Raw genomic sequence first — 68396 nt, forward strand, 5'->3', positions numbered from 1 at the left:
GAACACGCCTCATGTGTTGCACAAAGCTGCTGTTCTGGAGGGTGAGGCTCTGCACCCACGCCAGCAGTTCCCAGGGTATTCGTCTGTCCTTAGGAATCTTGGCCCCTGCAGTAAAAGCACCAGCTGGCATTGCATTCTGGGCTTCTTTTCCAGGTCTTACTTTACGTGACAATAATCTGTTGTTCAGCTGCCACTTTCCTTTCAAGTGCTGACCCTGGCAGCAATCTTGAACACGTCACCGTCCTTTGCGTTGAAATCACACCAGTGAATGGCATCTTTCTGAGCAGGGGCTGTGCGACTGCCAAACACGTTTTCAATAGCTTATAAGTGAAATACATACCTGACTTCAAAGCCAGCTGCTAAAGGCCTTCTAGAAGGACACGTTGATTGGGAAGGGAGAAGAAAACCCCACGTTCCTGCTTATCTCTGGAGGTCAGCAAGCAACAGCACAGAAGGCCCCATGTGTACGTGCCCACCATGGCCCATAAGGCCAGGTACAAGCAAGCTTCAGATACTGGTAGACTGGAGCGGTTGGACCATGGGCACAACTACATCCAGAATTTGAATGTTTTGCCTTAAGAAATGCCTGGGTTTGCCCTGGGCTTGAATCTTTAAAATCCTGAGGATCCTGGCACCTGGTTATTTGGAGCTCATCGGCCTTGGGCCCTTTCAGAAGCAAAAGGAGACTTTCTTTCCAGGGTGAAGCAGCATTTCTAAAGAATTCAAGTCAACATTGGGATGGAATCACTTGTGCTCCTTAGGAGGCACCTTCTTTATAGGTGAAACACCCGATGCAGGTGGAACTGGAGTGGAATTTGTACTTTCCTTGAGAAACATAAGAGTTTCCACAATAATAGATGAAGTTATTGAAATGATATCTATCATATGTATAGCTTTAGGATTAGTTATGGACATTTCTCACTTTTCATGGGCGAAGGCAGGGTGAAGATTGGTGTGCTTGGATACTTCACAGCTTACAAGCTTGGAGCCTGAGGCTGCTCGTGCTGTTCTGGCTTGAAGAGTGGATCAGTTCCACGGGCATCATTTCTGTAGGTATGGAAGAGCAATAGGCAGTCCTGTTAAAAGCAACATTCAAAGCAAGGATGATGCTCTCGGAAGTTCTTGTTTAGTTCTTGTCTGCTTCTCTTGGTATTCGTTGCTTTTAGGGAGAATGTTCTGAACATTTCTCATTTTGACTAGGAAAGACTGAAATAAAGGTGAAATGATGGGATAAGTTCTAGACTCACCAGGCTCCCTCTGCCTTGCCCTGCTGTTAGTCCCAGCTTTACTGGAGTCTCTCCATCCATGGGAGTATTGGCTAGCAGTGCTTGTTGCCTGAAGCAGGCAGAGCCTCCTGGGTTCTCCTCTTTCCTACAGTAGTGGCAGGTCTTGCTCTACCAATAGCTCAGAACAGAGGATGTGTACAGGACTACTGCAGCTCGGCCAAAGCCTGCCTGGAGCTCGGCTCATGGGGAGAACGTGGTGGTCGTCTCTGTCTCCATGGCGTAGGAGAACCTCTTGCTCTCGCGGCAGGTTGAGAGCTGCAAGAGGCGCTGCTGGCTCAGGCAGCCCAATTCCTTCAGGAGCTTGAAGAGGTCGTTGCGGAATTTGACGCCAATGAAGGCATAGAGGAAAGGGTTGAGGCAGCAGCGGAAGCAGGCCAGGGTGTAGGTCACGTCATCTGCCACGTCGAGCTGCTTGCTCTCCTCACACGAGCTGGTGTGGTTGAAGGCTGAGATGGTCTTGGCCAGCATGACACCGTTGTAGGGCAGCTGGAAGATAACAAAGACAATTACCACGGCGATGATGACTTTGATGGCTTTGTTCTTCTCAAAGTTGCGGGCCTGCAGTAATGTTTTGATGATGATGAGGTAGCAGGCAGACATGACCAGCAAGGGAAATAAGAAGCCAAAAACCATCTGGGACACTTTGATGCCGGCGTTGAAGGTCTGCAAGTCATGAGCGATGATGGAACAATGGGGATTGTTGTCCACGTTTTTTACACCGCTGTGAACCAGCTCAGGGATTGAGAGGATGAAAGCCAGGAGCCAAATGAGGGTGCATGTAACCTTGCTAATGAATATCATCTGGGGACGAAAGCGGTGGGCTGAGGCAGCCTGGACAATGGCAAAGTACCTGTCGATGCTGATGGACAGGAGGAGCAGCATCCCACTGAAGAAACTCATTCTGCAGATGCAATACACAGCTTTGCAGGCAAACTTCCCAAAAAGCCAGTGCTTGGCTACAGTTGTGGCCCAAAAGGGGAGGGTCAGCAGGAAGAGGATGTCTGCCAGGGCCAGGTTCAGCAAATAGATGTCTGTCATGGTTTTGAGCCTCTTGAAGTAGATGTAGGTGAGCACCACCAGCCCGTTCCCCAGCAGCCCTGTGAAGCAGATGAGGGCGTACATGGCTGGGAGGAAGGCAGCGCGGAAGTTACGGACATCATCCTTCTCACACAGGACCTCGAACTCGTTGTAGTCGATGGTGGTGTTGGAGTCATAGTAATCGGTGACGTTGTTTCCAGCACAGACCTACAACGGGGGAGAAAAGGAGAGTATTGGGACAGGTACCATGCCCCTCGTGGTGTCGGGAGGGGGGCCTGGTGCTGCCCTGTGAGCAGGCAGGATTACCCAGCCACAGCCCTCAGAGAAGTCCCAGGGAGTTCCCAAGCGTTGGCTCATGCCAACACCATGAAGAGCTGGCAAGGTCTCATGGCCAAAACCACTTCCCATAAGTACATGGGGTTTAGGGGCTTTTTTTTAGGCTCAAAGTGGGAATTCCACCCGCACTCTTTAGTGCTCAGCCACAGTGCCACCTGCAAATCTCAAACGTGTGGCTGCTTTCCAGAGTGGTTCAGGACCCACGTGCAGCTCTTCGTACGCAGTCAGCTCTCCAAGTGTGAAAGGTAACACATCCTTCAGCGTTCTCCTTCTCTCAGCAGGGACATTTCCTCTTGACTGACTACTCGTGGCATTTGCTAACCTGAGCATTCCCTCCCTTCTCCCACCTGCAATATTCCTGTTGCTCACTCCTCACTTGTGGCAGTGCTAGAAGAGGGCTGCAGTGGTGGTGGTGGCTCCCAACAGCAGCAACCTCGCATGGGGAGGTCCCATCCCCACAGTGAGGGGTGAGCCCGGGGGTGCCTGGAGCTCCATGGGAGAATGAAGTTGGAGCCTCCCCGGGCTCTTTTCTCTGTTAAATTAATAGAGGTGTTGATGAGACTGGGAGGAACTCGGAGTGAAGCAGGAAACTGTTACGGTGCTGGCACAGACACGTTGCCGCTGTCTCATTCAGGCTCCTGCCCCTGATTTAAGTTCTGATTAGTCTTGTTTTATCTTCCTACACTGTCTTAACACACAGGGCAGAGCGAGCCTGTGGTCTCTGTGCCCTGGTTTTTTGAGCCTTATTAGTCTCCAGTACCTTCTCTCCATCGCACAGAGATGAAAGGTTTCCCCTGGATACCTCTGCCTGTTATCACCAAGTATCTCTGCGTGCTCTCCATCTCAGGCAGGTTTGGCTTTCACCACATCCTGCCTGCTAGCTGGAGGCATGCCACCAGAAGTGAAAGGGAAAAGAAAGAGGCTGCAAAGCCCTCCCTGCTCTGCTGAGCCTCTTGGAGAGCCTGAGCTGGGGGCCGTGGTGTGGCTGAGGCTGCTCCTGTGGTTGTGAGAGCGCGAGCGCTGGGGCCAGGCTGTGGTTCAGGAGCAGGTCATGGCGCAGCTCCGTGCTCTGGGTTCTCCTTCCCCCTTCACATTCACTCTGAGCGGGATCAGGCAGAGGAAGATGCTGAACTCCTCCTCCTTGAGCACATCAGCTCTTCAACAGTGAATGCAGTCGCTGAAGACTGAGGTCCTCAATGCTTTGACCAGGTGCTGCAAAGAGCATCGAGCTGGCTCTTCACAAGCACTCCGCATAGGATGCTCTTGTCTTCCCTGAAAATGCTCTTTTTGGTGCTAAAGGGGACTTAGTTCTAACAGTCCCGGCCACCTCAAATGGCAGTGTATGTCACTGCTGCTGCTCTCTCCTTGTCTTCATTCCTCTTGTTTTCTGTCCAGCTTTGCTCTGCTGCCTCACCGCCCACCTCCTGCTGGGCTGGACCCGTGCTGTGAGCAGCCGTGTCCCCACACATCTTTCAGGGCTGTGGGCGGTTGCTTTGTGCCTGTCAGAGCTTTCAAGATCTCTCCCTCCCCACAACGAAAACACAACTGGATTTCAACAGTTTTTAAGCTGGTTTTAACATCTTACCTGAAAAAACAGGGGCAGGCTGAGAACAAGAGCGACCTTTAACGGCTTGCCTGTAGGAGAAGGAGACACTGTGTCAGAGTGAGCAGCTCACTGGGGCTTCCCACATGATGCTCACTTTGAAAACGCAGCCGTGGCGTACCTGACCCTGCAAAACTCCCCACGGCTGGTTAACTAACGGTGAAGATGCTCACACGAGAACCCAGGGCCACATAACAGGTACTGTCAGAGCACGCATGGAGCCTCAGGAGTGTGGTCCTTCCAGTTTCGCCTGTAAAGGCTGATAGCTCGGGAGAGCAAACCCCTGCATCTTTACTGCATGGGTGTTCTTTCCCTGCAGACAGCCAGCAGCCCGTCTCCTGTGCCTGTTCTGAGCTCAGGGTGTAGCCTGCTCGACCCATGTGAAAGCACAAAGCTGGGAGTGCACTACATTTGTCCCAGCTGCTCCCTGGCAGCGCTGCACAACAGGAAAGCTCTGCTCCCATCACTGAACCTGCCTTGAAATTTATTGCTTGTGTCTAAATGTCAGAGTTGGCTTCTGCTGCCTTTGGCTGGGGAGATGGAGGATGCTGACAGCTGGGAGGAAGAGCTGAGGTCAGAGCCAGATGTGATAATGGTGAGAGCAATCTCAGACCAACAGTTCTTCCTGCTGTGGTTAGCAGAGGCATAGGGGCCAGTGAAAACTTTCTCTTCACTCTATTTAAAGCATGTGCCAGCATCTGCCTCAGGCAGTTGTGACTGAAATGATCTGACAGCCATGAGAAAGCCTCAGCCACTGCTCTTGCACGAGCAGGAGATGTGCTCTTCCTTGAGGGAGAGTTGCCATTGGCTGCTCTGAGCACTGAGCTGCTCATCGTAGGCTGTGTCTGTAGGCACCGGTGAGTTCCCTGCATCACAGTCACTCACTTGCCTGCTCGTTCATGATTCCGTGACTGCCTGGTGCAGGATCCCAGAGCAAGGCTGGGGCAGAGGCAGGAGCTGCCTTTGGTTTCCAGCTGCCCTTTTCTCCTAGGGAGTGTGGCTTTTCCATACAGTTCTGTTTCTGCAGAGCTCCCTTACACCCTCCCCTGCTCTGCCAGGCTCATGTTCAGGTATGGTACTGGACCAGAAGGATGAACTCCCACTACTTCAGGTGACTGCAGCTGCATCCCCACTTTAAGTCGCACGCAGCAGCATCATTACTAACAGTTACTTTGGTAGCTGTGAATGGAGACACTCGTTTTGAGTGGTGATGTGTGGGTGAGAGATCCTCAGCCACGTGTGAAACACTCTTACTTCCCATGCCCAGAGCCTGGTTGTGAGCTTCCCCTTGTGTCTCTCAGAATTCTGTGCCACTTTCCCCCCTTGTTTTGATCTTTTACACTCGTGCAGCTGGCTGCTCAGTTGTGTTCCTCCATCCCTCACCTTCTCTGAGCCCTCCTGAGGGAACCCGAGTGTATCAGTGCATTGGTAGTGCATTTTACAGTCAGGAATGGAGTATGGCGAGGAGGTGGGGGGAAGCTTGGATAATAAATGTTCTTGTCTCTATTCTCTGTATGCGTCCAGTGAGCAGTTGCAGGCTGCAGGAAGAGGTTTGGTGAGCATCTCTCCCTTCAAGCTGATCTAACTTCTGCATATTACACACAGGAAATACACTGAAAGCCCAAATGACTTGAACCTGCTGGGTGAATTTAAGCAAGCCTAGGCTGTAACTGCCCTTCCTGCCTGGGACACAGGCATGGGGTCCCTGACCTCTGCCTCAAGAGCCAGGCGTTTGAGTCCACCCTCTCAAACACCTGATTTCCAGGGGCCTCCTGGAGCTGGTGCTCGTGTCTGCCTGGGGATGGACAATAACTGCGCCTGCTGGCCCAGGGGCTGAGGCCCCAAAGGTAAGTCACCTCCTGGCTGCTGTATAAAAAGGAGGCAGAGGAGAAGAGCCACTGACAGCCCAGGGAGGAGAGGCACCAACCTTGGCCCTGCTCCATCAGTGCCTTGCTCTTGGCATTCCTTGAGTCGCGTTCTTCTGTTATCTCCTGGAAGGGACCCGGTGCTGCCGGGTACCAGGCTGCTGCCCCCAGCACAGCCCCAGCCCTTCCTTAATCTGACAAGCCATGAGTGCACAGCCCTGGGGATCTGCTTGGCTTTTCTGGTCTTCTCTTTCCTAGCACGCTGTGAAGTGTCAAACTGAATAGGATGCTGCAGTGACTCAAGTACTGGTCCCGGAGCAGTTCAGCTGACTCATTCCTTTGAAGAGCATCACACTCTTTTCTCTCTCAGTTGCTGTTTCAAGTGCCTTAAATGTCAAAGGACTTTTCAACAGCAAGAAGCTCATCCTGTTTCGTCCCCTCTTTCTGCACCCCCACCTCAGCTTACACATTTGCCAAGGCAGAACCAGGATGGCAACGCAGCCTCCTGGTTTTCCCACAGGAATTCTTTGAGCAAGTGCCTGTGTCACCAGATTTGGGCAGACAGGACACAACTCTTAGGGGGCTGGGACAGGGAACAGAGGCAAAGGAGCGGCAGGAAAGAGATGAGGCATGCTCTGGTGTTTAATTCTGGGTATCTTTCTTTACTTTTTGTTTCTCCTCCCCGCTCCCCTCTGGCAGTTTTCTGCTGTGGGTATTTTCCTAAAGTTTTGTTCCTCAAAATACCAAGAAGGAAAACCCCCTCAAAAGTCCCCACAAACAGTTGCACTGAAACCTCATTTATAGAAAGACCAAAAACCCATTGCAGCAAATGAGTCAGATGCATTATAAAGCCCTACATCAGGTGCTGAGGTTCTCAAAAGGATGCTCCTGTTCTGCAGGACCTGGGAAAAGGGGGACAGGAGGATTGCTCCATGCAAATGAAAGAGGGAAGGGGTCTGCTCTGTGCTGTTGATGCAGGGCAGGGGGAGAGGAGGCAGCAACCCATCAGTTTTGAGACTCTTCCTCCATGGAGTAAGCACAAGGCGTGGGATTCATCCCTCTGAACTCAAGCCCTTGACATCTGGTTGAGGCTCCCTCGACAGCAAAGGGAAAGAACCGGGTGCTTTTGGGGTTTTAAAGTCATGGTTCAGCTGCCAAGGGGTGGGCATCAGGGTGCAGGTTCATTCCCCGCTGCGGCAGAAGGGTCAGCGAGTTTAGACAGGAGCATCCCATCCAGTTCACCTGAATCTCCCCCAGCATCAGCAGCAAATCTGAAGATAAAAGCAGCTGTGGGAGGCCATGAATCCTCTCCAGGTGTGCCCAGAGAAGTCAGAAGTATTTGGTAGCAGAAAGTCTACGCAGAGGAGAGAAGAGGAGCAGAAACAGCAGTGTAGGGTGGTTAAACGGGAGTGGAATCCTGCAGGACAGAGCCCTGGCTCAGCTCCGACCCAAGCGCGTCAGGCAGTGCGGGAGCAGAGCTGCCCCTCTCTGCTGGTGCTAGGGAATGCACGGGATGAGCGGCAGGAGTCGGGAATGCTTTAGGGAGCGTTGGCCCGGCCGAGCAAGCCTGCTCTGGTTAAACCCATCTGCTGTCGGCCAGAACCGCGGAGCAAAGGTTTCAGTCTCAAGCACCTTGGCACATGTGTAGGTGGCGGGTAAGGCGCTGTTTATCTCTTGAAGCATGGTTTCAGGTGCCTGTTCACCAGCAGAGCAGTGGGGTTTTGGGTGAAGAACCGTGTATTTCTGAGAACAATTAATCATACCCGGGTGCTGTAATGACTCTGCAGTTAACAGCTCAGTGCCCCTTCTCCCCCCCTTTGCCCCTCTGCTCCTGTCCTGCTGGCACAGGAAAGAGACCATCATTTCAGGAGTGCACAGAAGCAATGGAACAAGGTCCTGCTTTTATCATGTGCTCATACATGTGTTACAGCAGAAAACGGGTTACCTGCCACCTCCCTTTTTAGGACATTGTGACTCCAAAGATAAGATAAGCAGAGATAAGCAAGTGAAAAAGCCAATTGTGTTTCCTACATAACTGTTAACAAGAAGCAATCCTGCTATGCAGCTTCAAGAGCAGCTGTTCTGGAATATTCCCCTGAAGTATAGTAGTAGGGCAGAAATAGCAGGAAAGTTGTGCTGCTTTTCTTGTCAGGTTCTCACTGATCCTTTCCTTTTCCTGCCACAATTAACCCCTGGGGTTGGGATGCTCAGGGAACCCTCCTGCATCCCAGCTGATTTCAAGCTCTGATTTAAAAATGTCCCAGAGGAAAGGCAGTGGCACCTCCCATTGCACCTCTGGAACAGAGCTTTACTGGGCTGAACTCCCATGCCTCTCACCATCCTTATTGCAGCTCTGACTGGGCTGGCTGGCATGGAGAGGTAGTGACTGTATTCTAAACCCTCTTTGGTTAGTCTGGTTATAAACCAACTTACCCACTTGAGCTATTGCATTTGTGCCTCCTCCCTGCACTCCCTGGCAACTGGGAGTAGTGTTTGCAAATATCTGAGCAATAAACACCCACAAGCCCATAGGGAAAGGAATAAATCAGAGTCTGAGAGGCAAGAAGAGCCTGCATCTTATCTGCCCCATCTTGGCCCCACAGTGCCACCCCTTCCTATGGCCACCTACCTACCTGAGCTCCTGGAGGCTGATGCCTGCAGAGCTCTGTCTGAGAACCAGCAACAGATGGCAAAAGGAAAGGTGAAGCTTTGAGCAGGAGCCACTGCACACACCCCTGCCCTGAGGGAGGTTATGTTCCAAAGAGGAGAGGAGCGCACTTGCTCTCCCCTGGTGCTTTGTGGCAGGGTGATGCAGAGGGAGAGACCCCTGCGGGTGCGTTGACTCCGGAGCAAGCACAAACCCCAGCTCCCTATAGCAAAGCTCTGCTGCTGTGCTGGAGGTGTTCATTAATGGAAACCCTTTACAAGAGACTGGACAGACTCAGCCAGCAATAACTCACACAGGCTTGCTCCTAATTCCGTGATTCATTCATTGACTGCTGCCAAGGAGAGAGCATTCCTGGTCTTCAGTTGTTGTTAAGAACGTAGAAGGAAAGATACAAATTGTGTGAGACGAGCTCATTTGCTTCAGGACAAAACAGCCCCTGAAAACTGCCTCCGAGCCTATTTCGTGTGTGAGCTTCTGAAGTAATTGATTTGAGGTTTTTTGAGCTTCTCAAAGGGAACTGTGCCTTTTTTATAGCGCTGCATATGAGGAAGATGAAAGTCATTTGTATCGTTAAATGCTCTGTTAAAAGCGCTCCATCTTTGTGACACAGGACACGAATTCGGGCATGGTTAATAAAGCCAAAGACAAGCCAGAGGCTGCAGAGCAGGTACTCACCCCCCTCCATGGTCTGGTTTCAGAGATGCAGGCACAAGGTTAGTAAGAGCATCACATGCTCCAGCGCAGCCTCCCCACGCCGCAGCTCCTGCCAGAGACCCTCTTTGGGATACTCTCTTTTATACTTCCTGCACCCCTGCAAGCTCCCGGCACGCCCCGGTGTCACTGACACTCACTGGACCCTCCTCCTCCTCATGCTTTCAGCAGCACGGGAGAGCCGTGCTCGGTGCCACGCTGCCGTCACACGCTTGGGGGTTCAGGTACTTCCTCAGTGCCTGCACCGCGGCACACGCGGTGTGCTGACACCCATCAGATGGAGTCATTGCAGGGACAAGAAGGAAGTCTGCTCCCTTGTCATCTCTCCTCTCCGTCCACATGGCAGACCCTGAGAAGGGCATGAGAGAAGGTGTTCAACCACCACACAAAACACCTCTGGGTGCAGGAGTGCCAGTGGCCACAGCCTTCACTGCTCTCCCACCTGCTTGCAGCATCCTCTGCAAGGCAAGTGGCTTCAGCCAGACATCACCTTGTGAGTGGTCTCTTTCCCACACACTAAATGCTATGGCCAGTAAATTCGGTAGTCCGTGGCTCTTGAGGAAAGGAAACACTTCCCTGTTGGGAAAAGCCAATTTGTTCTCCTCTAGCATAGTTTAGTGCTGGAAGATCTGAAGATTTGTTGTTGTTAGAAATAACAAGATTACAGTGGAATGTTTCTATTTGAATTACTTTAAGATACCATAATGGCTCACCACAGCCAAAACAGGAGATTCAAGTACGGAAGAGTCTGATCCTAAACCTGCTGATCGCCTTGCCCTGAACACCGACTGCTTCAGCGTGAAGCCAAGTCTTTCCCTCCCTAGCTCTCTCAAGCCCAAATTAAATACACCTGAAGTGGAGGAGCCTGTGTAAACCCATCCACAGCCCAGCTGGCACATAAAAACCTCCTCAGTGCTCCCCTCTCAGTGGGGCCATCACTGCTGTGGTTCTGATCCCATTCTGGGGTGCTTCAGGGGCAGGATGCTGGCACTTGGAGGTTTATCAGGGTTTTTATCTGGTGCCACAGGAGGTGCCCTGCACTGCCCTTCGTGCTCCCAGCGCACATCACTGCCTTCTCTTGCGGTGCGAGAAGCACGCTCGCTTCTTGCTTATCTCCACAGGCACATGCAGTTCGCATCTCTGAGAGTCTATTTATTGCTCTGTTTGCTCTTTGTTTGTCGATTATCCAGGCAGGTACTGCCTGAGAGAGCTTTATCTTGTAACCGCTTCCGCCAAGCGGGACTGGAGATGAAAGACTTCTCTCAGGTACAGGCAGAATACTTGGAAATGGTGGGTGTAAAGCTTTGAACCGAAGCCTTGGTGCTGGCTGTGGAGCGGTGGGTGTGTAGGCACCGGCACCCAGCACTCACTGCTACAGGGGGAGAGGCGGCGTCTGGGTGAATCCATCCACAGCGAGACAGAATCCATCCGAGCCAGACAGGGAGAGAAAGCAGCCAAGCAGCCGGTTGTACTTTGTTTTCTGCTCAGACTCCCAAGCTTTAACTTCAGCGTTTCAGGATGTGCCAGGTTCTGTGCTGTCGGAGCCAACCCAAGCAAATTGTTTTCCCTAAAAAAAGAATGGGAATATTTTAAAATAAACAATTTACTCTGTCTTTATGACACTGAATCTTCTTGTGCAGTCATGTCTCACACCTAGGGAGTTCTCAAAGCAGTTATTAAAGCTTTGCTTGATGTGACCGTGTGTATTTGCAGTCTACTTCATGCCTTGGTGATCCTGTCTCTTTGGCATATTCCCTTTACCATGTGCATCCCGTGAGTAACTGGCAGTGCCAGGCCTGAGCTGTGCCTAGGAAAGCCACACTGGGCTGGTTGCTCACCAGAACACACTTGTTACCCTAAAGTTCAATTAACTATGTATATATAGTTAGAAGCACATATATATATGTATGTAAATATGGAAGCCAAGTGACCAGATATTTTCAGTCTTATATTAGAAACTCTGCTTACCTCCACTGCAGGAAGGGTGGGAACCAGCAGTGAGAACCTGCTGCCCAGGTCACAGCACTTGGACCTAGATGGCAGCTGTTCGTCAATGTGATTTCTCAACAGCAAATGCAGTTCCTAATGAATTCCCCAGGAAGTTAGCTCAGAAAGAAGGAATTCAGTTCAGGTTGGTTCCACTTCATCCGAAACACTGAATTTGCTGAACTGAATCGAAACAAGTAACGTGGAATTGAGCTGACGTGAAATTGTAGCTCGTTCAGCAATGAAATATCTCATGGGAACCTGTGTGTAAGACTGGACTGCCTGCAGTCTGTCCCCCAGCTAAGTCACTCGGACAAGCCAGGATGGAAAGGATCCCAGTGCTGAGGAGACGGTGCCTGGCCAGCCTGGGCTGTGTGATCTTAGAAAGCAGAACTGCTGAGGCTCTGATGTACGGTTCATTCTGAGGAGAGCACGGCACGGGGTGGTTTTGCATCCTGAACTCAAACCCTGCCTGTATTTTCCACTGGTTTTCTATAAGTGAATCGAGATGAAACCAGCCCCAAAAGGCGCTTGCCCAGCGGTGGCGGGTCCAGGTGGGCGCAGCTGCTCTCACCCGGGTCAGCACACTGGTTTTGCATACAAGTAAATGCATCCCACTTCAAACCCATGTATCGCAGGTCCCTTGCAATCTGCTGACCTGTCCTTCTCTTGCCTTGCACCCTGCCACAGGACAAGATGCCATGGAGCTCCCAAGGAAGCACCAGCTCCATCCCCCTGCTCCCTGCTCTGCTGTTCTGCTCCATCACTGACCTAAAGCACCAGGAAGGGTTTCTCCCCTTCGCTAGAGGAAGCCAGAGTCACCCAGACAGAAGCATTGGTAAGTCAAGGGTGAACCTTATTCAACTGCCCACTTCCCAGTAACATCCCTCCTCTTACGTCAAGGAGGGGCACTGATGTCTTCTCTGCTCTTAGTTTTGCCCAGCAGTGACAAAACAAGACCTTGGGATCTCCCATGTCCAGCTTTGCCTCCTGCCCAAACATCCCCCTCAGCTCCCCAGCTACTGAGCTGGCATTTGGGAGGCACACAGGGAGAGTTTGCGTGCTGATGTCAGGAGGTTTGCCTGGGGAAGGAGCTCCAACCCAGTTGTCCTTCAGGCAAAGAAAATAGCAGAAGTTAAAACTATGAGTAAATTCCTGACATTAAGAGCAGCCCGAGCTGGGAATCCTCACCAAGAGGAGCTCTTAGAGTGGTTGCAGGGGGATGCCCTGAAAAACATCTCATGATTGTGATCTCCCCGCGAGGTTAATAAAAGATCCTTATCCTCCCAGCAGAGGAAGCAATCAGTGCAGCAGGCAGGCTCCTCTCAGCGATGTGCAGTTGCCCATGGTGCCGGTTATGCAGCCGCAGGAGGGCAGGGCGCACGCTGGGTGCTACTGGGAAGTCAGCTTCCCCCTGCCTGCGTCACGCCACGGGTGATGGCCTTTCTCCCCAGTTTATTTTTGGAGCAGAAAAGCAGAAAAGGGGCAGTTTTAGGCGACCGGCATCTGCCCCGCACTGAGGCAGCTTCCCAGCAGTGCAGGAGCTGAGCCGTGAGGAGGGAAACGTACTCAGAGATGGAGGCTGGCAGAGGCACAGCCCCTCTGCTTGCTACCCCTGGCCCCTACCCCCCTGTGCTGGTGGCTCCTCTGTGCCCTCAGCCCAGGCTTGGTGGCTTCCTGGGAGATCTGCTTCAGTTTGTGCCCACACCACCAGGGCCGTTTGTACACGGAGGGGCCTGTGATGAACAAACAGATCCTTTCTGGCCTGGGCTAATGTGAGAGACAGTGCAGGCCCCAGGATAACAGGTGGGGAAAGGAGAGGAGATAAGAAGTAGGAAGGAAGTGGTCCACGGCCATTGGTTATGTCTAGAGAGTGTTTTGAAGCCTTCCCTGTTCTTCATTCCCTAGTGAGCAATGACTTGTTTAGGGAGATAAAGAGAGAGCATTGGGTCTCCTAAAGAAAACTGAGGGTTAAAGCATCTGCTGGCTGTACAGGGAGCATCCTTCCTGCAAGCTGATGTTACCCTGTTCAGAAGGTGCAAGACTGAGCACCAGTCTGCTGCTGTCTTTGAAAGCAAGCTGGATTTAGAAACAGGGAATAACCACGTCAGTGGTTTCTCCAAGAGCAGCTCATCCGGTCACCTCTGTCACACACCTGGGATTCTTCATCCCTGGCCTTAGGAAATGATCATAAACAAATCCCATTTGATTTTTCACTCTGTTGTTACTGTCACTCTTTCTGGAATTGGTGCCAGGATTAAAGGAGCTTTTCCTTGCCTTCTTAATAGAATTGAGTGAAAAAAAGGGCAAATTGAAAGTAGCTGTTTACAGAAACTACAGACTTCTCAAAGTCACAAGTGAGGCTGTACGTGATGATTTACACCAAAATAAGACACCAACCCGATAACTGCAAAACCACTTCAAAAAACCCCTCGAAGGCTGTGGAAAAAAAAGCATCAAAGTGAAAGAAGGGAACTGAGAACAACAAGAGACAGACTTAAACCAGAGCAGAATCCCTGCTCTCAAGTCACCAGCGTAGTAGCTGTTCTCCACTCGGTTATCCAAGGTGCCAAGAGAGCTTCAAGCTGATTCCTAGCCTCTGCTAAAGTTGTACCAGCATCTATTACAGCACCCGCAGCATCTATCACAGCACCCAGACCTGCTTTTCTCTGCCCAGGCATGCAGTAGCAGTCATTGGGAGCTGACAACAAAGGCAAGGCTCAAATCCGGAATTCCCTGCTCCATCTGAACTGTGATAAGAACTGTTCTGACAGCAGCCGGTTCCTGAACACCGCACACTTGTCGGTCCCTTTTCCCAACAGTGCCAGGACTTCTTCCTAAGATCCCATCTCAATCTCCCTCTCCCAGTTCAAATCCATTATTTCTTTTCCCTGAAGTGTCCAAGGATATACTGATAAATTCACTCGCACAGACTAAAGTGGATTAGTTAAACCGTATTAAGCCCACACAAAGATCACTCTTACTGGGAATTAACATGATCTTGATTCAGTTTATCTTAATTCACATTGAAAATTAAATGAGTGCAGCTATAAACTCTCCTTATGGACTAACTGAATCATGTGTAGCAGGATTGCTGAGCAGGGGCATGTCAAGTTACCCAAGAGCAAAGTGAAAATGGCATCCGTTTGCCTGGGAAAACAAGCTGGACTGACCCTTCTTGGCAGGAGACACAGACCCAGACCAACCTTTGCTGGTGCAGAAGTGGTTTTCCTCAATGCCCCTGCACACAGGATTCTTCCCTGGGATCCCTTTGTCACACCTGGAGCATTTTCCACAATAGCTTTTTGTTAGAAAGCTGGAAAAAGAAAAGGAAGAAGATAGATTCTGTGCTCTTTTTAATGCTTTTCTCTTTGCCATCATCTAGGTGAAGCTAGAAACCCATAACTGCCACTCAGTTGCAAACAGGAGCGTGCAGGTAAGCTCACGTGCGGTACCTGATGCATCGGTACAACACAATGCGCAGGCTTGCAGCATGGGGGGAGTCAAATGCACAGCCCTGCTGCAGTCATGCTGCTGGCTGCCACTTCCTAGGTGTTACACAAGAGCAGGGTAAGAGCCAGGAGCAGTTCGCACCCAAGGGTACAGCGGTGTTCTCCTGCGCTCCAGCTCCACACAGGCAGTGGCAGGACGTTGAGAGACGCCTGGTGGCAGCGCTTGATCCAGCTCATGCACTCTGCAAGCTCCCAGCCTGCGCCGCAGCTCATCCGGAGCCGCTGAGGAGCAGGATTCCCAATATTCCAGCAGCTGGGACTGCTGGGAACACTTGTCAGTTGAAGGGCTGGAAGGAGAGGTAAGCAAAGGAGCGAAGATGGTGCAGCTTTAGTGGCGCTGTCAGCACAGGGGTGTTGGGTTGGTGGCCGGGGGCATTTTCTTCAAGCAGCTTTTGATAAATTGAGAAAATAATCCAAAATAGCTTTTTTTTTGTTGTTTTTTTTATCAAATAAAAAGCCAGGGCTGCCCAGCTGGGGTTCAGCACAACAGCTGGGAGGAACAAAGGGAGAAATACACTATCAGGGACCCTCGAGACAGAACCTGCTCTGTAACTGGAGACCCAGCTGCTGCACACCAGCACAACACGATGCTGTGAGCGGCAGCTCCCATTTCCCCAGACACCATGGGCTGCCCTTGCCTCCATTTGTGCCAGGATTCGGCTTTACTTTGACATTTCATCCCTCTAAAGCTCAATTAATCTGCTTTCTTTCTGTCACAGGGATAATCCTTTCTGCAAGCACAGATTCGACACCCGAAGCCCTCATTTTGCTGGAAGCCCATCAGCTTTGCAAACCTCCCACGTGATGCACACGCAGGTGATGATTTTGCTTAAACCCCCAAGAAGTTTGGGGATTTTGTTCCTCCTGAAGTTTAGCTGCTGGACAAACATCAGACTTTTGTCTTTCATGGGATGCTGACCGCAGTCACGTACACAGGTGAGTGCTCTGGGAGGAGAGTGAGGAGCATAAACCACCTGTATTTTACCAGGAGCAAAGCACTGCACCTCTGGAATTGCTTTTGAACAATCTCAAAAGGGGCCTGGTTCATATTTGAACATCTAAACCCTTTCAGTGTTTCCCCTTTGGGGCCTGCTCCATGCTGTGGGCCTGTTCTTCTAGCTCAGTTTTGTAGGTCAAAAGTGTTTTGGGTGATAAAATCTAATAATTACAGTAATGCAGTAATAAAAAAAAGCAACCCAAAAAAACCCTTTAAGAGCTTTTTTTTTTTTTTTAACCCAGGCTTCTTCATAACCTTTACAAAATGTATTTTTGTGGTGAGATAAAAGCATAGTTTTGAGAAGTACCCAGTGGAGAAGGGAACCTTTGCCTCCTTGACTTTACCTGCAGGAGGCACAGAACAGCAGAGCTGTGCGGATGTCAGAGGTCACAGAACACCAGGCAAGCTCAGAAAACTGTTTTTTTCACGAACATTAAAAACAAAGCAGAGAAAACAACTCCCTCACCGTGATGCAACGCTTTGGATTTGCCTCTTCACTTCCGTGTCAGTCCCTGTGGGTGTGAAAGACTTGCCAGCTCTGAGGCACCCGGGGGGGCCCAGCGACTGTCTCCAGTGGTACAAACGCTCTCGGCACCCAAAGCACAGCCTGCACCCACAGCAGCATGTCCCCAAGGAGCTAGGGGACACTCACCACAGCTGGAGGAAGCAGGAGCTCCAGGAGATGACACCCCTTTGCCACATAAAGCACATGAAGACTTAAAGCAGCAACCAGGTTAACACCAGAGAGCCCACCAAGCAAGAGCACAACCCACTCGTGGGCTTTAACTGCTCCATCCTCCTCATGGGAGGCAGCAGGTCCTGCTGAGCCCCTCCAGGTGGGTGTGTGGGCTCATGAGGAGCTCCAATGAGCTGCTCTTCATCAGAGGTGTCAAGTGGGCAGCAGTTCCCAGCTGCAGCCTGGGGAGCAGCAGGGATGGGGAAGGGTTGTTGCAGGAGCACAGCAAAGGAGCCGGGGTTCTCACCAGGCCCGTCCCTGATGCTCATGTCCCTTGGGGGCTGGTCAGTGTTCAAAACGCTGCCCACCAGGCACTTGTTCAGGTTTGCATGTGCTTGGAGGAGTTATTTTGCCCTTGAAGTCGACACCTACTCACTGAGGTGCAGCACACCCTGCCTGTGCCAAGTAATGACTGTTATTTGCATACACCTTGAGAACACAGAGGAGATGAAAAGCACACGGGGCCTGCAGAAGCCCAGCATAGAGAGCTGTGGCACAAGGAGCATTTGCAGCACGGGAGGTGCAGAACCTCCTCCTACTCCTGCACCAACTGATTCCACCTGAGCCCCTTTGTGGTCCAGGGAGCAGCTGGTACCATTTAAGTAATCAAACTCTGTTGGCAGCAACAATCATTCCAGAAAATGCTTTTTTAGAAGAGCAAAACGCAGTAAATAAATCTTCAGGTGTGTAGGTTAAGGTGTAATCTCTTGTAACCAACATGCTTCATTAAAGGGAGCTCAGCTAACAGGACTCTGCTCCCAGTAGTTTGTGCACAATCAGATCCAAGATGGAATCAAGGGAATAAAACAGGAACAAGCAACTCCATTTGTTCTTTTAAATCTCAATTGCCACTGGCTCATTTTTGTGTGTGCATACAAGGCAGTGCCTCAATAACAACTTCCAAGCATTATTTCCCCCCCAGCTTCTCCCATTCACTGGTTTTAAAGATCCTTCCTGATGTAGCCAGTGTTCAAACACAAGTCAAGGCCAGCTCAGAGGTTTCTTGCTTTGGTTTTCCAAGCCCTTTTCCAGTGTAACTGTTTGTATGTTGGATATGTCACTAATTAATTCCATGGTTTTACTCCCCCCCTGGGCTCAAGGAGGGCAGCTGGTAGAAGCCCTAAATCAAACACAGGCATTCTTTAAGAGACAAGAACCAGAGCACTGTGAGTTTAAAAAAAACAAACTTGCTGGATTTTATTTAAACCATTAAAAAAAAAAAAAGACCAAAAGGATTTACAAACCATTACCACCCCTAGACCCACTATTCCCTAAAAACATTCCAGGTTATTGACTGCAATGCATCATGTGTTCTCTTAGTTGTACAGGAAGCAGCTTCTGTCTGTTGTTGCAATTCAGTGGGTTATTTTCAGAAGGGCTTCAGGTTAACATGGGACAAAATGGGGTGATTTTGGTCTCTAAGTAGGAAATAAAGGAGTTTATTGGTACAGAAAAGCAAAGGCAGTTCTGATTAGAAACCACCCCCCCCCCCACCATATATCATTTACTGCAAAAGGACAGTTAAAACTTATTCCTTTGGAAGTGGATCTCCTGAAATGTTGCATGTGGAATGTGAGCAAGTTTCTGTCACTATAGAACAGCTTCTCTTGCACCAAAACCCCCCAAGACCAAGCCCATCAGCCTTACTTAGGAGCACCCATGAGTAGCAAAAGCTTTCTCTAAAACCAAAGAGCTGGGTCCTGGCTGGCCAGAACCAAAGTAGGGGGGCTGCTGGGGGGTTGGTTTTGTGAGATCAAGGACATGCTCTGGGTCGTGGTGCAGTAAGCTGATGTGTCAGGACAGAGCCAAGCTCCTCAGGAGGCCCCCAGAGAGAGAGAGAGGCCCATCAGCATCACATTTCAGCCACAAACAGCCAAGAGGGGCCTTTGCGAAAGGCCTCCTCACTGTTATCATGTAAGTAGAACAGTAGAAGGGCTGATTTGTAACGTAAAAACCAAAACCAGACCTGTTCTTCTAGGGGAGACATCCCAAGCAATAGGAAGGACCTATCTGTATTTTAACAGGTTTTCTGTCTGCTTTAAGCCACCCTGTGCCTCTAAAGGCCCCTCGACGTCAGTTTGCTGATAATGTGACACATTACTGAAGCCCAATATCCTTTGGGAACAAGGGATACAGGCAGGGAATATATAAAAGCTGCATAGCACATGTTGAAACTAAACCAGTACTTCCTTAAAGAGACACATGAAATGAGTCAATATTTATTCTTTCTTCTCAGTGTCCTCGGCGCTGGGGTCTGCAGGAGGCTCCTCCACTGTCGCACTGTTGCTCTCAGAACCAGTGTTGCTGTCACTGGTTCCCTCCTCTGCGGTGCTGTCGCCCCCTTCTTGGCCACTCTCCTTGTCATCGGGGGTGGATGTTCCTTCTTCTCCGTTCTGCTGGGTTTCTGTGCTCTCTTCTGGGTGAGGCTCTTCTGTAACAAGAAGTCAGCCATAAGAAAGCCTTGTTACACCAGAAGCACAACTCCAGCTCCCTGGTGCCTTTTCCCTTGTGCTTACTCTGGTATGGCAAACAGCTCGCTGCTTTACTGACAACCAACAAGCTCCAGTCCAGTAACATCTTCTAATGTCACTGTACAGAACACAAAAAACCTGCACACCAGCTGGTGCGAGCAGCAGGGGATAAGTGCTGTCATGTCCTCCTAATGCTGATACCAGCACAAGGAAACTCTCAGTTGCTTCTGGCTAACCTGTATTTAAGGGATGAGAGGGGCTTAGAAAGCATTTTTTCCCCTTGTGTACATAACTCAAAGCATTAAACAGGGCGTTGTGGTATTTTATTCTCTCCTGTTTAAAAAGGAGCAATTTAAGAACAAAGCAGACGTGTCAGGTCACAAAGATGAATTCTGATCTCTATTCAGATCTCTATTCTGACTGTTATTGTGCTGAAGCCTTTCTTCCTACTCACAGCAAAACCAGAGGGAGCACGCTCCTGGCCACGATGGGCTTCTTGTGCCTTTACCTGTCTCCATTGGAGCACTCTCCTCTTCTTTCTTCTCCTCTGCCTTGTTAGCTGCCTGTTCTTCCTCAGCTGTGATGTTGTTTTGGCTGCGTTCCGCTTGCTCAGCTGCTTCCTTTTCCCTTTCCTCCTGCCTCTTGCGAGCCTGTTCCTCCGCCTGAGCAATTTCAGCAGCAATTTTTTCCATATCCACTTCCACCTTCAAACTGCATAACTGGCAATTAAAGAGAGACAAACCAGGAAAGCTTTTACTACCTCAGTTAAAACATCAGTAAACCCAATGATGAGCACAGCATTTCTAAATCAAGATTCTTTTGCTTTGTCAAACTTTATAATCAGTAACTAGAGAGGGAGACACATCAGTAACTGGGCAGAGGCACAAGCATGTTATCAAAAAAGGGGGGAATAAACCAGCTAAAGCTTGTTCTTTGAATGCAGACAAGGACAGAGAGAGCAGTGGCTTTAGGCCACCTTCCTTGAGCCGGAGCTACTCTGCCATGAGCTCAAGCTATGATGCCTGAGGGGACTTCCAAGCTGTACTGGCTGAATGTCACCACTAAAGGTCAGTGATGGAGCATGAAACAGCACAAACCCCGTGCACTTTCCAGCATGCACACACAAGGACGCTGCAGTCCTCAGCTGTGTAATTACACATCACTGAAATACAGAACTGTGGGGAGAGCACTTGTACAAATGGGTAACTAGCAGATTCCTCAAAGTGGAGAAAAACAAGAGTTGTACCCTTTTGAGCTCGTTGTTAAAGGATTCTGTGCTTTCCAGAAACTTCCTCTTCTTTTCCTGGTGACGCTCTTCAATTTGTAGAAGCTCAGCTTCCAGTTTACGCTGGAAATGAGATAAATGGTGAGAACTTTACTATGCTGTCATCCGGAGAGCAGGACACAGTTTACAGCTACCTATAGAAATACATACACCGGTATTAAAAAATATACCTATGTAATATAGAAATGACTTTATGCTGTTGAAAAGTATGAATAAACAGGTCTTTGCGGTCACTCAGGATTGGCGAGGTGTACTGTAAGTGGAAAACACTATATATGTACCTGAGGTGAATCTTCCAGCACAAAACCTACATGTTTTCTTTCATATTATACACCCCACAGGTATGTACAAATGGAACACATAAATTACATTCTCTAATGCAGAAAGACCACAATTCAAAGGAAAGAAGGGATACCACCCCCCTCCAGATCTGCTTTTGTTCATTAAATTCTGGTGTCTCAGTTTTTTTCACCTATGTGTACGCTGACTATACTGACAGAGGGGTCTTCTGGTAATGTACATGTTTGGAAAAGAGGCATATGCCCAGTCAAAGTAAAGTGAAACACCTCACTAGATTTCTTTGTATGTATTTAACAATGTTACAATAGGGACCATTTACTGGAATAAAGAAGCGTTACAAACAAGATTATGAGTCGTAAGCTACCCCAAAGTCACAACTCCACCAGTGCCCATCAAACAGGAGAATCCAATACGTACACAAGGGTTATGTGTAACAGTGAAGAGGTGCGGAGTTGATACTTAAGATATCCTAAAAAACACACTAGAGCTTAACATGATTCTTAATAACAAAACAGCCCGGGAGGTGACGCCTCATGTCTTGCACCTCCCAAGACAGATGAGCTATTCGAGCGTAGAGAACACTGACACCCAACAAGAAGAGTCACGCAGATGATCAAACTATCAGAGACTTGGAGTACAGCCCAACACCATTATCTTCACCAACACTTCATATCATTTGTCCTTACCTGATGAACCATTAAAGACTGAACCTGGCGTTTCAGAACTTGCATTCTAGCTGTGGTGACCACAGAGCGGACATCAGGCACCACGCTTTCACTCAGGATCTCACTGATGAGACGATGGTTCCTCTGGAAACGAGCTGTGGCCGTGTGCTTCATAGAAAACCCATCGTCATAGTCTGAAAAAAAGAGCGTTAAGTGCAACTGCTTTAATGCCACAAAACCAGGACCAAGTCTAGTTTTGGTACCACTTCTTAAAATCAAGATGCAAACCTTAACACCAGTTGCTGTCGCATCACAAAGTTCAAATAACACATACAGAACATCAGGTCATCAGAAAAATCACCTTATGAGGACAATTTACCTGGCACAGCTCTAACAGCTGGGATTTGACATGCATTTCCTACAAGCCTGAAATTAGTTACTGTGCTGCTTTCTGCCTTTCCAGAGCAAGAGGGACTATTAGTACACCAAATAAACCCAAACCTACACATTCCTGATCAATTGTGTTATTAGAACAGTATCAACTACAAAATACCAACAGGAGAGTGACTCCTCTCTCAATCAGCTTTGTAGCACAGATCAGACAGCCTGGTTTTGAAGTACTCGAGGAATCACTCAAGCAGTGATACGTTTACTCATCACTGAAAAGTCACAGTAAAGTGTTAAAAGCAACGATTTATTTTTTTAGTAAATGCAGTTCACTGAAGAACAGTTACAGAAAAAAACCCCAAAACACTTCAAGAGAGAAAATACATGAGCACATGGGTCAAGGTGCTCGTCTCCTTATAAGCTTCTCGTGCAGAAAAGGAATTAAAGGCAGCACAACAGGAACTGAACTGTCTTGTTTGACATTTCTCCACAGGATTAATCACAAAGAACTATGAATATTTCAGGTCAAGGATTTAGTTTTCTTCTCTCTGATCCAATTAAAAGAGCTTCTGATTTTCTGGCAAGATGTGGCAATTTTAATCGAGTCACAGAATTTAACATGAACCATAGCATTATGCAATATTAAAAGTCAAACTGATTAGAATTTAAAGCATAGTAATTAAATAGCATTGAATACTGGTAAAGAAATAGAAGAAACTTATGTGAGCATAACTCAAATTTAGCTGAGTATTAAAGTCAGTTAAGCACCAAGTATGAATAATCTTCCAGAAGGATGTCACGTAGAAGAGTCCAGAAGTCAAATTTATTTCACATCAAGTTCTCATAATCGAGATCATTCTCCATCTATTCAGAGAGATCTTAAGAAGAGTCCTAAGCTATCATGCAGGAAGATGTAACAAAAGAAGGTAACCACTTTAATGAAAGTTTCTGTCTCCTTTATTTCAAAGTGTTATGTTCAATTTTTCATTGAGGTACCCAATTAAATGGAGCAAAGAGGAAAAACAGTGGGAAGGCAATAGATCTGCAAGAGACAAAAAAGTATTGAGCAAACTGGTCTCCTTAAAGGTGTGCCTTTGTCCTCTTACTAAGATTCCTTTCATGCTGAGAGTTCTTAATCCTAGTGATGGGCAGGATGGGACAGAAGCAACATTTCTGTCACAGAAATAACTTGCTGTTTGGTCCCAGATGGGAAGAGATGCAACTTGGGGCCTCATGCAGCTGGATCCAGCTGAACTCCTTAAGTCCCCAGTGCCAGCTACTGGAACACTAAATGTATTCACATGAATTCTGCAGTTACCTCCCACTGGGTAAAATGCTGCTTGTTGTGTGCTTTCTTACCAAGGTGTGCATTTACAAAGGGGAAGGAAAAAATGGGTGTAACTGATTACATGTTTCCCCCTCAGGTTTCAACAAGCATTGAGCTGTGAACTGCAGAGCAGCCCTTGGGTGGCTAGGGCTGAGTGTTCCCACCGGGTGGGGCCTTTCCTCGCACTCAAGTAAACTTTGAGAACCTTCTTATCAACTTGCCAGCAGCAAAGGTAACTGATGTCCTCAATCTCAACTGACAGTTGTTGAGCAGATTAAAGGTTCAGGTGCTCTTAATCATACCAGAGCTCTGCCTATCCAAATTATGTGCTTCTGGTAATAAAGCACACAATTTCATTTGAGCTGGATTAAACACCAGGCATCTAAGCCTTTTACAATGCATATACTAAAGCCATTACAGGGCTTTAAGCAGACTTACTTGTTTTGAACTGTAAGCATAACTTCATCATAATTAAAGGTTGAAATAACTTTTGACACCTTGGAATCAAGAAAAAGTCAGTTGTTAGGTGTATGAAATAAAACTTGACAATGAAAATCACTACTGAAGGTACTAAAATAGGAAGGAAGTCGCGTTAAGCACTGTAAGCTGTACACTGGTAGTTTTCTGTATCTCCATCTGTTTCTCTCTACTGCTGGTCCTGTAATGGCACTGTCTCAGTGGATGTGCACACAAACCCCTTTGCGCTTACCATCGGGATCCTCTGCGGGCTGGATGCTCATGTAGGGCTCCCCTTTCTCCATGCGTGACTGCCTCTGGCGGCTCTCCTCTTCCAGCGCAGCCTCCGCACGACTCTTGGCATTGATGTAGGCCAGGTATGCAGGAGAGTTGTGGTAGGCCTTCATGGACTCATTGTACTCTATCTGAAACGTGACCAATAGCGTTTGATTGCACGAGGGGATGATTTCAGCCTGGACATAACTGCAGCCTGTACAACTCGTGTTGTAGTTGTACAGATAAAGCTATTCTGAATCATCCAGTGATACACAAATGACTGTATTCTCTTTTTAACAACTGGAAGTTCTTCCGTAGTCATTCATGTTTTAGAAACACTAGCTGTGCTTCTAGGTATGCTTCAGCTTTAATACCTGAGAAGTCTTAAACAACAGCTTTGTTTTTTGAGAGTTAAAAAGCAACTGCCTCAGAACAAGGCATTTATGATCAGATGAACTCTGATAGGATAAAAATAATTAGTGGACTTAACATACTCTCAATAAATCTCTGGAGTTCTAACTAGATCTTTTGACTCTGATTTCTTCTCTTTCTTTATTGCAGTATGTCATGAACCAGTTTTCAAAATAACTTAAGATTTTTCCATTCTTTGATCCATCCCTGCCCTGGGATGATACAGAATGCTGCAGCCAGACTACAGTCTCCACCTGGTAGCAGGTCTGCACCACTATTTTCGCCTTCTTTGAAGTATTTTTGCCCTTTGATTTGCTTTCTTTAATCTCACTTTTTAAATGTGGCAAGTCTAGATTTTGTACAATGATCTGAGATACTTCCAATGAAAAAAAATAATCTACATAATGTTAATTTGTTAAAGGTACCTAAGCATCTTGTTTTCTTCATGGTTAGGACTGGAATACTTCTACCTAGGCACTGGAAAAATATGACCAGGATGGCCCCTGCCCCAAGGAGCTTACAATCTAAACATCATGACCAAGTTAAAAAATAGAATCCCTTGATTATTTGTTTGCTTCAACTGAGAGCATCCAGCTTTGAAGCGCTTCTCTATTGACCTGCAATAAAAACAGCTTAGATTTGACCAGGTTACACACAGCCTCAGATGCCTACCAGGTTTAAGGACAACACAGCAGTTGGACAATTCCCTTTGTTACCTCAGGATCACAATGCCAGTCTTGTCAAGGTCCTCAACATTTACCAACCTAGACACACAGGTAGCTGTCATCTGTCGTCATCAGGATCAACAGAACCAAAACAAAATCACAAGAAAAACCCTAAAAGTGGTAACATTTTAAGAAAACAAAACACTGTGTCATAGCGTGGAGTGACACCAGATTACACCATGAAAACCAAACCCTACGTGACTGGAAGTCTTTCATGAACACGTTCATGACAATAGCAGTAGCTGCAGAGCACCAGTTTTGAAAGAGGATTTTGGTGTTGAGACAATCTTTTCAATACTGATGTTGTACAAGCAAATCCATTCATTAAACAGTTAAAATCGACTCTCAATTATCAATACTTCATTTTGAATTAGGTCTAAAAGCTGACCAGTCACAGTTGATGTACAGTTATTTAAAAAAATCTAAAAGATGTGTCAGGATATAACTTCCATTTAAGTTACATACAGGGGTCTCCTGAATGCCTCATACACCACTGCATGGGGAAGATGAATTTTTCTTCTCAGACCAGTTCCTAGAAGAATCAGCTGTAATAAACATCCCAGATTTCTTCCATTTACCTTTTCAGCTTCATATTCATTCAAATACTCTTGCTTCTCTTCATCAGTGAGATCTCGCCACATTCCTCCAATAATCTTGCCAATTTCCCATAACTTCAAATCAGGATTGGACGCCTTCACTTGGTCCCAGACCTTAACAGAAACAGCTGGAGCTTTACTAATGATATCTAAATACTTCCAAATTACACATTTTATATTGTCATCTCAGTGTTCTTTCTGGAATCACCATGAAAAACAGGATTAAGTTAGGAATGAGTCTGGCTAAACTATCTCGATTATTTTCTGGGGCAGGAGGTCAGTAGGAAGCCATCTACTGAAACAGGCAATTGCTGAAATGGCTTTGGTTTCATGAGAATATTGCCTTTAACCCTCTTAATTCTCTTCTTAAATGCACATCGCTGCATCTCGGGGAAAAAAAAAGGCTACTGAGTAAACACATCCAGCAGTGGGTTATGATAAAGAGCACTGAGCTTTTCACATCAGAATGTAACATTGCAAAATATTTTGCAGTCTTGCTGATCAATTTGAGTTCCAACAAGTTCTGACTCCACCAAGAAAGTTTCTAACTTTATAGGGAAAAAGAAAAACCAAAAAGGAGAGCTGCCAGTGTTATTTCTTGCTGTGCCACTTGACCTCTTTTTTTTGTTGATGGTTTTTTGCCTAAGACAGACATGCTGGTAAAGGTATTTTACCAGAAGTGGAAGGAATTCCTTCTGGCTCACCCGCTTCAGCCAGGCTGACATGCCCTCCCCATGCCCCATCAGATTTCAGACTCCACAAGAGTCTCTCTCCTACTTTCTGTCAAACAGTTCACAGAATAGCGAAGTAAACGGTGCCACAGGCTAGGTTGGTGAAGGAGAACATGCAAAGTCCACTCATTGCTACTCTTCAGTCCAGCTACAGCACTGTACCAAGCCCAGTATACCGCAAGGAATACTTCCTTTATATAAAAAAGTTCTGTCAGTAAGTCACAGGAACTTCTGCATGTGGCAGGGTGGATCCTTGTCAGCAGACAGTGGTAGTACTTAGCATTTTAGAGAAAACTTTTCCCCCCAGAAACTGGCAACTGCGTGAACAGACTACTGCTGCCTTCATTGCGAAGGGCAATGCATCTGTACTTTACAATTCCCTTAAAAGAATGTGCAGGCTGTTAGAAGTCAAAGTTTAGAAGCTGAAACTAAGATAATAGCAATTAATTGTTAGCACACACAAACACTAACTTTCATTATAACTTGGTTGACACTGTATACCCACCTTCCGGCTGTACCTCATGTAGGGCATCAGGGGCTTGTCTGGGGGTTTGGGGGGCTTTGGAATGGTAATACCAGAGGAAGCCTATAAAAGAACCGAACAAATCCATTCGTTAACATGATCACTGGGCAGAGTCTACACATATGTTTTGGAAAACACTCACTCTTGTGCAATTAACCCAAACCAACCACGCACACCCCCACTAAGAGAAGCAAACAACATCACCAAAAGTCACCCAAGCTGGGAACAGGTACTAACTAGAGCTGATCCTCAGAGTCGTGTTTTCCCAATGTAAGTCTGCCCTTTTAGCTGTAAGTTCGGAGAGCAGTAACTAGATAAACCTTCAAAAGGGCTCCATATTCTTAAACTGAAATAGGCAGCTTAGAAATTTAAATGAAAATACCAATCCCAGCAGGTAGTTTTTCTCACTTCTGATGAGCAATCTGTTCTACCTGTTTTGACAAATTTAATGGGGCTACTGTACAGGTGGAAAAAATAAGGAGTTTAAGATCAGAAAGTTAGAGACATATTTTCATTTTCAAATCATTTTAGCAATCTATTTGTCTGCAAAATTTGTCAGTGGTATTTTGGAGCCAACTAATCTAAACTAAATCCCATCCAACTGAGCCATCAAGGTGTGCATTATCTCTATCTGAACTGTACTTAATGGTCCAAGTTAGCCTTTAATATCCTTCTGTGCCATTATCTCCCTCTAGCTTTGCACGCTAACAAGCACACTGCTCACACTAAACAAAAAGACAACGACCACTGACTGTTGTGGATGGGAAGTTGCTGCAGCCTCTCTTGGCCCCTCAACCTACACAACACCTGACAGGGTTTTCTCCTAAAACAGTGCAGCAGCATGACAGTCCCTGTCAGCTGCAGGCTCTGGAAACCCCCACTCCTCGAGCACTTCCACATGCCAGGACTTGTATTACATGAAGTGGGAGCATTCTCATAAAAATATAAAGTAGTTCCAAGACTTTTCAGGACTACAGCCATAGAGAAGCAAATGTATCTGGCCAAGAAAGCCCATGTTCAGTGTTCAGCTTTCCAATTTTTCCTCTTGGTATGTTTTGTTTTGCTGAATTTATGGAGCTCTATGAAACGATGCGTACAGGATTGTGTATAAATAATGTGCATGAGGTATGTGCATTACCAAATGTATACACAGATACACATACAGATGGGTTGGAAAACATCAACGGAAACTGTTTAATGCTTTTAAATTAACAGGGATTTAAAGACACCATACATATACTGATATATGCATGGCAGAGAAGGCTGTATATGCTCATGACATACAGAAACAATGGAAGTTCTCAGACAAAACCTGATTTATTCTTGTATAAGGAAAAAAGTCTCTGTTCAGACAGTGCGTGAGTCAAGTTCCAGCTTGTATGGGGAAGGTCTTTTCTGTAAACGTTTTAACAAACCAGATGAACTTCATAAATGAAGTCTGAAAGAAGGTTTATATAAGAGGCATAAAAGGTGTACGCTTCATTAAACACACCATCAATTTGTTCCTTGAGAAATCTTTTTATCACGTTCCAAAGTAATCAGATCTTTTGAGGTAGAAAGTTTTACATGAAAACCTTGAAGTTATAAGAATTACAGGAACTTTACAAAAATCAGGAATTTACTCTGTTTCTGTTGTGTTAGTTAAGAAAATGTTACACTTCCAGTGTCTATTTTTGTTTCCTAACTGCATCCAACGCTCAGGACTTGACCTGCATTTGAAAGCCATCACCTCTCTCATCACTCAACTCCATCTCACTTGGTTTACTCTGTGAAAAATGAATGCAACATCCATTTTCCACACCCTGACGGAGTACATGAGATCTGAAAGGATTCTATTATCATCACACTTTTGTTGAAAGAACTAATTTCTGAACCTGGGACTTCGTAGTTATTACCAGACTAGGAGTGGAAAGGCTTGCATCTCTTGCATGGCTCAACAGTATGATGCAACTATTACCAATGATCTCCAGTTTGCAAAATGCTCCTGTCTTTGACTAAACCTCGATAAAATGAGCAGTTCCCTCCCTCCAAGAATTCATACCCAGGCTACAGAACTCTTCCCTGAACATGCAGTGGTCACTGAAGACCACAGTCTATCTTTTTGGAGTCCTGCATCATACATGATTACCACATTGTTTTCACTGCTGAGAAGAAGTCCATTTTCCTGCAAAAGGTTTCAGAGTGAGAGGGAAGGGGGTTAAGGAGGTGGAATAAGAGTCAGAAGTAATGTGTCTGGTTTTGTAAAGAAGTGGCAGCAGCCAAGCCTCAGAAGGACCTAACCCTAGAGCCGTTCCTGGTCAATTCCTGTTGTTTGCTGGATGATGTAATAGTTGATTCTCCTACCGTGACCCGGCTGTTGGTGCCCGGGTTCCCTCCCAGCCTGTAGTTGTTGTAGGCCAGATGGCTGTATGGATTGTATCCCACAAACCCTGGTGTGCTGGGCATTTGCTGATGGAAACAAATGAGACAAAAACACGAATGAGAAATGAGCTCAAACGAGGAAAACACAGAAATGAAAATGAACTGCAATATGGCATGCAAAAGCAACCAGAATTTAAACAAGCAAATGAGGTGTAGCAGTTGGTATCTTCTCAACACAAAACTTACTCCAGTAAAAACCTATTAAGGAAACAAGATTTTTAAGCAAAAGTGTCACTACAAGTTTCTAAAGTTGGTGATTTTATTTTTGTTAAGTGTAACTCTTTCAAACAAGTATTCTATAAACCCAGCTCATGGCTAGTAAGATTGTCCAACATAAGCCACCAAGTAATGCAGAAAGACTCCTGGATCCAAAGGGTTAATCTCACACAGCAACACAGCACACAGTAATCACATAGAAATCCCCACAATCCACATTTAAGGTGCCAGTGACAATCCCTGTCTGCTTTTCTTCCCATCATTCTGCCTTTCCAACAAACATTACACTGTCAATAAACAGGGGGTGGAATAAATCTCTCACTGTGCACCACTGCCAGTATCTGAACTTTCCTGGTGGTTCACAGATGCAGTTTGGGGATCTGGGATATGCAAGCTGGGAAAGATGACAATTCAGAGATACCCCCTTCTGTTCTGGGGTAGGCTGCAGGCTGACAGAGGTGAGGAACCACTGCAATAAGATCTACAGGTCAGAGGCTACAAATAAGTCTTAACAGATGACTGAATCCAAGACAATTTAAGAATACATTTTTGTTCATTCCTGAAAGTAGATCCATTCATTCTCACCCCAGTAACGCAGAGGAAAATTTGAATTTCTTTACAATTCCTTCTTACCCATCGTCACCATACAGTCACGTATCAGAAGGTTCACTGTATTTCCTCCTCACATAAATCTCTCTCCTGCCTTTTTCCATTATCCCATTTCCCTATCAAATTTTGTTGGTTAAAAAAACCCCAGTAGATCTACTGTTTAATAGCAATTATGAAGTCCTGTGGCAATCACAATATCCTGTAGCATTTCATCCACAACTTTTCCCACTCTTTAGTAGCACTTTAGCCCTTATAAGCAGCACATAATGCAGTTGTGTTTTGAAGTGATTTGCTGACTGAACCCATTCTAGGACACAGCTACAAACCTTGCACAGGTCAGTTAAGGACTCCAAGAACCAGGGCATGACAAATAAACACAGAACAAAGAGAACCTATAGGCTAAACGACATTAACTTGTGAAGTTTTCAAGTGCATGTAGACACACTGTAGTTAATTTCTAAACAGAGTAAGATTATCCTTTGACAGCCTTTTATATCTATATATTTATTGCCAACTTCTTAATCTCAGCCACAGCAGCTGACATTTACTCAATCCATGTGCTGTGATCACAACATACACAGTCACTATTTAATAAGACACCATTTTACTACAGATTTTGTATTACCATAACAGGTTTTGAACTACACTTCTTCAATAAAACCAGATGACAACTGTAATCTCCGTCTGCTTAATTCTTTATTTCTGTAAGACAGGATTTAGATGTTACAAGGGAACTACCTTGCATTACATGGAGAATTTTTACTTCAGCTATAATACTGCAGTTAACTACTGGTGCTTTGTTGACTGTAGTAACTGGAACTGGCCATGGACAGAAGTAGCAGGGTTATTTGTCTACTCTGAGGGCTTGCATTAGCAGAGCACAGACTATCACCTGAAGGCCTGCACAAAGTTAAGTAATACAAAAGACATTTGCAAGACAGGTCATGCATGTCACTAGTTGAAAATTTGTTTCATATACTTTTCTAAAGTGACTAGAGAATGTACCACGTTGATAGAAACCATTTAACAGCTGTATCCATGCTACATCCCAAAGAATCACACACGGATGTGCACAGCTCTCGATGCAGGAATCCAGTTGTAAGAGCAGATGCCATCATGTTCCTTCTGACACTGGCACAGATCTATTCCGTTGTGTGCAAAATGAAAACTCTGAACAGACTACACAAATAAAGTTTTATTTATGGAAGTTTATGAAGAACATAACTTATATTTATACATTCTGTACTTTTCAAGCCTTTCTGAATGTGAAGTATGGCATGATAAATTTGAAGGATCACACACATTTCATGTAAATGCCATCCTGCAGTTTTCATTCCAGATGCAGAAATCAGGGACACTCTATTGGATAACAGCTTCCCAATTTTCTTTAGTAAAAAAAGAAAATAAATCACTATAGCATCCTTACTCATTCTTCTGTACAAAAGATTTGTATTTTCTCATGTGAATACATAATGTGAGTGCTACAGAAGAGGTGCATTTGCTTTCAAAGTCTTTCTTTACCACTGTGTACTGGTATATCAGTACCTTTTTAAACATGGACAAACATGGGCACAGTTCTGAAAACCAGATGAAAAATGCTCTGTTTGCCCATAATCTGGGCACAGGTTGAGTGGGAAGTTCTAGAATTAAATGTATCAGTTTGTTAACTATTGCAGTGAACTGGTGCAACCCACTGGGAATAATTTAAGACCAACTGACTGCTTACAGAAAATTCAGTATCTGCAGGATGTAGCCTTAAAGGCAAAGCAAAATTATTCAGCTTCTCTTTGCCAAACTGCTGAAGAAATGAGATTAATATAATTAATGCATATCATATTAATAATGAACTATGACTAGCTTGTGTTTCCAATACAGGAAGGTGATGCAACTCCATAATTATTGCTCTGGTAAGTTATTAAAGACTAGATTACCATGTCTGTGTTAATGAGAAAAATCACTATACTTACGGTTGCAGGAGCGGGGGTAGGAGGTGGGGCATAAGATGGCCTTTCTGTTAAGATATAAATGCAAGCACATTTTTTTTCCCTTGAAAAACTGAATGATTTTTAATAAGGTAACTGCTGTGGCAAACATTTTTAAGCAATTTACAAAACCACGACAGAAATCCCACTTTCAAAGACTTTGCATTTTGCCACTGAAGAGCATAAAGCAAAGAATACAAGAGAAAGAAAAGAGAAAAAAGTTAAGACCACAGAACTGCTCTATTGTCAGCCTTTTATTTAGGCAAAAGACTGAGAAATACAAAATCCATTTATAAGCAGATAAATTAGAAAGGGGATAAGCAGAAATGCCTTGAAAGGGGATTCAGAATAAACTGTGAGATTTGGACTTCCTGTGCAAACATGCCAGCAAATCAGCCTCAGCAAGATTTAAGGCCTAGAGTTTGGTCAAGAATAACTACGCTTTATCTCATTCCTTTTAATGCAAGGAATAAGAATGTTCTCTCACAAACAGGTTCTGCTGAACCAGATGTTTAATTCATCAAGTTAAAGGAAGAAAAATCTTAAGACTTACTTGACATTTTGATAGGCAAATTTTCAGCCACCTGACATTATATTTGTACTTCTGAAAGACAAAAGAATACCATGCTATTAAGTATTACACCATTGCTACCCCAAATCCTTGAAGCTTCATCACAGTTACCAATGATTATAAAATTTTTTTCCAATTCTGAAATAAAAAGTTTCTAACACTAAGGGTGTTTTACCTCTTTCGAAAACGAATATACTTTCTAAGGACAATGGCCTTAAATCATACACTGGTTTGTGTTGGGAGGGACCTTAAAGCGCATCCAGTTCCAACCCCCTGCCACAGGCAGGGACCCCTTCCACTGGAGCAGCTTGCTCCAAGCCCCTGTGTCCAACCTGGCCTTGAACACTGCCAGGGATGGGGCAGCCACAGCTGAGCCAGCGCCTCAGCACCCTCCCAGAGAAGAGCTTCTGCCTAAGAGCTCATCTCAGTCTCCCCTCTGGCGGGTTAAAGCCATTTCACAACTAATCAGCTGTGAAATAATGCTCAGGTTTATCTTGTTCTTATTAAGGATATGTATTTTTTTCCCTCAACAAATAAAAGAATACCCCATTATTTTACACTATTTCAGAAAACTGGTATTAACGTATAAATGTCCAAATTAAACAGTATCTGCTTTACACGGTACAAAACCCACCGCTGCCACCGCACAGGCCGCGAGCTTACTGACCCTTCAGCAGCCCATCGGGGTCACGGGAAGAGCGCAGTAACAAAGCGGTTTGGGTTTTTTACCGGCCTTTTTCTTCAAAGAACTCCCCAGAGATCGCACCAGCAGCCGGAATCCGGTGGAGTTTCCCGGCTAACGCCACACTCCGCTTCTCGCCCGCTCAAACTCTTCGATATGGGGTCGCTCGTGAGGCTCGAGGCGCTCAAAGGGAGAAGACCCAGAAGAGGGCCCTTCAGCCCCACCGCCTTTCCCCGTGCCACGCCAGGGCCGAGCCCACCTCGCTCCTGCCGCCATAAGGAAACGCCGCTGCAGCCCCCTGCACACCCCTGGGCCCCACCGGCGCGGCCCCCTCAACCCCAGCGACCGCCGACGGGGACGAGACCTGTCCCCCTCCCGCCCCAGCCAGGCCCCTCAGGCCCGCTCGCCCCGACTCACCCGCGCCGGCCTCGCTCCCTTTGTTCCTCACCAGGCCGGGGCGGCGGCGAGGAGAGCGCCTGCGTCCTGCGCTCCGCACTTTCGACACATCGCCACCGTCCTCCTGCAGCTCACCGACGGGGTCTCTGAAGGCGAAGCCGGTTTGGCCTCCCCCGCCCGTCCCGGAGCCCCCACCAGGCAGGGTCGAGCCCTTCTACCCACGGCTCCTTGCTTGGTAGTGGCCGGAAGCGATCGTGGCGAATCTGCCGGACGCTCACGCCGCGCCCATCCCAGCCATTACCGGGAAGGCACCTCCTCCCCGGCCGGTGCGGGCAGTCACCGGACCTCCTGAGGCGTGGAGCGGGCAGCGCCGCCTCCTCCCCGCCCCGGCCTCAGTCCCCTTCATCCCGTGGTGGCGATGGAAAGGTGCGGGCGGGAGACTGCCTGCCATCACGTTCCACCCAGCCCTTTGCTGTCGTGCCCGTAGCGGGAAGCGGCCGCAACGCAGCCTCCGGTGGCGAATCTGCGGCCGCGAACAAGCAGCCGGGGAGGGGCCGTTGGCACGTGGTGTTTGGCGCCTTTCCCCCTCCTGAGGCGCCATGTCCGGCCCTGCGGGAGGGCCCTTGGAGCAGCGCTGCGGCGTTAGACCCGCAGGGGAACCCCGCAAAGGCAGGCAGGCAGGGAGCGAGGGGAAGGGTCCAGGCAGGCCTGGGGACGCCTTGCCTGTGTCAAGTAGACGGCGCGGGGCTGAAAATGGTGGTTTGGGAACGGCAGCTCTAAGAAGCGAAGCTGAGTCGGAGCAGGATACCGAGGAGGCGGGACAGCAGCGGCAAGGTGTGAGGGAAGGAAGGCTGGTCGTGCAGGATCGCGAGAGACCCGATAAATCTGGGTAGTTTGCTGGTCAATTTTAAACTAAATCAGGCCGAGCCACTGAAGCAGCTGCTGGGCCACAGGGGATGATGAGTTACAGCAGGCTGGGAGCAGTGGGGTTATCCAGAGCAGCTCCTGGCAGAAGCTTGTGAAGGTCTTGCATGGAGTGGTCAAAAAGCTTGCAAATCCAAACTGCAGAACACCACGTGAGGAAGGTGAAGAGTTTCAGGCCTCAGTGAAAATCATGCAAGTGACTGAATTAAGTATAAAAAAAAGTAATGTTTGGCATTGAAATGTGGTCATATGACTGATATGGCTCAAATGGGTGATCCCTACTTAACCCAAAAGGACGGTAAAAGATGAAGAAAAACTACCTGAAATGATACCCCATTGCTGCAAGTTAGGCCCATTTCTCCTTGATGCCAGCAGTTCTTTTAGCTCAGTTTCCTTAAATTTTTTAAATAGAATCATAGAATAGTTAGGGTTGGAAAGGACCTTAAGATCATCTAGTTCCGACCCTCCTGCCATGGGCAGGGACACCTCACACTAAACCATCTCACCCAAGGCCTCGACCAATCTGGTCTTGAACACTGCCAGGGATGGAGCATTCACAACCTCCCTGGGCAGCCCATTCCAGTGCCTCAGCACCCTCACAGGAAAGAATTTCCTCCTAAACTGACAAGTAAAGAGACAAGAGCTCTGCCTGCTTTCAGTGCGGTGTCTGTGGCCCCAATGGGAACTTGTTGGTATGCAGTAGAAGAATGTGTGACAATTAAGATAAGAATCAAAGAAATTCCTCATGCAGCCAACCCACCTTCAGTCGACCAGTTTCACCCTGGCAGAATATTTGTGAAGAAAAGGTGAGAAAATACTTATTAAGAGCTGAAAAAGAACTGGTTTACCACCTGGTTTTGACTGCTTCCCACACTAATCTCTAGTTTATTGATAACGTGGTGGTGTTGATAGTGTTAAAATGCACTCTAAATTTGCACAGCTTGTTGAAACATGGTTTTCAATTACGCTACTGACGCTCACTTTCCATGCTAAAGGTTCTGAATCATTCGGTGTGCTTTCAAAGCCAGCAGAGTATTCCTTCCTTTGTTTTGTGGTTGGTTTTTTTGTGCTTTGCTGTTTGCCTGCTTTCCATGTTGTGATAGGGAGAGATTTTGCCTGAGTTTTAAAAACTCTATATAACGAGTAGTTTCATGGATTTAATGTGAGTGTTTATACTGCATCATATGAACCAGGGGGCTGGAAATAACTGGCTCTTCTCCAGCTGTTTTAATTACAACAGCTTTGTAATGAGGCCATACATTGATTGGAAAGTAGGTTGAGACAGTGAAACTCACTTTCATGCCAGACGTCTGGAGGTATGAGATGGTAATATCTCAGCTGCTCTGAATTGAATTGGCAGGACAGAACCCAAGAATTCCGTGACATATTATCAAGCTTCAGTGCTATATTATTTTAATTCAGCTTTAAAGTGAGCTAAGATCAGGGTGAGTGTTACTGTGAATACTTTCTTCTTGCAGAGGACTTGAGATGTAGTCAGGGTTATGGGATTTACAGGAAAAGAGTACTTTTGGTAGCAGGACACTCACATGTTATGATAAAGATTCTTAGGGAATTTGAGTCTTCCTAATTGTAGAGGAGAGCTTAGAAAAAGCTTGGTTGCAGTGCTAGATTTTCTTATCTACGGCCTTTATTTTATATTTCTCTGTTACTTCTTTCCCTTTAAGGTATGCAAATTAAAACACAATATGCATGGGCAAACTCAATTTTAATACTTTTTTATTGTAGGACTATCATTTACTTTGGTAAATTTGTATCCCTGTTTAAAGTGCCTTAAAGCAATTAAAACTTAGTTTAAATTCAAGTCCTGTAAAACGTACAGAGTATAAGCACAAAAAAAAGCTGCATAGTTAAAATACTAGAGCAGGCGAATACATTCAGGATGCCAATTACTCAAGTATTAATAACACCAGATCAGTATTAAGGTTAATGATAAACAGTCAGCTTCATACAGCAGATCTAGAACTGTTGAAAATAGAAATACATTGTTCTTATCATTAACAAAAGACAGAAGCATAAATTATCACTGAAGAAATTTGTAGTATCAGTGTTTGTAACACATGCCATGAGTACTAAGGCAAATACTGTCACTTTAATTAATCTCTCGCATGCTGCTGTGAATCCAGCAAATCCATTATGTGGTCTCTCTAGATTCTAAGCCCCTTCAATCTCAGTGAGTTGGGTGAGTTGGTGACATCCATGCCTCTTCAAAATCCATATAAACAATCATTCCGAATACAATTTTGTTTGAATTTTTGTTGGAAATTTGGCACAAAACATTATAAAGAAATATGTCTGAGTTTGCATTTCTGTTTTTTCTGTGTACGGATGCCAGATCATCTACTGTACTTTGTATTTGCCGCTTTGTGTAGGAGCGGAGGACACTCACTGGGTATGGTAGAATTTTACTTTGAATATGCAGCCCTTATTTTGTCCATTTAATTTGAAGGAATACTAGTTGTACTCTGGCATAATAGTGACTTGTTACATGTGCAAGATCAAGAGCAAAACTGACATATAATATCTGTCAGAAGAGGAATTTGTTGTTATAAGAAACAAAATTAATTAAATAGCATTGAAATGATGGGTTGTCTCCTTATATTTGAATAATTAAAGAGGAGAATTTGACTTGGTATGGCTGAGAAAGTTGTACAGATACGTGTGGACACAGAAGAGACTGGCTGATTTTCAGTGGAAATTGCTGCTTCAAACCCAGTGGAGCAATATGGCTCAAATGTTGTTGGTTTGTAACAATGCTTTTAAAAATATGTGTATAATCATGTAATGGAAAGACATTTTACCTCAGTTGTTGCCTTAAAAATCAATTTAAAAATACCAGCCACTTCTAAAAGAAAATTCCTTTAAGAGCATATTTTCATGTCATTTATGCTGTTAGAAAGTGTTATTTTAAAATATATTTCAAGAAGTATGACAGTTGTGATATAAATCATTACAAGGATTCATCAGTCATTCTATGTAGGCAATATTGAATAATTAAGAGAATGAAATATGTATTTCTCATTTCCAGAAAGAGAAAACAAGTTCTCTTTTACAAAGGCAGAATATATTAAAGTGTAAAGTTGCAGTTTAATTTTTGCAATATTTGGTGAAATTCTACAAAACCACAATAATCGCAGAATCATAGAATGGTTTGGGTTGGAAAGGACCTTAAGATCATCAAGTTCCACTCCCTGCCATGGGCAGGGATGTCTCACTCTAGACTATATCTCCCAAGGCTTTGTCCACCCTGGCCTTGAGCACTGCCAGGGATGGGGCAGCCACAGCTTCTCTGGGCACCCTGTGCCAGCACCTCACCACCCTCACAGGGAAGAGCTTCTTCCTTAGATCTAACCTGAACTTCCCCTGTTCAAGTTTAAACCCATCACTCCTTGTCCTATCACTACAGTTCCTGATGAAGTTCCTTTCCAGCATCCTTGTAGGCTCTCTTTAGATACTGGAAGCTGCTCTGAGGTCTCCACGCAGCTTCTCTTTTCCAGGCTGAACAGCCCCAACTTTGTCAGCCTGTCTTCATACGGGAGGTGCTCCAGCCCCTGATCATCCTTGTGGCCTCCTCTGAACTGCTGCACCCGGAGTATAAAACTAGTAGAAGTTAGGCTTCTTGGAATCTCAACTCGCTTGCTCTTCTCCCTTTCTTTTAAAAGACTTGTATGGTTTTATTGTATTAATCAAAGTACTTAGTAAGATTTGTGGTTGTAGCAGGATACAGGCTGTGTAAGTCCATCTATATTTCCAGAGCCTGTTGGAAACGAACTTTGGGTTAATCTGCTATCAGTTAAGGTTTGATGGAAGGAATACTGCAAGATCTCCTCATTACCAGCCTGACTTCAATGTCGGGGAGAGTTTTCTTTTTAGTGTGTAAACATCCTTCATCCGTTGCTGCCAGGTGGAGATCAAAGCGCAATGAAACAGACTTTTTCCTTAAGCGAGGGTTGTCCTTAAAGAAGGAACCTTCCCATTCTTTAATGACTTCATCCACTTTTTCTGTCCTGAAACAACAGAGCAAATGTATTTATGATCCTTTAAACAATATGAATTCTCCATCTTCAGGGCTGCTGAAACTGCATAATGAAGTGTCAGGTTATTTTAGATGGGTACCGAGACTCTGGAATTTTTGTTTTGTTTTTTTTTTTCCACAGGTTCACTCTCCAGAAAAGCCAAATAAAGGCTGAGGGTTCATTATATTCTTGGGTTTGTACTTTTAAGTAGACATGGATACAAACCCACTGCTCCAAACACATCAGGCAGTTTGTTTCCAAGGAGAAAGTTTGGAATCCAAGCTCAATAGTGGGCAGAATTCGTGCATCTGAAAGCCTTCAAAATAGGGAGGAGAAAAATGTAGTTCAGATCCAAACCTCAGAATGCAGATGTACATTAAAATCTGCAAATCTAACTAAGGTGATCAAAGCTGATGTATGAGAATGGGCTGGGAGTGTGCATGCTGGCATTAATTTTAATCTGAATTTCTGCATGTTTTCAGCAGCTGATCACAGTTAAGTGTTGGTGACACAGGACACCATAGTTAGCTTTAAATGTAACGTTAAACACAAGTCTGCCCAAGAGCTTAAAGAGCAGCAGGGGAAAAAAAACTTATGAGGCAAACTATTAAAGTAATTTAAGGTGAATAACACATAGTAACAGCCCTTCACATGCTGCTTAGGAGCCAAGTTCTCTGTTCCTCGTTTGGTAGCTGGTGAAAAGTAGGAGTTTCCAAATAGCAAGTCAGAGCAGCCAAGCCTGAATTCATGTGCATAAACATGCCCAAGAGGGACTTTGCAAACATGGTCTGGGCTCTTTTGCTTTTAGCCTTAACTACATGAATTATTATAGTTTCATTCTTAGCAGAAATAGAAATTACAGCTCGGAAGCATCATCATGATATTGTTAACTTAGGAAGTAAATGCCAATAAAAAGAACTTTAAAATTTAATGTATTGTTAAAACATGCTGTTCAATACACCTTCAAGAGCAATCACTGTTCTTCTAGAGCTTCTTGGCTGTATGGTGTGATAACATACTAAGTAAAGGACAGGTCAGAGCTACTGCCCACCATTTACTTTCAATTGTTATTCTGTTAAACTCATGTTTATCTTACTGTACAGTGCCATGAGCTTCAGCGCTTCCCTTTGTAATGTTTCCATCTAGGATTGCTTGTTTTGTCAGCACTTCCACCTTCTCAGTTTCATGCTTCTTTACACCACCTGTAAAAAATCATAGATATACTGGGCAGGCCACAGGACCTAGAGGTGTTTTTTGTCCTGCTGCATTGGAAGAAGATCCTGTTGGAATATCCATCATTTGTCAGCAGTGAGTAACTTCATTTAGGGCCATAATTCCTTAAGGGGCAAGTGTCTAAAAACTCACTTGCAGGCAGCGTAAAGGCAGTCTTGCTGGTGGTGGGCTTTTTGTCATCCTTCTGCTCAGCTGTACAGCAGCGAAACCTGCAGAAAGAAAAATCATGACAGTCTCCTAATAATAGTGATTTTAACCCAATGCTTGTCATATGAATTGCTATGAAAAATGTGAGAGCCCCAAGAAGTTGTGTTTGAGTGATGTAACTCTTTGTTGGGATTTCTCATTCTGAGTAGAGAGTTGAAGAAAGTGACAGTTTTTAGTTTGTTGTGTGCTAGGAAAAATTATTTGTTAGTATTGGTACTGAGTTGTGTGTATTTTCACAGTTGTAAGCATTACATTTGAAACTGACTGCCCTGCTTGGAATCTTCTTAGGCAAAAGTGTGAGTGAGGTTCCTGGACTGAAACTCTCCATTTGCTGTGGGAAGGTCTGAAAGATTCAGAATTGTGTGTCTCATTTTGTTAAGATTCTAGTGCTGAATGTGAAATGCGCTATTTTAAGCATTTTGCCTTTTCCCTATCCTCCTTGTTGCTTATATCTACATTGCTGCCTCTCTTGTGTCTGCCTTCTGAAACAGCGGTATGTGTGCTCTGGGGAAAGGGCAGGCAGGATGAGTTACCACCAAAGCAAAATGGCACTAGGAGGCAGATCCTGATGTGTGCCTTCACATGCTTTGAGTGATGCTGAGTAGTATGAACTCCCATGTGTCACGTGAAGAAACAGGAACTCCTGTCCCAGCACTTCATGTGTGTGGACTTGCTTCATCAATACTCTGAGGCAAACAGAGCCCACAGCAGGCAGCTCATGGGCTACAAAGTGTACAGCAGCGTGCAGTGCCTCGAGTCAGGATGCACTGAGCGCGCTGTTACCTGCAGTGCACTGTGGAGGTGCTCTGAGTGCCAGGAAGTGTGAAAGCAACAACGAAGCCATTTTAAAGGATTTTATAGGGTAGTTTTGTGATGATTGATTCATGTATTTACAGTTCTGCTGATTAGTTCAATGAGAAGTTCTGAAATGGAAGATCAGTTAGAGTACTTTTCCTCTGAACAGTACCTGTTCTCTTCTTGCTCCAGCAGACTGCGATATGTTGCTATTTCTTCCTCCAGCTTCATCCTGGTGTTCAGGAGAATTTCGTGTGCCTGAAGCTGTTTCTCAATACCTCTTCTCATTTCCAGTAGCTCTTTCTCCAAGCATTCAACCTCAGATTCCAAGTTTTGTAGTTGCATATGGTACTGCTGCTCTGTGGCACGCAGCGAACGTTCCAAACCCCTTTCCTGTGAAATTTAACTCTTTAAAATTTTAAGATTTATATGTGTAAAGATGCTGTATGGACTTTTCTTTAGCAATCTGTGTATTTTTACATCAATTTCTAAGAATATTCTGTAGGAAAAGGAGTAAACCTTTCAAGAGAATACTTTTACTGAGATATTTTCCAGTAAAATCTGTAATAAAATTGGATGAAAAACAGTAAATGCGGACTGCTGTTGTTCCAGTTTTGGTTTTACCTGTATGATTAAAACAATATTCCTGTGAGCACTGTGTGAAACCTGGGCAGCCTGTGTGGTCTTGTATTACTGAATTCAATAAATTGCTGCCATACTTTATCATGAATGGATAGATATGGCCCACATATTCAAAACTAGTTCTAAACCTGGTGTGAATTGGTTAGGCAGAGTGATTGGGAGCTTGAGAACCGCGCATCATGCAAACCTGTTTGGCTGGCACGAAAACATGCAAACACGTGTCTGTCCTGTGGTACATGAACATACAACTGGGTTGTTGCTAGTTCAGGCTCTGTGTGACAAGCTGAAAGCACACCCCAAAGCTGCGTGTTTCTGTGTGTATTCTATTTCTGCAGTATAGTGGACATGATTGTTACAGAAACTGAATTGTGATGTAGTTTACACCAAGAGAAAAGAGGCATTTTTTCAGATTTCAAGTTTCATGTTATGATGCTTACCACAGCGTGGAGAGATTCGATCTCGATCTGCATGTGGTGCCACTGCCGCCTCGCTTCACAGAGTTCTGCTCGGGCTGCCTTTAATGCTTCTGCATCTTTGTCCATTCTTTTAATTGTAGCTTCTTCTGTCTACAGCAGGTACAAAAGACAGATGAGAATATTAAAAAATACATTCAAATAATGAAAATAAAATAGACACATAACAATATTTAGTTGGAAAGAACAGCTTTATAGAGCAGGAGCCGTTCGGGGTGCTTGCATGATCGTGGTTTTGCCTGACCTAGTCATCGATGAGGTTTGAGATTGTCAATTCTGAGTTTTACTGCAAGCGGTGAAGATGCCATAAGCACTTGAAACAAAACATGCTCTTCTGCATATTTTACTGCTTTATGTAGGTTCTTACAATGCCATCAACTCTTTAGTTCAGGTTTTACAAGACAAGTAGATTAAGTTTATTTTACCCCTATAACATACTGATGTGCTGTGTTTTTACCATGCCATTGTTTTGGTGAAGAATCTAGATTTGGCTAATCCACAAGTGAACACTGGATATTCTTTGCTTACCCTTTTTTGCCTGGGTACTGCAGAACTGATGTGACAAGATCATATGAATACACATTGGCTGCTTTGTACTAAACGCAAATACAAACCTGGTTTAGCTGTCTAGTTTACAGCCATTGCATTGCTGTGGGGCTCACCCTGACTGCAGCAGCAGCCAGGCCTGGGATGAAAATAAACCTCCAGGATTTCTGCAATACCCAAGAAGTAAAACAAGGTGATATAATACCTATTTTTCACCCTGAATTTCTTAATGCTTGATGGCCAAAAAGTGTTTGGCTGTTTTATTTCCAAGTTCAGTTGGGTTTTAAAGGTGTTTTGTATGTAAATCTGTAATAGCAGCATTGTGTGTTGATAACATTGAATCAGTCTGCATGAAAGATCAGACTATTTGCCAAGGAGTATAACACAGTTTTGCTGTGAACACTATAAAATAGTGTTCCCTGAATGGGTACTGTTTGCTTTAATATAGGTGCTAAAACCAGTAAGTTGTATATACATGAATTCTCCACATTGCCTTTGATGTGCACGGTTCTCTTCCTCTGGGATACCTCCATGGAGCTAGAGGTTACCATGCTACAGCATATGTCATCATTTTTTAAATCACAACACTATCCCTGCTGCAGGTACAGAAAACCAGCCAGATGAATTACATGGCACTCGTTCAGTGTGAATTTCATACCCTGAGCAAAATCTGCATCCCTGGCTTCTAGTTCACATCTTACTGCAGTAAAATCACAACCCTTCCCCGGCAATATGCTGCATTGAAAAGGAAATACTGTACCTCCGAGAGGCTGAGGGAGGAACTGTACAGAGCGGGGACGGCTCCTTGCTCTGGAGGTTGTATGGCTGTGTGGAGGCATTACCTGGGTCCTCGCTGAGGTGATGGCTTTCATCTGATCCCCGGTGGGGAGGGAGCGAGTCCCCCTCGCCGGGAGCCGCCGGGGCAGCTCCGCTCCCCCCCGCCGCTGCCCGGGCCTCCCCGCCCGTGGCGGGTCTTAAAGCGGCAGAGCCGGGCTTTCGGGGAGCGCCGGGGGGGCCGGGGGTTCTCACTCCCTTCTACACGCAGCTTCGAGAAAGCCAAGGGCTGTAACTTCTGCAGCGGGATTGATAAATGATGGCCGAAATGAACATATGCGATGTCTTTTGTTGTACTCTAACTGGGGGGTTTTATAACCTTACAAATACGAGGTTAAGAGAGACAAAGCAAAGGACAAAATTACAGCTGTGCAGCGTGAAAGTGCAGCCGCAAAAGGGACGGGAGCAGCTTCCCAGCAGTACCCCAGTGCTGGTGACAGTGCCGTTGGACTGGCCTTCACTGGGCAGTTGTGCACCACTGAGCACGTTACTGGGAATGTTACAGGATTTCCATCCTTGAGGGGTTTTGAGACTCAGTGGGGGCAAACCTTGGGTGACCTGATCCAGGGCTGAGGAGTGGAAAAAGAGCTGGGCTCCTGGACATCCTCTAACCCAGCCTTTCAGTGGTTTACAGGCAGGACACAAAGAGGGAGAGGAATCAGCATTGCCAAGGGGTTTGGCTCCTTTTCTGGCCTGTGCAAAGATCTGGTGAATCAGTGCTTCTAGCCAGAGCTAACTGCTGCCAGAAGTGCCAGGGTTCTGTCTGAGAGGCGATTCACAGACCCCTGCCATGGACAGACAGTGCTCAGCTCACAGAGTGTGCCGGCAATGTAAAATCTTGTACCTTTCCTTGCAGCTACCAAGGAGGACAAGAGTGGAGGCTGTCTGCTGTACTGTATTTTCCGTGAATTACTCCTCATTTCCTGGCTCACTGTAGCTGCTGCCTGATCCCAGCGACCTTGTTTGCTAAGAACAGCTCTCACCTATTTGTCGTTGTTTTTAGTAATGTGCAATACCAGATACTTAATAAAAACCCCTCCAGATTTCAGTATCACTAGACAGATTGCGTTTTAGGCTCCAAATAAGAATATACATCAGTGAAATTAGACAAAAAAAGGCAGTAACCTTTTACAAGATGCTTGTCTTTTTAGAAGTCAAAGTATTGTACCACTGGAAAGTTTCCTTGTGTGCATAAGGATTCCTTGTCCTTGGCTCTGTCTGCTGGCCCATGTGAAAGGATCCTGTGTTCTGATTTTATTTTTCTTAGCTGCCTGTTTTTCAGCTGACCTGGACTGAGATGAGAATCTTTTGTTGGTCACTATCTTTTCTATAAGTGGCTTAACTAAAATATTGACAGTGTTTTTCTTTGGTGTTATGAGAACAGTCACAAAACCATCAGGAATCCATCAAACCAATGTAAGATATTATAACTTAGGACAGTATAAACAGTAGGAAGAGCCCATGTATTTAAGCAACTAAGAACTTGAAATGTAATTTAGAATCTTCTTTTATCTTTGCATCGCAGTAGCGATTGTTTAAGGTTTGCTTTCAGCTCTCTGGGACTAAGAACATGTACTTTCCAGCAGGCAGAGTCAAGGTTGCCCAGTGGCCAGCAGTGAGGCCAGAAAGGCTAAAGTCAGAAATACAGTATGGAGGTCTGCAGGGATGTTGGATTTGGTCCCAGAAACCAAACTTTATGCATCAACAAACATCTATGGCTGAAGTTTCACATTACCAGGAGCCAAACATTTGCCAGTTGATACAATTTTTAAAAGCTTTCTTAAAAAGACATTATCTCTAATGCTTTCTTTTTCCATCTTTTTTTTTTCAGGTGTAAAGAGAACCTCTGGCGACGAGATCTTGAAGGTAGGTGGGTGCAAGCATCCATCTTTATTGGTATTGATGTAATTTTGAATTTTAGCTACTTCAATGTTCATATTTTGTTATAGATGTTGGATTTTAGTTAACTTTAGAGTTCAGACACAAGAGTTGTTTGGATCCTGTGGTACAGTTTGATAATGCAATAGTGATTGCAAGGTGCTTTCGTTCACTGTTGTTGCTTTCTCACAAGATGAGCTTGAGTGGTTTCTGGGTTTTACACGCATGGAATCTGCACTCCAGATGTTAAATTTGGGATTAATGCATGTGTAAATAAACTACAAGATTATTCAGTGGAAATCTATATTGAATGGTATAGGGAATCATGATTTTACGGCAATCACAGTCATGGTCCTTGAGGTATGTACTTTATTTCGTATTTCTGAAAGTATAAATGTCTTTGGAAGAAGACAATAAAAGGGACATGTTTTTCTCCTCAAAATGGAGATGCTGTCAATAAGGGGGAAGATGATACGGCTTCAGGTTTTTCACATAGGGGAAAAAAAATATGGGTAGAAAAGAAACATGATGAATACTGTCCTGTTTTAGGAAGAGAAAGAATGTCCTTCAGTCTCTAATCTTAAAATTCCTCTCTAATTGTACTCTGGGATTGCAACTGGGATTGCTGTGAAGTTGTTCTTTGATTGTTGTCTTGATGACTTTGGTTTTTATTGGTTTGCATCAAGAAGCAGAAAACTTGCCAGCAGTGGGGTTTACAAAAGGCAGAATGGAAGCACAGCATGAAAACTGTGCTCCCGTTAAACCTCTGCTTTGGGTCAAGCCTTTAAGGAATGTGGTAGAATGTGCAAAACGTTTGTATTGTAGAGAGACTGCAATCTGCATGTCAGAGGCCACAGGAGCTTCTTTGTCTTGCCTGAGAATCACACAAAAATCGCCATTTTGGGTTAAGAACAAAGGCTCACGTGTACGTTGTAAGGGAATTGTATTTTGGTTCATAGTTTTGTTTTGGGTGAGATTCTTTTGCGTAGTTATTTGAATTGGTCATCCGCAAGCCCATCAGGGTTCCTGAGATCATGTTGTGCTCCCACCAGGTGGCACCCGGGGACATGGAAACCCACCATCCCCTCTCGTCTGCCTGGTCTATTGCAAAACCTCTCAAGCTGGTTCATGCCTTTAGTCCCACATTTAAGCAAGGTTTCTTTATTCTAGCACTGGATTAATTTCTTTAAGTTCTTGGGGAGTGCTGTATTACACACATGGTGGGGTCAAGCAAGATACCCAGTGGAATGGGAAATACAGAACAGGGGCAGCAGTCCAAAGTGAAAAATAAAGGGAGACTAATCTACTAAAGCTTGTTGCGTCCTTTTTATTAGTCAAGAAATCTGGAAAATGAGGTTAGAATAGCAAAATTATTTTGTATATTAATTGGTAAAAATGATTAAAAAGCCCATCTCATTAAATGTCTGATGTGTGCTCCATATGTCGTTATTAAGCAAAGAATTGATGATATATTTAAAGAGCACTGTGAAAATACAACAGGTCACACCAATAGGCTGAAGCAGAAAATACATTGCGTGGTGGCTAAGAATGAAAGTGCTGCAGGCTTTGTGTTATATGAAAGAATCTTAGTAAAAAGCCAACTATTTTTTATCACTTCATACATAAGAACAAAATCATGTATCCATTTTGTCTTTGCAAAGTCGTTGAGTGAATGGATCTTTTGCAGTAGCAGATTGTGCCTTATACCTTCTCTTCAACTTCCTTAACATGGGATGCAACAACTTTTCCATCTACCACCTCTTCGACAATTGTCTTGATCTTTCTAGTTTTGGTAGGATCTAAACATCATAAAGAAAATAAAACAGGTATTTTTCAAGGTATTTTTCAAAGTGTGAAAGATGCTAAACCAGAGCAGCACACATACATGAACAGTTACAGTTTTTCTTTCAAAGTGGCTTCTTGTTACCACAAACTCTCTCATGTACTTAAACGGAATAGCATATTATTTTATTTATTTGAATGACTTTAGAAACAGTTTAATTTAATCAAGTTCTACCTACCCTGAGAAGAATCCAGTGATTGAGTTTGAGATTTGCACCCTGTCAAGGATGAGCTTTCAAATGTAACTCCCTGTCCTGAGTTCCTGAAAGTGAAACAGAGACACACAGTACTGCAGCAGGTTTGTCAGGTCAGGAGAGATTTTCACGTTGGCACTGGTGGTTTTTTTTCAAATACTGAGCAGAATGGTTCATTCTCCCCAGTCAGAGGGCATCTGTGTCGTTTCAGAAGCATTGGATGTGCCTTATTGTCTTTTGGTGAATGTGCCCCCTGCGTTTACCTTTTTTGTCCTGAAAGGATATTGCTGCAGGAAATATAATGGATAAATGGCATCTGTAAGGAGTTGGCCTAGATGACCTTTGAAGGTCCCTTCCAACCCAATTCTATGTTTCTATGATTTAATGTAAAGGAGTTACTTACACAAACTCGCCATCCAGCAAGCGGCGATAGGTTTCAATCTCCATTTCCAGGCGACTCTTGATGTCCAGGAGTTGTTGATACTCTGCGTTCTGGCGCTCCATATCAGCCCGGACCTGGAACAGCTGAGACTCCAGGTTCCCAATCTGAAGCTGCATTTGTGAAAGCTGGGCACAGTAACCTCCTTCTGTTTCTGCTAAAGTGTCTTCAAGGGATTTTTTCTGTGTAGGAGGATATTAAATAATCTTTGAGGAAAACAAATTCTTTACAAAGACAAAAGCAATAGCAGTAGTTTAATGGGAGCAGCACAGTCCCATTACTTAGAGATTTTGGAGTCTTTTTTCCCCTTGAAATATCAATTTGAAAACTTGCCTTTGCTGCTTCACTGAATATGAACATAAAAGTTCATCTGCTTTATAGCATGCTACTTGAAATCCAATTACAGATACTACTGCTATTCAAGAACTAAAAGAATGCAGGCTTTAATAGGAAATAAATACAAATCTTAAATCCTATAGAAGAGTGTAAGATCTGACACCTTTGAAGATGGAACGTGTACTCTCTCTAGCTAGCAGCTTCCTTAGAACATACCATGGCAAGCTGAGATTGTAATTCAATTTCCAAGCTCTGGAGAGTCCGTTTTAGATCTGTGATCTCACTCTTTCCTGACTGAAGCTGCTCAGTGTTGGTGGAGATTTCCCTTTTCAGCTCCCCGCTCTGAAACGACAAGGAAGAACAGTGTAATTTTAGTGTTTCAAATCTTTAGCTCATTTGGACATACATTTCACTGGGTTTGCTATCTCTGGTGGTTACTTTTTCATTGAACCATGCTTCAGCCTCTTTACGATTTTGCTCTGCGATGACTTCATACTGTCCCCGCATGTCATTCAAAAGCTTGGTCAGGTCAGTTCCTGGAGCAGCATCCATTTCAACGCTGACTTGGCCAAATGCACTGCTTTGGATGCCCTGGAGCTCCTGGAGAGATTAAAAATAACAAAAAGTTTATGTTACTAAGATAATAGTTCTACCAAAAATATATGTAATACAATTCTGTTTCAACAAGATTCTGAAGGTTGTGTGCGTATTTGACTTAGTACTAACACCAAAGGAGCAGCAAACAAAAGAAATAACGAAACCAGGGTATTCCCACTGGCATAAATAAGGGAATAATTTGCTATTTCACAATTCCATCTGGCTTGTTACAATCACAAAGAAAAAGAAAGTACTTCTTCATGGTTCTTCTTGAGATAAGCCAGTTCTTCATTCAGGCTTTCAATCTGCATCTCCAGATCGGCTCTTGTCAAGGTCAGCTCGTCAAGAACTCTGCGCAGACCATTGATGTCGGCTTCCACGCTCTGGCGAAAAGCCACCTCATTTTCATACCTGGAAGCACAGCAATTAAATATGACTTTTTATGTGGTTAATGAGGTCAAATGCAAAGTATTGCTATTTACTTCTATAGCTTTTAATATGAAATTTTAATACATGTAATTATTACAATATTGTTTAAGAGTTATGTGAAAGTATTCTACGAGGAAAAAAGATTTCTAAATACAAAATAATGATTTCCTTAAAATATTAGTAAGTTTTTGTAATATTAAGACACGCTTACTTGAGTCTGAAATCATCAGCAGCCAGTCTGGCATTATCGACCTGCAGAATGATTCTTGCATTGTCAATAGTTGCATTAATGATCTGGAATACAAAGAATGTTCAGGGAATGCTTCTCTAGCCCAATGACCTTGCAGCTCAGGGTAGCTTTTTACACAACTGCCATGCTAAACACACGTTTAGACTTTGGGATCTACAAGAGTTTGTAGACCTGGATTCCATCACTGCCTTCTCCTTCTGCACAATACCCCTGCATTATGATAGAGATGATTACAAATTTGGTACTGTAGAATAAAGTTCCTCTTGGTTTCTGAAAGGAATTTATTATGTCTATCCAAACTATTATTAGTTGAATTACAAATGTAAGGATACGTTAAGTACATGGCTTTGCTACCTTGTTTCGGAGCTCTTCAATGATAGGATAATATTTACTGTAATCATTCCCAGATCCAGGGGTACCAGTGCCAGGGCCACTCTTCTCATACCACTCGCGGATTTTGCGCTCCAGCTCAGTATTGGCGTCCTCCAGAGATCGTACTTTGTCCAGATAAGCAGCCAGGCGGTCATTGAGGTTCTGCATCGTTTCTTTCTTTGAGCCAGAAAGAAGGCCACCATCCCCAGCACCAGCACCACCAAACCCCCCTCCAAAACCAGTTCCTGAGCCACTACCAAAGCCACTTCCTAACGCCCCACCAAAAGCACTGCCTAAGCCACTGGCATAGCTACCACCTAAACCACTACCAAAGCCTCCACCAAAGCCGCTGCTTAAGCTGCTCCCAAAGCCTCCACCTGAGCTACTCGCAAACCCCCCACTGAAGCCAGAGCCTGAGCCAAGCATAGAAGCAGCACCAAAACCTCCACCAGCTCCACCACCAAAACCTCCACCAGCTCCACCGCCAAAACCTCCACCAGCTCCACCACCAAACCCAAGCCCGCTGCCACCGAAGCCTGCTCCACCACTAGAACCAGACATCCGCAGAGATCCCCCGCCAAGTCCGCTCCGAGAAGAGAACTGCCGGGATGCACCGCTTGTGCGCACAGAAAGGGCCATGGTGCTTGAGGTGCTCTGCTCTGCTGGGTGAAGCACACGGTGTGGAGCAGGGCGCATTGGAGAGCACTTGGACCTTTATACAGGAAGGCAGTGGGTGTTTCAGGAGTAGTCCCCGCCTTTTAGGAAGAGCTTGAATTCTTTCTCTCTCCCACTCCTCACTTGGAGGGGAAGTCAGTTTAATGTGTCCTGACCAAACTAAATGATATGTGACATTCTAAATTGCCAATGGGAGTGGAAGTCTGATGCCCTCCAGGTGTTTGCTGTGTGAGGGGAAATGGGTGGAGGAGAGCAAAGATACCATGATCATGTTTTGCCATGTGCAATGGAGGGTAAAATTTTCGCATTTAAAGCCTTTCTAAGTAATGTCTTTGGCGTTACATATTCATTACTTTCTTGGTTTGGGGCTATTATTCCAGGAGTAAGATTAAGCCAGTGGTGTGATCCCTTTCATATCATCCTTGCCAGTGTGCATGTCAGAAATGCTTTTCTAGTCATAATACGTTTCTGGCATGAATCTCTGCCACATTGGTGCTCCCTGAATGTTTGATAAGAAGGGAGAAAAGTGATGAGCAGAAGTGTGTGATAAGGCATGTGGTCTGCAGGTTGATCATTAATATGAAAACAAAAATAGACGTGATTATACCCAAGTTAATTTGTGTTTTCTGCACTAAACCTTTCATCATGGAGATGTCTCTGTGTAATATGCAGAGCCTGTACTAACGGTTCACACTTCTGAGCTGGGAACTTCCCATTGTTCCTTCTGAATAGTTTGTCGTGATCCCAAACTCAGGCAAATTGTTTCTGTATTTTGTGCTTTTTATAATATAAATCTAAAGCTCAAATACAGCTCTTCTGGGTGAGGGTTTAGGCATGGAAACCCTTCAGAACCAATATACCTTTTGTTTGAAGTTATTTTGGTAAACAGAGAATTGCTTTTTCATTGTCCCGGCTTAATTATATCAATGCATTTGTTAACTGAACTGTTTTCATTTCAGTTCATCCCCATCCAGAGCATGGGTGCTTTTTTGGGCAGAAATGCATTATGAGCAGTAGATCAAAGGTTTAAGTAAAGCATTTATGTAGAAGTAAATTGATAGCCCGGTATCAGTGACTCATGAGAGTGAAAGCAAAGCATTATTTCCTTTGGCAGGTGTTTCTGTACGGTAAATAACACACTGGGCAGGTGAGATTTCAAAGGAAAGGGTTTTGTGTTTATGTTGTCAAGAGGAAAGTGTGGAGTCCTTGGAGTGAGGAGCTGGGTGAGGCATCAGGAGCCTGCCCGCAGGGGATAGGGGACCTGCAGGTGTGGAGGGAAGGTTGAACCGAGTTGGTGAACCGAGGTCCTTTCACTGCTGAACTGGAAGACAAAAACAGTCTTATTGGTAAAATACCGGTGCTTGCTCTAGCCCCTGGGGATATGAACATTCACAGAGACTGAAAAACAATAAATAGGTTTTCCAATTTCTTGATTTCATTTTAATGTATTAAGAAATGCAAATTGACACTTTGTGGTTATTTAAAAATCAGTTTTTACTGAAGTGAAGCTGCATTACATTTGAATGGTAGTTCAAGTACAGAAAAAGGGCACTGAATCAACGTTTGAATGCATTTTTTAAAAACAAATCTGTATGTGCTGGTACATAAGAAAAAAACAGATTGCTAAACTTTGGGTCACAATTAAACTAGCATCTTAGTGTATCATCTCTATCTGGTAAATTCCTTTTGTTTTGAGGGGGTGTCCATCAAGGTTTCAGAAATAGCAGCTCTCTTCTAAAAACTTCTCATTTATCCATATGTTGAAAGTGTGAGAAAACTCAAGGCACCGGTTGATGAAGTGAGCTGTGTGAAAACACAAGGGAAAAGTTCTCCTCGTACATAGAGCCGAGCCTGTGACAGTCTCCAGTTTGCTTAGCACAGCAGTAGATTCTGTCCCGTGTTTTCATCTTATGACTCTTACCATCTTCGGTGCTTTGGAACTCCACCAGTGAGTGTTGTGTTGGTATTTTTGTGAAGTCTATTTAGATGATTTGAAAAGCTCTGGTAAACCCCTGCTAGAAGGCATTTGACTTTCTAGTTTTTACTGAGCAGATTTTTAAATGTAACTAAAAACCTAACACCTCAGTTTTTCTCTTTCTTAGAAGCAGGTACACACTGAGAGCATGCTGATTTGTTTTTATCAATGTATTTAGTCACTATGTAAGTAAACCCAAAATCTTGTACTTTGTAACTTACTGATTTTTATTAACACTCCCACACACACACAAAAAAAAAAAGAAATTGAGATGTCATAGTTTGGCTTTTCAACCCTTCTGTTTTTTAGGGAGAATTGCATTGGATTCTTTATACAGGTCTGTCTTTTAGTTTTGATATCAGCTCCGTGACGTTCCAAGGCCATCTCCTTTCTGCTGGTGCCATTTACATTTTCTCCTCAAACTCCTTGACCTGAGAGGAGACCACCTTGCCATCAACCACCTCTTCAACGATTGTCTTGATCTTCTTAATTTTACTTGATTCTGGTAATGAATTTGAACAGAGAATTAATGCAATGCAGTCTCCATTGACAGAATAACATAGCTGTAATAATCCCAGCAATGAGAAAATAGATAAAGGCACCTTTTCAGTGCGCAGGTACAGTGAAGTCACCTTTTGAGGTACCTACAACATGAATGCTCTTCCTCTGAGCATCCTCTGTGTAACCCAAAATACTGTAGTGGACACTGTGTTGAATATCTCTCTATCCCTCCTGATAGTTTTGCTTGTTTAGCACAGAGCTGTAGGCCTAAAACCTAGGAATTGTCTTACCCTGGAATGGGTATGTTTGCTGTTAACCTGGATTTCTGTAATCCCTGTAGTTTATCAGTTCGTGGTTGATTCCACTGGTTCCACTGGTTGATTGTTTGCTCTGAAACTGTCTTGTTTTATTTATATCAGGCTACTTAGTTCCATAACATTTCAACAGGCAGCCATTAAAAGATAAGGAAGTTGGTGTAACATACCTTTCTCAGCCTCTGCTGTAGATACATCCACTTGGAAATGTCTGTTCAAATAATAAATTAAAAAATATAAATAGATGGCACCTAGCATACTGCAGAAACCTCCTTGTACACATCCTGTGTGTTTGATCAGGACAGGTAATATCCTTTCATCAAGACATTTAACCAGGTGTTTAAATGAGCTTTCTCTGTTAAACTTGCTAAGTTTAAGTATAAGCTATAGGTGAACTTAATGTGCAGGCTTCTTTCTGCAGTGCTGTGACTTCAGCTCATGCAGATATAGCCAGAACAGGTTCACACTTCCACTGTCCGGGACTGCAGACAGTGTTTGCAGTGTTCTTTGCTGTCCCATGAACCTAAAGCGATAAGCAAAGTGTGAGTGTTTCCTCACCCGATGTCCTCTCCTTCCAGCAGCCGGCGGTACGTGGCGATCTCCATTTCCAGGCGAGTCTTGATGTCCAGCAGTACGCTGTACTCGTTATTCTGCCCCTCCATGTCAGCTCGGAGCTGCCTCAGTTGGGCCTCTAAATTGGCAACTGTTTCTTGTATTTGGGCTAGCTGATAACTGTAACGTGCTTCAGTTTCAGCCAGAGTGTCTTCTAAAGCCTTTTTCTACAGCCCAGGGAGAGAACAGAGATGTATTATTCAAGAGGATACATTTTTGTGTTAACATAACATTTGGATTGAAAAGCCTCTTGGTTTCTATATTTACCCATGTAGCAGTCTACTAAACACAGTACTTATTTCAAGTAAACTCTGCCATTTACCATGTTAAGCTGGGACTGTAGTTCCAGCTCCAGCCCCTGGAAGATCTGTCTCCGGTCAGTGACCTCTCTCCTCTGGGCTTGCAGCTGTTCAAAGTTGATCGCTACTTCCTGGTTCAGTTCTTCTGTCTGAAATGCAAAACCAGAGGGACTGCAAACCACACCTAGACATGGCTGGGGCTCTTGCTGATGTGTAGGTAATCGACCTTACCTGCTTTTCAAACCGTTCTTTGGCTTCTTGACGGTTCTTTTCTGCCATTTCTTCATATTGCTTTCTCATGTTTTCCATCATAGTTGCGAGATCTATGCCTGGAGCAGCATCCACCTCTACGTTAACTGAGCCCCCCACTTGTTTGCGCAGTCTGTCAACATCCTGCAGCAAGGAGGGTTGTATTAGCATAAGCCACAGGGAACTTTCTATCCGAATTTTGGAAGCTGATTATAATAGTGCCATAGGTCCATTCACAGGGATACTATTTGAATAGGTACGTACATTTTGATGTGCTAATCTGAAGCTGAATTCCACCATAAATGTACTATTCGTTCAGATTAACTGGGAAGATTTTCCTGTTCCTAGTGAGTCTGACCTTATTCATGCGCTTAAAACACGTCTCCCTGACAGTGTTCAGCTGTCCTCACCTCCTCATGGTTCTTCTTAAGGAAAATCAGTTCTTCATTCATCCTTTCAATCTGGGACTCCAAGTCAGATATTGTCAAAGTCAAGTCATCACGGACGCGTAGCAGGCCGTTAATGTCACTCTCGACGCTTTGCCTGAGCAAGAGCTCATTCTCATACCTGTAAAATAAGGCTTGTTTTGTCAACATGAAAATGCAGCTGTTGGTGTAAATGAATCAGTAGCTACTGCACCCTTCCCTGTAAGTTTTTTCTTTTTCATGAATAAGAGAAGCATGAAAGAATTTATGAAATGATCATGGAACTTACTTCAGTCTAAAATCATCAGCAGCCAGTTTGGCATTATCAATCTCCAGAACAAGCCTTGCATTTTCCAGTTGTGCGGCAGCAATCTGAAAAGGGGTGGATGAAAAGTGATGAATCTTTGCACATAAATGCACACTTGATCCATTTCTGGAAATAAATACTGCATTTGGTCTTCATCTCGCTTAACTTTAGCTGTCTGTTAGTCCTCTAGGTTTAAGCTGAGTTCCCTCTGAAGTACATAGAAGGAATTAGGGTTCTCTAAAAGACAAATTATCCTGTCATAAATAGGTATATAAAACGGTTGGGATGAACTGGTTTTTGGAAGGGGTCTACCTTCAAAGGATAGGAAAAGGAACTGGTGAAAGGTGCAAGGGGAAGATTTAAGGAAGTTCTTTGGAAACACAGTCTGACAAAGTCTGATTCATTGGAATCACAGTCTGACTTCCTGTGGGGGTAATTCATTGTTTATAGCAGGAATTCACTATTTCAAGTAGTGAGCTCTCCTTTTTTCTGAGCCTTTGGCATTCTTTTCTAAAAAACCCCGCTTCGGAATTGACAGGTGCTAAACTAGATTTAAATATGTAAATCCCACAAGGCAAATACAATTAGTTCATTTCCATTCAAAGAATTTCCCTGTATGAGATTGCTCACATCTGCAGGCATGTATCTGATATTATGGATTATGTAAAATCTGACACTAATTTGTATCTGAGCAAAGTAAAGCATTTGTTTTTCATAGTTGAGAGAGCTGCAGTTTGGGAACGTACATTCTCTACAGTAGATTATTATTTACCTAATAACTGTAATTCATTGATTTAAGGATGGCTGTGTGATATCTTACCTTATTCTGGAGCTCTTCAATGGTTTTGAAGTATGAGCTGTAGTCATGCCTTATGTCTGTGGTGTTCTTCTCATACCACTCCTTGATCTGCTTTTCAATCTGGGAGTTCGCCCTTTCTAGCGAGCGCACCTTTTCCAGGTACGAAGCCAAACGGTCATTTAGGTTTTGCATTGTTGATTTCTCATTGCCGGTGAGCAGCACATCATTGTCACTAATATTCAGCTGGAAGTTTCCCCCGAAGCCTTGCCCGTAGCTGGTGCTGCTGGCTATACGGGTGCCGTAGCCGCCAGCCCCCCCATAGACACTGGGTGCCTGAATCCTTTGGATGGTTGTTTGCCGGGAGGTCAACCCACTGATGCTGGGTGCTGGGGGCTGATAGCGGCTGCTTGTACCCCACTGGGAGCTTCTGGTAGAGAACGCCATTGGGGTTCTTTGTCTTCTGAACTGGAACAGCTCAGTCAGCACAGAGAGCAGCTGCAGTGAAGAGCAGTGTGTGCTCTGTAAACCTTTATACTGTGTTGCAAAGAGGAAGCACAATAGTTACAAACCCCACCTCTGTTGACACACAATGCAACCGGTGTCAGCGCAGTCTATTGCCCCCACACTCCATATGAAGTACCGGGGTTTTCAGCTGTTCTCTGTGTTTGAGAAGAGCTCCCCAGGTAGTTTGGCTTGCTTTGTTATCATTTGGAATAACAGATAAAGCACAAATAAACTGTTGAATCATTTATAACAGTGTACCTGCAGCCATACCCTCTGTAGTCCTTTTGAACAAACAAGCTGATTCTTACACCCATCTGCGGTGTATGAAATCAAAATGAGAGTTGACTATATGTGACAAGAGACTTAAAATATTTATATGTGCAATTAAGAATATATTTCTGTTGAGTAAGAAACAGTTTGGGCCTCAGGATAGCCTAGGACAGTGTATAAATTACTAGAATGGAGGCATCTGTACCTACCACTTTAATTCATTTTCTAGCAGGCACAAGCCACTATTCAAACTGTAATTGGAAGGTGAATGCTGTAGTTGGCTTGCATTGAATATGCATTCATTTAGTATCAGAAAACTGTTACCAGATGAACTCTGGCTTTCAATACAGTTGAAATTAAGCAGAGAGATTATTGCTTTGTCTATAGATAAAGTAATAAGAACAGGAGTAGTTAAAATCTTCACTGCCCACTTTAGTTCACGTATGAGCCACTGAGGGCCACAGAGCAATAGGAGGCGTTGAGATCAAGCTTTCAGCATAATGACTACCAGCCCTCCTGGAAGCCCAAGTTAGAGCAGAACAAGTTTCCATTGCACTGCCAGTACTTCAGTGTATCATTAATATCAGGTAGAACAATGAACACATATTGCTTGTACTGGTGAGCACAGCTGCTGTTCAACCTCGGGGCAAGGAAATTGGTGAGATACTAAGCTTTGGAGGCATTAAACTGTATACTGGAAGCATCCTCAGGTTTCTGAGAACACCTAACCTGGGATATTAAGGCAAAGAGTGAAGCTGTTGTACTTGGTTCTTCTGAGAACAGGCATCTGCCAGGCCAAAGTGATTAGGATTCAGGGCAGGACTTTACTGCAGCAGGATGCTGTGGATTGTCTGTGGACCTTGAACTTCTTTGGGTGTAACTGGTAATGAAAAACATTTATGACAGTTGAAACCAAAGTACACTAGTCATATCATTTGGCCTGTCACTATAGAAACTCAATCTTTGGTTCATTAAAAATACTCAGACTGAGTAAGAATTGGTCGTGTTAGTAGGGCAGAGTTTATACCTCTAGAGCTTCAAGAGGAATACAGCAAGAGATCTTGCTGCAGTTGCGTCTCTTGGCTCTGCATTTCACTGCCTACATCTCTGGCAGTGTTTCATGATAAAGTAAACATTCTTCTTTGTCTTTTTAATACTTAGTAAAATTACATTCCATGTTACCTGGATGGTATTTTTCCTAAAAATACCACTTGAAAGTTCCATTTTTTTAAATTCTTTTTTTATTTTTTGTGAGCAAATAGCAAAGGTTATCAGTGTTCATGTTTGCCTAGAAATGCAAACAGGTCAAGATTGGCTTTTGTGTGTGGGTCAAATTCCTAATCTGTGTATTCACAGCTATCTCAGCTCCGTATAGAGAAGCAACTGTGAAGTTTGAATAGCAAAAGCCATCTGTGTGTGTTGGTACCTTAGTGCAGATGCTTGAAATATACAGAAGCTGGATACTCTTTAGAAATGTAAGACTAGCATAAAAATACAGTTTAGATTGACAGAGAAGTAAAATTCACTGATACTTAAACATTCCTTAAACTTTGTTCTAACTTCACCAGTACAGTGATCTGAATTGAAACGGAATCAGGATTAGGGCAGGCGTTTGCCTTGTGTTCTGGATCTGGTACTTTAGGTCAAGCTGAAACTTCAACAATTATTTTCCTTCCATAGTTCTCTTGACTATTAAGCAAAAGTGCTCCAGGTGAATGCAACTGGAAACACGGATCTCGTGTTGTGCAGACACCCAGGTTATTGCGCTGAATTTTCTTAGCGTTCTCCAAATTGTTAAGTGACAGTTTCTCTGGACTTAACATTTTGCGGATGCATCTGTTCTAAAAAATGAGCCAGAATATTTGTAAGAATATTATGAAGACCAGGATAGGCATCATTCACGCTAGAGGTGGGCTTTGCTCCTGGTTTGTTTTCTTATTTCAATAGTTTTTTTTCATGGAATATTGTGACGGGTTGTATAAATCACTGGTGACTGTAGGAGTGCACATCAGGGGCTGTACCTGTGCCAGTAGTTGGGAGCAAGGTAAGGCCCAGGTGGGCTGAGGGCAAGCGGCTCCTCACAGCTCCATCCTTGGGAGCAGCCACCAGCTCCATTGGAGGATGGACTATGCCCAGGTATTATCTGCAAGAACATGGGCTGCCTTCCTGTTACTGTTTTTAAATGATATTGGTTGTAACAGTAAGTTATTCAAATCGATGTTGAGCAATCTAAAAACGTCTGGTGTCTGCAGTTTTGGTCAGTGCTGAAGAACTGCCGTTAACCCTTTGCTGGTGCTTTAGTTCAGCAGCACAGTTTCCAACTCACAACTGGGTTGTGCATGCTCTGCAGAGGACAACCCCTGACCATGTGTAATAACACTTCCTGTCAGTGACGTGCTTGGTGAATGGTTTGTGTGTACTGATAAAACATTCATGGCAACAGTAATCAATTGAAATATCACCTGTGAGACATAAGTTTACTGTGTCTTGGAGAGCAGCAAAAATAAGTCTTGAAGGGTTATGATAATATGTGCATGCCGTTTAATATTACTCACCTTCACTAACCAGTCATGGGTAACCAGACTTGAGAGCTCAAGGAAAAAAAGACACACCCGGCTTTGGTTCTGCATTTGGGCTGCCTTTAGGTGAAACATCGCTTGTCTTTTGGCTGACTGAAGGATTTAAATAAAGAAAAGCCTGAGTTCAGTCTTTAGTGATGATCCAGCCCAGAAGGGAAACCTGGTGACCACTTATATGTCACTATAACTGTGTTCTTGATCGCAGTTTAGATTTTGTGTCATAAGAATTTGAATCTGAAAGATCTCTGACAATACAGTCCTGAAGGGCTTCCACTGTACAGTGTCCAGTCAAGGAAGAGGAATTCCTTGTTCAATATTCCAGCCATATTTCAGTATTTAATACTTCTGTGTCTGAGAAATTCCCCTCCTCTTCTTAACTTACTTGTGAGAAGTTACTTCCTGATCTGTGCCAGACAAGTGGTTTACAGTCAAGGGAGCAGTTGTAAGATGAGCTTTCAGGGGAAAATCTGAGTGAATTTTTCATGTAGATATTATTTAAAATTATTATTTTTCGAAATGAGTGAAAAAATAAGTACTTAGGACAATCCTCCATCCCGAAAACAAACTTAAAATCAAATAGCATGATACTTGGAAGATGTGTTCCAGATCTTGGAGCGATGCATAAGGCAGGGGTTGGTTACATCCTTCCCCAGCCACAGGCTGAAAATAAAGTGAGGAGCTGCCTTTCCCGTCCCGGCTGCTCTTCTGCAGCAGGATCACATTTCAGTGCCAACAACAACAGCTCCAGGCCATACAAATGAACCTTCTCTTTTTCTCCCCTAAAAGGATCATTAGTATCAGCTCTAATACAATCTAACAGACTGCCAGGCAGATCTTTTCCCCTTGTAAAAGTTATGTGCAGCTGAGGGCTCAGTGGAATGAGAAAGCCAGCAAGCTGCAGAACATTCCAGCTTCCTGCTTTTCTCAGTTCTGTAATGTTGGAATAGCTCCGTATGCGTGAGAAAATATTACCTATTTATCTGGCTCAGTAAGCAAATAGGATTTTCATGGCCCTGTGCAAATATATGCACACACTGATAGCACAGCAGAGGAGGCAGTCACACACTGATAGCACAGCAGAGGAGACAGTCACACACACTCACGCACTGTCCTGCCTGTATTCACCTTTGTGTCCCATTTTCTTTTTGCTAGCTTTTATAAAACCCAGACCTTGTGTGTTAGGGACCTGACTTGGGTCATGTCGGAACCCCCGAACCGGGAGAATCACTCCTTTTGTTTTCAAGGGTATATTTACAGGGTAAAATTGTCAGGGGGTTTTGCCTGGGCAGAAATACTGTCCCAGGTTCAGGATCTGTGTACCAAGTATCCAAACAGCAACAGGGCAAGAATGAAAACAGGCTGAAAATCCATCGCGGTACTGCCCTGGAGAAGGCTGTGCGCTTTTGGGAATGGCCATTACAGAAATACTTGAGCAGATTTCCAGTTGGACACTGTCCTAGGAGCCTCGCAGAGGGCACACGTACCGACAGGAGAGGACGCACCGCCGCGCTGCCCCGGTGTGTGTCCGCCCGGCTGTCACTAGAGGCCAGCACACGCCTTCGGAAGGAGTTCCGCGTTCCCATCCGCGTGGTGCCTGCTGCCGCGGGAGGCTCCGTGCCGGGGCCTGAGCGCGGTTAATGAAATTCACAGGTTACATAACAGGATTTCACATGTTACCCACTTTTCTGCGCCTGTATCCAGAAGAAAAATATTTTGCATAACTCTTGCGGCCAAATGTTTGAAGTAATATTTCTCTTCCCAGCCACGAGCTGTAATTACGGGAGTTCAGCCTTGTGTATGGCAGTGAGCTTGTAAGCAGTGGCAACAAGTCCTATACAGCTGTCTAAATCTTGAAAGCTGAATTTCTAAGGATGGGTATGTGCATTATCCCTTTGAATTATGCCCCTTCCTTTATGACTAATGCTTGAGTATCTTAATTTTTAGTGAGCAGTAAACTCTAGACATGAAAGAAAAGGTTTCTTTGGGTTTGTTTCTACTTTTTTTTTCCTGCATAGCAGCAATGTTATTTCCAGTGGAACGTGTAAACTCACAGAATGTCTTGGTAGCTGAATTGCTTCCAGTGTGTTTGTTTTATGCATTTCATGCTTTAATGTCTTGTGTGTGTGCTGCAGGGCTGAGCCGGCACGGGGACTTTGTCTCTAAGAGCAGCAGACTATGAGTGTCTGCTCCAGAGAAGCACTGTGGAGTTGTCAGCTACTGCAGCTGGTTTGTTCCTCCTTCTTTTCCCTGCCTGCACCAAATAATTATTCCTCTCAACTCGAATACGTGTTTCTCAAATTATATTCCTCATTTTCATTGCTTTCTATAGGGCCTAATAACAGCCTATCAAATGTCCTTTTGACTTGTCCTTAGGATGTTGGAAAGCAAAAAACAATTACCCCTGAAGTCTAGATAGTTATTGAAAGTGCCTTCGCCACAGCTGATGTTATGATTTTATGCCTTTAAGCTTCTGATGCATATTCAGACTTTCAAAAGGCAAATTAATATGTCCAGAAGGAGCAGCCATGCACCTGCTTTACCATTAGGTCATGTCTAGTGCTATGAGCTGCTGTCACAGGGGCAGCAGACTGTAAGATGTTGATGCTTCTGTTTAATACAGTATTTGGGCAAACATTTTTTTATGCCAGCCCCTAGATGTGTGGCTTAAGAGGCTCATTTCACTGTGGTCGTACAGTTAAAAGTACCTCAGAATCCGGATTGAGAAGGAATGAAAAAACGGACTGAGGAAGGAATTCTGAGGAAGCAATGCATACTGAAAATTCACGTGTCATTTCAGAGTCAGAAGTACGAGTACAGTCAATAGTAAAGATGCTTTTGGCGCATAAGTCTGGACATGAGGAGGATGGGGGGTGCAAGCCTCTCAAGCCTTATTCTTCCCTTGCTTTGCTGTTTATAGATCCTTCCCTTTTCTAAATGATTCATCCACAGGACCAGGCATCTCCCAGCAAAACTGTAGAAACCTTTATAGGTCAGGGTGTGGACATTGTGAAATGTTTTACCGGCTCTTCTACCTGTTCTCTCTCCTTCAATAATAGCATGTGAACAGTGGTTTTAGCAGTGCTATAAATGCTGGATTCTCTTTTCTTCTTTCTGAAACGACTTCATTAACTCTGCACCTGGATTAACAAGGCAGCAGAAAGCAGAAATTTTGCATTCTACAGAAATGTCTTGTTCATAAATAAGAAAGAAACCTGCCAGTGTGTGGCCACATCACCAGGAGGAATGTGTGATTAATAGCACAAACCACTGTGGCATTACCTCATTGCAGACTTCTTCCAGGGGATCAACAATTCACTTACCAAAGCTGCGTATTGTAATATAGCTTAATAAGTTTTACCATTTCTACAAGTGAAATGAGCTCTGACTCATACATGTCCTGGAGTGCAGTCAAGTCTGTTATAAATCACCTTGGAGGATTATTTAGTGCAGGACTTCCTTAAATGGCAGGTGAAACTACAAGCAGTGATTTGTGAATGCGGATGGTTTCAGCCTCCTTTTATAGACTGTGAGCTCCTGTGGCTTGTTAGTTTGCAGGAGTATTGTTACATCATTCCTTTAGACTTAGAAAGGACATTCTCTTCTCTTGATGTTTTTTTGTTATCCTATTCCATTTATGGGAAATGGTATACATTCACCTTAAGCGGGTTGTTTTGTGTGATACTTCAGACTTTTAGAACTGCAGTTTCTTTGGGTCTGGGTCAGTCACTGCCTTGATGTTGAAACAGCACTTCTGTGTATATTTAATACTGAAGTAGAATAAATCCCAGCTACTGGAGAGCTGGGAATACTGCAAGAATTAATGAAACTATTTTTCAAGCAATACAGATTCACACTCCTTAAGGTTTCCTTTCCTTCAAGACGCTGATCTGAGACAAACAGAAGGGAACATGTACGCCACTTCTTTTTTAAAGTCCCGCAAACAGTACAGCATCACCAAAGGCACCCAGGCCCAGTGCTCCGTATGGACTGATGAGTAGGGCTATTGGCACATGTACATTGAAGAACATCATCAGTGTGCAGCGTCTTGCCCAGCATTACATGCTGGAAATGAATCCATCAAGTTCTCTCTCCCTGCCATCAGGTACAGAAAGCATTGCAGCAACTAGAGAACGGCTCTTGGGGAAGTTATATTATCTAATAGCTGGGTAAGTAGAAGCTGTGAAGTGATGAAGTCTCATTTAGTCGCTATCAGTGACTTTCTCTGCAGCCTTGAGCAACTTGTGTCATCTCTTTTCCAGTTTCTCAAGCAATAAAATGGGAATGATAATATTACCCCCCTTCATTATCTCCCTAACTTCATCTCTCGGCATGTTATGAGAATAGAATGGTACCAGTGCATGCAAGTGGTAACTATAAGTATCATTAGTTATTATGTAGGGTGCAGACATACCCTAATACATTTAGAAAAGCATAGCTTATCTGCCAGAACACAAGTTCGGAAATACTGAATAATCACTGGATACAGGGGAACATATGGCAGGGGACGTGGTATCAAAAACTGGAACAGAAAGGAAATCGCAGTTCTACAGAGTACTCTAAAGCCATGACAAATCCCCCAGAAATAACCCACTTTTGCCACAGAATACTGCTTTTATTTAGAAACCAGAATGTAGTGTAACTAGTGCGTGTATGCCTAAGGACTGCCTGGTTTACTTCGTGTGTTAGAGCTATGGCCCTGTACTGGTGTTTGTAAACAGAGCAGACAGCGAGGTCAGTGTGAGCTGTGCTGGTCTGACCATTGCAGAATGCACCGGCACAGGGGTGAGAGGAGGTTAAAGCCATCGGGGAAGTGGTGTGGAAGGGGAATTCTGCTACAGCTTGGCCAGTGCCATTGGGAGTGTAGCCAGACCTAACACCGGAGTGTGCAGCATCTCTACCACTGTGTGAGGGGACACCAGGGCATGAGTAAAGGCAGTGCATTGCTCAGGAATGTTAACGAAGGACGGGTGTGTTCTATAAAGTATGTCCTTTTTTTGTTTTTCCTTCTTTCCTTGTAGTTTAGCACGAGCAGAACCTAGCACAAAGCAGAGATACTTCCCTTTGATTTGGAAATAATACTAATTACTTGTATCACAGCGCTGGGGTTATGCTGTGTAAAAGTGATAAAGGAATACAGCTTTAAATAACACAGAAAACAGTTCAAGAAAACCTGGGCATATTTTGTCCAGATGCTGCGAACACCAGGTCTGGCTTGTTGAATCTGGTAAGCCATAAGGAAGGACATTGTTAATTAGCCAAGAGTTACTAATCCTGTACTACGAGTTTTACCCAATTTAAAGAAACCATTAGGTAATCCATTCAATGCTTTTGGGATCTCTTTGTGCAACAAGGGTGGAGAGTTGGGGGGGGGGGGGGACGACAAAGGGGAATCCTGAGCTGGTCCTAACATGCCGGTAGGAAAACATTGTATCACGGAGATGGACTTTGTTTGTAATAAATCTGCATTTTCTTTGAAATTTTCACTTTCTTTTGAAAGCCTTGTTTCAAAGGAAAGCTGGGAGTGGGAATCCTGTCTGAGAGTGCCTTAGGAGTGGGTATGAAAGAGCACAATAACAGTTTTGCTCATGAATATGAGACTGCCCTGAACACACTGGTTTATATGCAGACATTGACTTTGGAATGCAAATCTGTACAGACATTCACTGTGCTCCATTTTGGTTCTCTTCATTCTGCTTTACAGTCTTCCTCTAACAGGCCTAATAATAGTCCTCTTTTTCTTGCTCAGTTTTTGGCTTTGTGTATCACTGGGAGTTCTCCTGTTGCTATGAGGGTCTCCTGCTCGGCAGTGCTTGGGCTGATGGGAGAAAGGGGAAGAAGCTTGAACTTGGCTGAAGCATTTGGGCCTCTCCCTTGCCCATAGGACTCGCTGCATACACCAGTCTGTCCTGACCACCGAGCCCATCACCAAACCCAGGGAATGTTAATGTGAAAGCAAATAACTGAAATGGCTTTTTTTGAATTAAATGTGTCAGTGAGAAAAAATGAGAGTATCTGGAAAAGCGTTTATGGTCTCTGAAGGAAGGGGTGTAAAGGCAGCTGCAGAAAATTTCTCTAAAGCTGAAGAACAAAGAAATGTTTCTGAGGTGACTGCTGCAGTAAAGTGAGTGTACTTTGCAATAATGCTACTAATAATGCTGTTTTAAACGGTGGCATTGAAACCTTGTATATAGGAAAGTCTAATAGTTTTGCTTATGCAAATGTCACGTATACCTTGTATCACCTCTTGTCTTCTTTGTCTTCTTTGTTGTGCCCTTCCAGTTTTATACCTCCTGAAACAATGAGATTTCTGCAGTCCTGACCTGTGTCAGTAACCTGCCACTTGGGGCTGGTGCATGTGTAAGAAAAAGCAAAATAGGAAATTCCAACGACCAGACAAGTAATGGAAAAGAATTTATTGGCTGCAGTGAGGTATATGCTGAGAAACATAAGACCAGGAGAAAAGCTGAGAGATTATTCACTTTAAATTATAGTTAATTTGCAGAGCAATAAATGAATCACAGATGGAGATTCATGCCCCAGTGAGATGTGCATAATACATATATTACCAGCTCAGCCAGTCATTTTCATTGAATAGCTTTTCTTTGGCATTTTGATGACTAAAAGCTCTTTAAATTTACAATATCAGCTCTACTTAACTCTGTAGGGCACCTTTGATCATTGGGCTGCACACCATGGGAGGAGAGAGCTCACAATAGGATCCCTGTTTTACACACAGGGAGACCAACATACAGCACATAGGTGCACAGAAGGGTTGTCGCAGCTCAGGCTGCCGAGAAAGCCAGGAGTCAGCAGAGCTTTCTGCTTCATGCTTGGTGGTGGATCTCATTGATGGTGGAGGCCACCACCTGCCCATTCACACTGTCATGGACAATTGCTTTGATCTTTCGTTTGGTCAGCCCAGCATGTTCTGAAAGAAGAAGAGAGCTGAATTAGACAAGAAGCAATGCTGAGAGAGGCTGATGCAGGGAAAGCTTCATTTACAGTCATTTACCAGCTACCTCCTCAACTGATTTATCTTTACGTGTTGCCCTTTAGGTCAATACTTATTACTGCTCTTTGGGAAATGTACTGCCAGAAAGTCACCCCGAGTCTTGTCCAGGTCAGGGCAAATGAATAACACAGCTCCATCCCAGCCAATGCAAATCTAACTTCAGAGCAGATTCTCCTACATGTCTGTAGGTCATGCTCATGCTGGAATGTGACTTTCCAGCCATGCAGATTTACTGTTTGCTCTCAAGCCCTAACACAGTTTTAGTCACTAAATGGAGTGTCTCTGTGCCTCCTCCTATGCCATGAAAGCTTTAGTCCTGAGTCTGAGCTTTGCACATGTGTTTGGGTAGCAGAGGTCAGTCTGAAGGTACTCCATGAGTGGGCAGCCCCAGCAGAATGTGCTCTGAGGTGCAGCCCTTCACAGGATCATGGGAGTTATTTTCTGATACGGCCTGCATGCACAATAACTGGTCTGAAAACCTTTCACAGCTCAGTCATGGAAGGGTAACATTATTCTGAGTAGAATATGATTGAAATAACAATAATGGAGAGTCTATGGAGAACAAAATAGGGGGCTTTCACCTTTAGCTCTTGCGTCACATTTTCTTGCGATCCTGTGAAGATAATGAAACAGAGAAAAATTAATGATTATGCTGATTTCCAAAAGTTTTCCATCCCCTTCTGCTCCCTGATTCTAAGGAGACCTCCCACCACCGGGAAAAGAGAAACATAATGCTTTCACACCACGAGAATTTTTCTTCTTGGGGCAGTCTCAGCTACTGATACTCTGACCTGAAGCCAGTCCTATGGACACTGGCTGTTGTTCTGCTGTGGGCAGCTGCCCTGTTCTGCCTGTGTTAGGAGTTCCTCAACCTGACCCCCCTTTGGTTTCTGACAGATAACCCTGTTATCGGTGCTGTGCAGCTGCCTCTCTGAGACTGTCAGCTCTGAAGGCTGCTAAGCTTCCTTGTTCTGATTTTGGGTAAAGAAGACAATACTCTGTATACAAGGTGAGAGAATAAGCAGTAGAGGCTCCAGGATTGCTGCAAGCAGAGGCTTCAGTCAGGGCAGGGGTGGGGAGGGCAGCCAGCATCAGTGTCGGAATGTGCTCTGCCCATTTGTGTGCTTGTGACCAGCCAAAAAAAAAATTGAAACTTGTCTTCAGGCTTCTTTTTGATCTAGAATTTGTTTGAAATACAGGAAATGGCTCTGAATTTTACTGAACTTGGCATTTTCTCCTTTGCTGAGGCAGGCATGCTGTGGGAATGTAGGGTTGTTTTTTTCGTTAATGAAAAGTGATATTAATTTAGGTCATCCCAATCCCGTGGATACAGGTTTCTCTGTATACCAAGTGGTTCAGGCTTTTTATTATGATCCATCCCATTAAAATACCAACCCTTGATGTAGGCTGGAACTCACAAGCTTTGATTAAGCATAAACAAACAAACAAATAAATAACCCGAATATGAGAACTCTCTTCTCATCTGTTCCAGTCCCGGCGGCTCTGCCTTACCCGTCAGCATTCCCTTCCAGCAGCAGGCGGTAGGTGGAAATTTCCTTCTCCAGGCGGGTTTTGATCCCAAGAAGAACCTTGTATTGGTTATTTTGCTGCTTAATGTCATGACGAACCTGGCTTAGGTCTTCCTCACATTTGGAGATGATCTGCTGCATGTTTTGAAGTGCAACAGTGTAGTAATTCCGAGTGTCAGCCAAGGTATCTTCCAGCATGTGTTTCTGACGGAGCAGATAATACCAATACCATGATTAGTGTTTATGTGGTAGTCACAAGGCAGAAATGCCAGCAAATTTGGTCTCTAGCTGGAAGATTGCAAAATTAAGACTGTGGTAATTTAAACACTCAGACATTTGCATGACTATTCCTGTGAAGACAGCAGGATCATAAGGCTGTGTCGTGTGTGCATAATGAGAGGCAAAACCTGAGTGATTTACCCCTGCGTGGTTCTGCTCATAGGCTGCGCCCCTGGAACTGGTGACTCTTTGTCTGTCTTCATTTACTGCCCAGAATTACTCTGAAGTCTCCAAGCCATGAGTATGTGAGCTTGAACCACACGAGCTGAGTAAC

At 44.5% G+C, this 68396-nt stretch overlaps 6 protein-coding genes across 14 annotated transcripts in view; all 6 read right to left on the reverse strand.

Moving 5' to 3' along the window:
- Positions 1-624: 624 nt before the first annotated feature.
- On the reverse strand, positions 625-9760 carry CCR7 (C-C motif chemokine receptor 7). The gene is made up of 3 exons (XM_057406033.1): positions 9472-9760; positions 4246-4295; positions 625-2531 (listed from the first exon to the last, which is right to left on the reverse strand). The coding sequence occupies exons 1-3, from the start codon at positions 9479-9481 to the stop codon at positions 1467-1469; spliced, it is 1125 nt and encodes a 374-aa protein (XP_057262016.1). The 5' UTR covers positions 9482-9760; the 3' UTR covers positions 625-1466.
- Positions 9761-18065: 8305 nt separating this feature from the next.
- SMARCE1 (SWI/SNF related, matrix associated, actin dependent regulator of chromatin, subfamily e, member 1) lies at positions 18066-33901 on the reverse strand. Of its 6 annotated transcripts, none has more exons than XM_057406034.1 (11): positions 33790-33897; positions 32673-32723; positions 32105-32148; positions 29235-29339; positions 26874-26954; positions 25620-25751; positions 23883-24054; positions 21481-21653; positions 20456-20557; positions 19718-19928; positions 18066-19169 (listed from the first exon to the last, which is right to left on the reverse strand). In XM_057406034.1, the coding sequence occupies exons 2-11, from the start codon at positions 32677-32679 to the stop codon at positions 18958-18960; spliced, it is 1239 nt and encodes a 412-aa protein (XP_057262017.1). In that variant the 5' UTR covers positions 32680-32723; positions 33790-33897; the 3' UTR covers positions 18066-18957. The 6 variants fall into 6 exon arrangements, with proteins under 6 accessions (XP_057262017.1, XP_057262018.1, XP_057262022.1 ...); XM_057406035.1 differs by lacking the exon at positions 33790-33897 and adding an exon at positions 33492-33514; XM_057406039.1 differs by lacking the exon at positions 25620-25751 and having other exon boundaries at positions 33790-33901.
- Positions 33902-37845: 3944 nt separating this feature from the next.
- On the reverse strand, positions 37846-43629 carry KRT222 (keratin 222). 3 transcript variants are annotated; one of them, XM_057406044.1, is made up of 6 exons: positions 43383-43629; positions 42041-42162; positions 41134-41354; positions 40092-40168; positions 39823-39928; positions 37846-38717 (listed from the first exon to the last, which is right to left on the reverse strand). In XM_057406044.1, exons 1-6 carry the CDS (start codon positions 43492-43494, stop codon positions 38504-38506), a joined length of 852 nt encoding a protein of 283 aa, XP_057262027.1. In that variant the 5' UTR covers positions 43495-43629; the 3' UTR covers positions 37846-38503. The 3 variants fall into 3 exon arrangements, with proteins under 3 accessions (XP_057262027.1, XP_057262029.1, XP_057262028.1); XM_057406046.1 differs by having other exon boundaries at positions 42041-42169; positions 43383-43621; XM_057406045.1 differs by having other exon boundaries at positions 42041-42169; positions 43465-43576.
- A 3012-nt stretch (positions 43630-46641) lies between these two features.
- On the reverse strand, positions 46642-50751 carry KRT12 (keratin 12). Of its 2 annotated transcripts, XM_057406042.1 has the most exons (9): positions 50285-50749; positions 49776-50236; positions 49383-49465; positions 48997-49153; positions 48584-48745; positions 48362-48487; positions 47774-47991; positions 47356-47438; positions 46642-47133 (listed from the first exon to the last, which is right to left on the reverse strand). In XM_057406042.1, exons 1-9 carry the CDS (start codon positions 50487-50489, stop codon positions 47036-47038), a joined length of 1593 nt encoding a protein of 530 aa, XP_057262025.1. In that variant the 5' UTR covers positions 50490-50749; the 3' UTR covers positions 46642-47035. The 2 variants fall into 2 exon arrangements, with proteins under 2 accessions (XP_057262025.1, XP_057262024.1); XM_057406041.1 differs by having other exon boundaries at positions 49776-50751.
- Positions 50752-52790: 2039 nt separating this feature from the next.
- On the reverse strand, positions 52791-56503 carry LOC130597481 (keratin, type I cytoskeletal 20-like). Its single transcript, XM_057406043.1, has 8 exons — positions 55971-56503; positions 55133-55215; positions 54829-54985; positions 54401-54562; positions 54193-54318; positions 53817-54037; positions 53429-53469; positions 52791-52945 (listed from the first exon to the last, which is right to left on the reverse strand). Exons 1-8 carry the CDS (start codon positions 56391-56393, stop codon positions 52848-52850), a joined length of 1311 nt encoding a protein of 436 aa, XP_057262026.1. The 5' UTR covers positions 56394-56503; the 3' UTR covers positions 52791-52847.
- A 9197-nt stretch (positions 56504-65700) lies between these two features.
- Positions 65701-68396, reverse strand: part of LOC130597485 (keratin, type I cytoskeletal 23-like) — a 10513-nt gene continuing 7817 nt past the window's right edge. Inside the window, exons 6-8 of the mRNA XM_057406048.1 lie at positions 67827-68047; positions 66896-66927; positions 65701-66230 (exon numbers count right to left, since the gene is read on the reverse strand). Of these exons, the coding sequence (XP_057262031.1) occupies positions 66127-66230; positions 66896-66927; positions 67827-68047 (357 nt within the window). The 3' untranslated portion in view covers positions 65701-66126. The remainder of the gene's footprint in view (positions 66231-66895; positions 66928-67826; positions 68048-68396) is intronic.

Source organism: Pezoporus wallicus, unplaced genomic scaffold, assembly GCF_028554395.1.
Source record: "Pezoporus wallicus isolate ANWC-B61680 ecotype Strahan unplaced genomic scaffold, APGP_CSIRO_Pwel_v1 contig_14525, whole genome shotgun sequence".
In the NCBI taxonomy this organism is placed as follows: domain Eukaryota; kingdom Metazoa; phylum Chordata; class Aves; order Psittaciformes; family Psittacidae; genus Pezoporus; species Pezoporus wallicus.

Excerpts from the sequence above, each read along its gene's own strand:
- CCR7 (XM_057406033.1), bottom strand. Across the intron at positions 2,532-4,245 it reads GCCTGCCCCTGTTTTTTCAG|GTCTGTGCTGGAAACAACGT; the intron begins GTAAGATGTTAA and ends CCCCCGTTGTAG.
- SMARCE1 (XM_057406034.1), bottom strand. Across the intron at positions 24,055-25,619 it reads ATGAATATGAAGCTGAAAAG|ATAGAGTACAATGAGTCCAT; the intron begins GTAAATGGAAGA and ends GTCACGTTTCAG. Across the intron at positions 21,654-23,882 it reads GCCCGCAGAGGATCCCGATG|ACTATGACGATGGGTTTTCT; the intron begins GTAAGCGCAAAG and ends TCTTTTTTTCAG.
- KRT222 (XM_057406044.1), bottom strand. The coding sequence starts at position 43,494 with ATGAAAGCCATCACCTCAGCGAGGACCCAGGTAATGCCTCCACACAGC. Across the intron at positions 42,163-43,382 it reads CCTCCCTCAGCCTCTCGGAG|AAGCTACAATTAAAAGAATG; the intron begins GTACAGTATTTC and ends TGTAGACAGAAG. Across the intron at positions 41,355-42,040 it reads TCGAATCTCTCCACGCTGTG|GAAAGGGGTTTGGAACGTTC; the intron begins GTAAGCATCATA and ends TAAATTTCACAG.
- KRT12 (XM_057406041.1), bottom strand. The coding sequence starts at position 50,489 with ATGCGCCCTGCTCCACACCGTGTGCTTCACCCAGCAGAGCAGAGCACC. Across the intron at positions 49,154-49,382 it reads GCTGATGATTTCAGACTCAA|GTATGAAAATGAGGTGGCTT; the intron begins GTAAGCGTGTCT and ends CTGTGCTTCCAG. Across the intron at positions 48,488-48,583 it reads AAGCATGGTTCAATGAAAAA|AGCGGGGAGCTGAAAAGGGA; the intron begins GTAACCACCAGA and ends TTGTCGTTTCAG.
- LOC130597481 (XM_057406043.1), bottom strand. The coding sequence starts at position 56,393 with ATGGCGTTCTCTACCAGAAGCTCCCAGTGGGGTACAAGCAGCCGCTAT. Across the intron at positions 54,038-54,192 it reads TACAGTCCCAGCTTAACATG|AAAAAGGCTTTAGAAGACAC; the intron begins GTAAATGGCAGA and ends CCTGGGCTGTAG. Across the intron at positions 53,470-53,816 it reads CTGGAAGGAGAGGACATCGG|ACATTTCCAAGTGGATGTAT; the intron begins GTGAGGAAACAC and ends TTATTTGAACAG.